At 35.6% G+C, this 72,089-nt stretch overlaps 3 protein-coding genes and 1 pseudogene across 4 annotated transcripts in view; 2 read left to right on the top strand and 2 right to left on the bottom strand.

Annotated features, from left to right (window-relative positions):
• Nucleotides 1–34,873: 34,873 nt before the first annotated feature.
• On the top strand, nt 34,874–37,048 carry LOC131028041 (alpha-amylase). 2 transcript variants are annotated; one of them, XM_057958172.2, is made up of 5 exons: nt 34,886–35,028; nt 35,308–35,449; nt 35,523–35,658; nt 35,808–36,604; nt 36,708–37,048. In XM_057958172.2, the coding sequence occupies exons 2-5, from the start codon at nt 35,315–35,317 to the stop codon at nt 36,966–36,968; spliced, it is 1,329 nt and encodes a 442-aa protein (XP_057814155.2). In that variant the 5' UTR covers nt 34,886–35,028; nt 35,308–35,314; the 3' UTR covers nt 36,969–37,048. The 2 variants fall into 2 exon arrangements, with proteins under 2 accessions (XP_057814144.2, XP_057814155.2); XM_057958161.2 differs by having other exon boundaries at nt 34,874–35,449.
• Nucleotides 37,049–58,905: 21,857 nt separating this feature from the next.
• Nucleotides 58,906–59,522, bottom strand: LOC131858137 (alpha-amylase type B isozyme-like; the record flags this gene model as incomplete). The annotated part of the gene is made up of 2 exons (XM_059211174.1): nt 58,906–59,163; nt 59,262–59,522. Coding segments are annotated over 2 exons (519 nt in total), but the record flags the coding sequence as incomplete, so codon positions are not given.
• A 7,786-nt stretch (nt 59,523–67,308) lies between these two features.
• LOC131028047 (alpha-amylase-like) lies at nt 67,309–69,326 on the top strand (annotated as a pseudogene).
• A 2,591-nt stretch (nt 69,327–71,917) lies between these two features.
• Nucleotides 71,918–72,089, bottom strand: part of LOC131028048 (alpha-amylase-like) — a 2,035-nt gene continuing 1,863 nt past the window's right edge. The window contains exon 4 of the mRNA XM_057958205.2: nt 71,918–72,089. This exon is cut by the window's right edge and continues 332 nt beyond it. The gene's annotated coding sequence lies outside the window, so the exon portion shown is untranslated.

Below are 72,089 nucleotides of genomic sequence, written 5' to 3'. Positions count from 1 at the left end.
TTATATCCTTATACCAGTTCACATAACGCCAACAATCTCCCCCTTTGGCATTGATGGCAATATACAAAGATATCTCTCCGCTTTACAGCTTCTCCCCCATTTTCTGTAGATATCTTTTCCACTTCACTCCTCCTCCCCCTTTGACAACAATGCCAAAGTGGAGGCACAAGCATCCTTGTTCCATTATGTTGCTCCCCTTGAGGAGTAGCATCCTTCAACACATCAATCCTGAAGAAAGATTTGACTATGCAATACATGACTGATGTGGAGAATATATCTTTAGTTCACCTCTTGAAGAGGCAGTATCCCCAATTCACCTCTTAAATGCACAAATGTAGTCTTTGGGAGAGGCTTGGTGAATATGTTTGCTAACTTCTCCTTACTAGAAACATGTTCTAGTGCAATCTCTTTATTCTGAACCTTTTCCCTCAAGAAATGATACTTAAGCTCAAAATGCTTGGTTCTAAATGTAAAACCAGATTCTTTGAGATATTGATAGCACTTGTGTTATCACATAATATACTTATCGGTTCAGATACAAGGATTTTGAAGCCTTCCAGTACATGCTTCATCCAAATTGTCTAAGTGCAGTTCATGAAAGCTGCAACATACTTCGCTTACGCTGTAGACTGAGAGATACAACTCTTCTTTTTACTCATCCATGAGACCAGTCTACCACCGAGAAATAATGCACCACCGGTGGTGCTTTTCCGGTCATCCACATTACCTGCCCAATCAGCATCTGTGCACACTTTCAGATTGAAATCATTGTTGTATGGGTACCACAATCCATAGTCAATTGTTCCCTTCAGATACCTAAGAATCCGCTTGATTGCAACAAAGTGGGATTCTCTTGGACTTTTCTAGAACCTTGCAGTAATGCCAACTGCATGTGCAATATCCGGTCTGCTATGCACTACATAATGCAACTTACCAATCATTGATCGGTATTCCTTCTCATCAACCAGTGCGGAATCATCCTCTTTTGTCAATTTGCAACCGGTCACCATCGATGTACCAACCAGTTTGCTATCTTCCATGCCAAAGATCTTCAACACCTCTTTGACATATTTGGACTGAGTGATGAAGATTCCATCTTTCATCTGCTGGATCTATAGTCCAATGAAGAACTTAATCTCCCCTATGAGTGACATCTCAAACTCTTTCTTCATCTCATCAGCAAACTCATGACTCATCTTGTCATCTCCACCAAAGATAATGTCATCAACAAAAACCTCACAGATTAGGATCTAATCTCCTTCAGACTTCAAGTAGATATTGTTGTCTTCACTTGTTCTCTCAAATCCAATCTTCACAAGATGGGAATGTAGGTGCTCATACCATGCCCTAGGTTCTTGCTTTAGACCATATAAGGCTTTATGTAGCCTACATACCATGTCACTGTCTTCAGATAAGGCAAACCCATCTGGTTGCTCAATATACACCTCCTCTTCAAGTATACCATTTAGGAATGCAGATTTTACATCCATTTGATATACCTTGAATCCTTTAAAATCTGGATATGCAAGAAGCATACAAACTCCTTCCAATCTGGCTACAGGAGAAAAGGTTTCTCCATAATCTTCTCCTTCTTCTTGAGCATATCCTTTGCACACCAATCTAGCTTTATTCCTAATCACTATGCCATCCTCATTCAGCTTGTTTCTGAACACCCATTTGGTGCCAATGACATTTTTATGCTCTAGTCTGGGTACCAAGGACCATGTACCATTTTTCTCTATCTGGTCAAGTTCCTCTTCCATTGCCTTGATCTAGTCTTCATCTTTATGAGCCTCTTTGAATGATTTGGGCTCAAATTCAGAGATCATACATAAGTTTTCTCTGATCTTTCTTCTTGTAAGGATTCCTGCATCTTTATCTCCTATGATCTACTTAGGGTCATGATTCAGCTTGACATACCGAGGAATGGTCTTGACAGGTTCTTCTTGCTTTTCATCTTCATCCTCATCTTCATCGGTATCAGCATTCACCGGTTTAGGAACAATATTATTGGTTCTTGGTTGATTGACATCCATTTCCTAGAAGGTTGCAACTGGTTCATTTACAGCTTGCTCACTGCCGATTTCCTCAATTTCTTAGAGGATTCATCAACTCTTACATTGACACTTTCCATAATTCTCTAAGTCCTATTGGTGTAACACTTGAGAGCTTTACTATTGGTGGAATATCCTAAGAATATTCTCTCATCGCATTTAGCATCAAATTTGCCCTGATGTTCACTCCTCTTGATGTAACATTTGCTGCCAAATACCCTAAAGTAGCTAACCATAGGTGTCTTACCAGTCCAATACTCATAAGGAGTTTTGTCCTTACCTTTCTTGATGAGTACCCAGTTCATAGTGTAGACTGCAGTGCTCACCGCTTCTCTCCAAAAGGTGTGAGCTACCTTTCCTTGAATCAACATGGTTCTAGCTCCTTCAACCACAGTCCGGTTATTCCTCTCTGCTAGGCCATTCTGTTGTGGAGTCCAGGGGGCAGACAGTTGCCTCTTGATGCCAAATTCTTCACAATACTTGTTGAATTCACTGGAAGTGAATTCCCCTCCTTGATCAGTTCTGAGACACTTGATTCTTTTACCCCTTTCCTTCTCCACTAATGCTCTGAAAGCTTTGAATTTCACAAAAGCTTCAGACTTGTCTTTCAAGAATGTGACCCACATCATTCTTGAGCAGTCATCAGTGAGAATCATGAAGTACCTATCACCCTGCACACTTCTAGTTTTCATAGGACCACACAAATCAGTATGCACAAGATCAAGCAAGTTGTCAGCAGTGAAAGATTTACCTTTAAAGGTTGAGGAAGACATTTTCCCCAATTGACACTCTCTGCACAAGGTATTATCCAGTTTGCTTAGCACCGACAACCCTCTAACTGCCTTGATCTTACTAGCCTTCACAATGTTATCAAAGTTTACATGGCAGAGTCTCCTATGCCATATCTAGCTATCATCAAGCTTAGCCATAAGACATGTACTTATATTTGCATTCAGATGAAATAGGTTACCTTTGGACTGCATGCCGGTGGCCACCAATTCACCATCTTTTCCTTTGATTCTGCAAACTCCATTCTTGAATTCCAGAGTGAGGCCACTGTCATTTAGCTGGGTAACACTCAGAAGGTTGTGTCTGAGACCATCAACCCAGTACACATTGTCAGCACTTCTCTTTCCATTCAGAGAGATGGACCCTCTGCCTTTGACCATGCATGGTGCATCATTCCCAAAGTGAACCACACCACCATCATACTCCTCCAAGGATAGAAACTTGCTCTGGTCACCTATCATTTGGTGAGAACAGCCACTATCAATGATCCACTCATTGGAATTATCAAACCTGGAGACAAGAGCCTTCTTGTTTGACACATCTTCTTTCACAGCAACAAACACAATGTTTTCATTTTCTTCATCCTCTGATTCTTCATCTGTGACACCTTCATCAACTGCCAAAAAATAGTTTCTCCGGTTTCCTCCTTTGAATTTCTTGAACCTTTTTGGTTTGTCCTTGTTATCGCCATTGGGATAGTTTATAGCAATATGTCCTATCCGGTTACAAGAAAAGCATTTCAAAGGTAGCTTACCTTTGTATTTACCAGTTCCTTTAGGAAGCTTCCTGGCAAGGAGAGCTTCAAATGCCATCAGAATCTCCTCATCATTCATTTCTCTGCTCTGACTAAGTTCCCCACTAGTGCTAGCTTATTTTCCTTTTCTAGATGGTATAGCAAAGGCTTTAAATGCTGATTCAGTCTTTTGAACACTACTATCAAAACTATTCAGCTCATAGGCTGTCAACTTGGCTATGATGGAGTCCAAGGACACCTTAGACTTGTCTATTGATCTCAGCTCCTGAATAGCAGCAACCCTAATTGCATAGACCGGCAACAGGGATCTCAGGACTTTGCTTACCATGGTGGAATCTTCTATTTTCCCACCTGCACTCTTGATTTCTCCAACAACTATTTTAATCCTTATTCTGTACTGCTGAATGGTCTCACATTCAACCATCCACATGTCTTCGAACTTCCCTCTCAGGCTTTCTTCCTTAGCCTGTTTTACATGTTCATCACCACCATAGATATTTTCAAGAGCATCCCATACCTCTTTGGGATTTACCTTGTCCTGAACATCAATAAACTCAATGTCAAATAGACTACTAATGAGGGCTTCCATGACTTGCCCATTTTCTTGTATCTCTCTCTTTTGGTCATTAGTGAGAGTACCGGTAGGGACAACATAGACATTCTCAACATAACTCCAGTGTTGAGCACCCATGCTTCTGATGAATATCTTCATCCTATCTTTCCATATACCAAAATTTTCCCTGTTAAACTTTGGACCTTCCCTCTTCATCATTTGACTGGGATCTTTACCTCAAGCGGTTAAGATTACAACACAGAGGACCTGGAGTGCTCTGATACCAATTGATAATTCAATGATGAGCGAATAGTACCAAACCAGTACTGAGAGGGGGGGGGGTGAATCAATACAAACACAAATACAGTCCAAAATTGGTTTGACAGCAAATACTCCAAATGACTGGCAAACAGGGATACTGATTGAAAAAGAGTGTAACCGGTAAGACCCAGAACAACTAAAACAATCATAAACCGGTCACTCACTAATTTTTCCTCTTAGCTCAATACTATAGTACCATTACACCCTTATGCATGAATAGGTAAACTATCATCAGATCTTCATAGTAGTTAGTTCAATATGTTTTATAGACAGGCATAAAACACAGAACCATCATATGCTCAACAGGTAATAACAAAGCATCACACATGACACACATATTTTTCATGTGGAAACCCAACTGGGAAAAACCATGGTGGGGATGAATACCCACAAGCTTCTTTTGAACTCTTTAGAAGTCCGCTTTGTTAGGAGCCTTGTCTGGTTAAAGACATTACAATAGGTTCTCCTAGGAACCGATCCTGTTAGGGATCACCCGGTTAAGGGATGGCTACAATACCCAGTTAAGGGTTAAACCCAGTTAGGATTACCTTGTTAGAGGATTTCAAGAACTCAATAGCTAAAGGATCTCCAGAGCTCTATAGCTTCCCAGAACTCATTAACTTCGAGTTACCCTGTTAGGGGATTTGAATCAAGCCGGTTAAAGCTACCCTGTTAGGGGATTTGTATCAAGCTAGTTAAGGCTACCCTGTTAAGGGATTTCACAACTGTTGAAGTGGTTAAAGATCAATAGGAATTACAATGATCTGGTAACAGCACTTAATGCTAATGCAGATCCGTTTTGGCTCTTCTTCACCTTCTGCACATTCACTTTGCAGGTATCTCTTCTCTCCTTTGGTCTGGTAAGAATCATGTATCACTTCCCTTGGATACACACACACAACTTTTTCCAACAACCTTAGAAAGAAACACAACATCGACCTTATAGGAAACAGGTAGGTTGGTAGCAAAAACCCTAAACCTGTTAGGTTAAGCAATTCAAGCGGTTCAATCTTAAGCATTGAATCATACTGCATTAAATGCAACAATCTTGAATCGATCTCAAGACATTCTCCATTTTCCATTATCCACCGATTTCATGGCGGCTGATAACCCATCACACGTTATCACCGTTTGACAAACTTCGCACATTCTCGAGGTAGATAGGAATAGTCTTCTTCATGCAAGTTCCTTCACGTGCATAGGGCTTATGTGGCAACACGATCTGTTCTCTGTTATACTGCTAACTCATCACACAAAGATCACTGATTGAGTCACACAGGCTTGAGGTACTCCAACCAAAAATCCTGAAGTGGAAACTACCTACCAACTGGTAGTCATATAGTGCTTCCATGTGTTGGTTCCCATAACTACATGCTGGTTCATCTTGACATACCGGTTCATCTTGAACAAATGTACTGCTTCACTTTGGCGTATATACCGATTCACACATATGCCGATTCTCTCTTCTCACATATCACATATGTCGGTTCACTTCATATCACACACACAAATGTTGGTTCTCTCTTCTCACATATCACATATTGACATCAATGACAACATACAATATCATTATGTCCTTATACCGATTCACATAATGCCAACATCAATAGTAGCAGAGCTATCATAGTAAATAACTACTAATGCAACACAATCCACCTTTATATCCTTCAAAATTTGCTTCATCCATAAAACTTGTGTACAGTTAGTAGCAGCAACAACATACTCAACTTCAATAGTAGATAAAAAGGTACATAACAGTTTCTTGTTGATCCATGAAACCAACTTCTTTCCAAGAAAGAAAGATCCACCGAAAGTTCTTTTTCAGTCATCAACATCTCCATCCCAATCAGCATCTATATATGCACATAAACTAAAGTTATCATCTTTAGGGTACCATAAGCCATATTTTGATGTACCTTGCAAGTATCTAAAAACCCTTTTCATCGCAATCTCATCATTTTCTCTAGGATCACTCTGAAATCTTGAAACAATACAAACAACATTCATAATGTCAGGCCTAGTCTGAATCAAATAAAGAAGACCTCCAATCATAGATATGTCTCTTGTAGGATTTATCAGGGTAGAAACATCTTTTCTTGTCAATTTCTCACTTGTAACCATAGGAGTACTTACCGGTTTAGAATCTCCCATACCAAATTTATCCAACAATTCCTTAGCATATTTAGTTTGACAAATAAAAAAACCTTTGTCGGTATGAGTAATCTACAAACCTAAGAATTTTTTAATCTCACCAATCATAGACATCTCAAATTCTCTCCATATTGCTAGAAAATTCTATTCATAGCTTATCTTTACCTCCAAAAATAATGTCATCAACAAATACTTCAATAATAAGTATATCATCATCAGTGATCTTATAATATAAATTACTATCAGCACTGCCCTTAGTAAAACCAAGCTTCAAAATATATTTATCCAACCTTGCATACCAAGCTCTAGGTGCTTTTTTCAATCCATATAAAGTTTTCTTTAACCTGCAAACCATATTTGTATCATCTAATAGTGAAAAACCATCAGGTTTCTCAATATAAACTTCCTAATCAAGATCCCCATTCAAAAATGCATATTTAACATCCATCTGATAAACCTTGTAGTTTTTATAAGCAGCATAGGCAAGAAATAATCTCACAGCTTCAATCCTAGCTCCAGGTGGAAAAGTTTCTCCATAATCAATTCCTTCCTTCTGAGAATATCCTTTACAAACCAATCTAGCCTCATTCCTTATAACTTGACTATCCTCATTCAATTTATTCCTAAAAACCCATTTAGTTCCAATAACATTTTTATTTTTAGGTCAAGGAACCAAGGTCCATGTGTTATTTTTCTCAATCTAATCTAATTCTTCTTCCATATCTTTCAACCAATATTCATCTTTACATGCCTCAATTACTGATACTAGTTCAACTTGTGAAATTAAACATACCTCATTAGGTGTCAGTGTTTTTCATTTCATCACTCCATTGCTCTTATCCCCAATGATTTGATCTTTTAAATGATTCAATCTCACATTGTTAGGAAACTCACAGATACTGAGAGGGGAGGGGGGGGGGTAAATCAGTATCTAACCGGTAATTAAAATTTCTCAACTTAAAACATGTAGAACATATTATAACAGTGTACCAGTATGCAAGAAATAATGAAATAAACAGAATTAATAACATCCACATGAAGAGCACACCATAACACAAGGATTTAACGAGGAAACCCAGTGTGGGAAAAACCTCAGTGGGATTTGTGACCCACACTATCCACTTACTGGCCAATAAGAGAATATTACTTACAAAACGGGGCCTGCACATGCAGGAAGGCCAACTGCCTAGAACTCACTGCTCAATGGGAAGTTTCACTGACTTACAATGTGGATTATACAAATCTAATATCTTGTACTACTTTACAATAGCATCTATAATGCTTGATCCAGTACCGATTTCTGCTATGTTCTTTACATAAAACCTTTAACCTATATTTCGCATAGTAGGTCTGCCTAATATCTTCCTTTTTCACTTACATCACTTACAAAATGTCTACAATGATCTCTTTAATATATAAGAGTCATTTTACAACTTGTCAAGTCGGCTTTCAAGTTTTTTAGAACAATAAACAAAAATCCTGTTGGCCTCTGTGTCGGTATGCTTCCTTTCTCTATGCCAGTGTAGAGTGTGATTTGTTGATGTCGGTGAACTATCTTGCCGGTGTAATGCCTCGCTGGTGCCATAGGATTGTAAGGTTGCCATAAATGACAAAACCTTCAATCACATACAATGTCTCATTGGAGTGTGCATATGCCAACACACATACCTAGGAATCTTCTGAGATTCTGTTCCTCTTCCCTATTCTTCAGTTACTGTAGAATTCTTTGATACTGCCGGAGTAACTAGTTCAACACTCTGTTCCGCTAAAGGTGCTATAGATTTAAATATAATCATTTCCGTTGCCAATTCCTTCTCATAAACTTTGATTTGACTTATGCTCATCTCATCTACTTTGACATTATCACTCTCCACAATTCTCTGCAATCTCTTGTTATAACATCTATATGCTTATCTTTCATTAGAATAACCAAAACATATGCCTTCATAACATCTAGGATCAAATTTCCCAATGATATCATCTCTCCTTATATAAAATTTACTACCAAAAATTCTGAAATACTTAAGTATAGGTGTATTACCAAACCATAATTCATAAGGTATCTTACCATTTTCTCCTTTGATATGTACTCTATTGAATGTATAAACCACTATGCTCACTACTTCTCTCTAGTAGATATGACGTAGACTAGCTTCCATCATCATTGTTCTAGAAGCATCCAAGATAGTTTTGTTCTTCCTTTCCACAACTCCATTCTACAGAGGTGTCTAGAAAGCATAAAATTTTCTTATTATACCATGCTACTCACAAAATTTATTGGACTCATTAGATGTAAATTCTCCACCATGATCTAACCTCAAACATTTAATCTTCAATCCTATCTCAATTTCCACTTTAGCCTTAAAGATTTTAAACTTTTAAAATTCTTCATATTTTTTCTGTAGAAAAGTAACCCAAATCATTCTAGAATAATCATCAATGATTAGCATGAAACATCTATCACCTTGAAAATTTTTAACTCTAGCAAGGCCACCCAAATCAGTATGAATAAAATTAAGAACATCATTTGATTTATCTTGTATACTCCTAAAAGAGGTTCTGGCCTATTTACCCATTTGACATTCCTTACATACCAGATTATAGGGCTTCATAATCCTAGGTATATCCCTAACTGCCTTACTTGAACTGATCTTCACAATGCAATCAAAATTCACATGACACGGCCTTTTGTGCCATAGCCAACTCTCATCAATCTGTGTAATCAAACATGTCTTCTCACCATAGTTCAAATGAAATATATTATCTTTTGTCTATGTACCGGTTGCAATCTCCAAACCATATCTGTTAATGATTTTGCATTTTCCATCATTGGACTATAATTGAAATCCCTTATCTACTAATTGTCCTACACTCAAAAGATTATTCCTAAGTCCTTCAACATAAACATTGTCATTATTGTTCTTACCATCCAATGATATAGTTGCTTTTCCTTTGATCATACATGCTTTGTCATCTCCAAATCTAACTAGAATGCCATCAAATTCTTGCAAAGATAGAAACTTCCCTTTATCCCCAGTCAAATGATGTGAACAACCACTATCAATTACCCATTCATTGTCGTCTTCAATTTTAGCAACAAGTGCCTTCTCTTTAGATACAGTCTCTTATAATGCCTGGTCATCTTCTTTGATAGCCAGGAACACCCATTCCTTCCCATTGTCAGAACCACTAGCAGACTCTTCTGCGGGTTCATCATTAGAATCAACAATGCCTTCCTCATCCTCTATGTAGCATAATTTGTCTCTGTTTTTCTTGTATTTATACTTGTTCAAATATCCAAGGTTAGTCTTAAATGATTTTTTAACTCTTTCTTCAAATTTTGAATTCCTTTCAAGACATCTAGATGCAAAATAGCCAATCTTATTATATGAAAAACATTCAAAAGGTGCTTTTCCTTCATACTTACTTCCTACCGGTACTTTAGGTACTCTTATAGCGAATAGTGCTTCAAGTTGCTCAAACTCATCATCTTCTCTCTTCATATCTTCTAATTCCTTTGCATACAAAGCTTTCTAGTCTTTCTTACTTGTTGTAGATGTAGATGCATGAAAAATGGGTTCATACTTCATAGCTCCAGAAGGTCCAAATTCTTCAAGCTCAAAAGCAGATAGTTTCCCAACCAAAGTATCTATTTTGACAAATGTATTAGCCATTGTTCTCAACTCATTAATAGGAGTAGCCTTCATTTTGTAAGCGTGGAAGGGCTCTCAAGACTTTAAAAATAATTTCATCTTCGCTCAGAGTTCCACCACAACATTTAATTCCCATAACAATCTCATTTACCCTTTCCATGAAAGTAGTAATCCTTTCATCTTCTACCATCTTCAGGTTTTCATATCTCACCCGAGAACCATCAAGTTTAGCAATCTTCACTGTAAGATCACCTTCATTAACACTCTCCAGCTTATCCCATATATCCTTTCCAGATGATTTGTCGGTTAACCCCATTATTTGTTGATCAGAAAGTGCACACAATAGGGCTTCTCTTGCTCTACAATCATTCTCAAGCTCCTTGTCCAGGTTTATCGGAGGAGGATTGCCAGATCCTGGATTATAAGGTGTGACACAATTTTGTGTGATCTCCCAAGTCTCCTTGCCAAGACATCTCAGATGAGTCTCCATCCAAATCTTCCATATTGTGTAATTTGTTCCATCAAGCCTCAGAATATCCCTCTAAAAGATAGCTCCTGAAGAACTGGATGAACTTGAACTGTTAGTCGCCATAGGATCTTCCTCAATCAGTTAATCTTTTTGTAGAGAGGACCAAAGCTTTGATACCAATTGTTAGATAGTTCAAATAACCGGAAGACAACTGAGAGGGGGGAGATGAAACAGTTGTCACAGATTATCGAAACTATTAGAAATTTAAACTTTAATACTGGAACCCAAAACATTAATACCAAAATAGAAGTTAAACTAATTAAGAATAAATAATAATCACAAACAAAAGACCATCCATATGACACCAATATTTATACGTGGAAAACCTGGTAAATGGAAAAACCATAGTGGGAAGACTACCCATAGTCAGATAATACTTCTGCAATAAGTATGTGATTTACAACTGAGGGGCTTGCACTTGCAAGAAGGCCAACAACCTAGAGTGCACTGCTCATCACAAAAGGAGCCTCATTGACTACATAGAAATCCAGACTATAATATGGAGAAGTGTTGAACTGCAAAAGATAGCATCTCTTATGTATAAGTAGAGTTCTGGTTAATCTCAATACCAGAGGACTAAATCCTCTTACATAAACCCAATTCAATCTCCACTGATCGACCAAATCCTCCACCTAAATGATATTACATTATTCGCATATTACATCCCTTGACCCTAACCTCTAACATAACCATGATGATCTACAATGAGATCTTAGATCCATATATACAAACCCTCAACCATTAAAAATTAGGTCAACCACCAGATGATAAACCAATTACATATTTACAAACCATGTCAACCTTAGACCAAACAAATAATATCCAACACATAAGACATCTTGGAAACACATTGAGAGGTCCAATCCACATGTTACATTAATTTTGGTCCATAACCTAGATCAACCGGGACCCAGTATAGATCCACATGCTATGGAAATGATCTCCATCCACCAAGTCTCGAACATGATCATCAACAGTATCCTGAAACTCCAATAGAAGCTACACCAACACCACTTATGCAATTCATCAAAATCTCTATCGGTGAAACCCTCGTCAAAACCAGAAACTAAGCTTCTAAGCAAATAGGATAACATCCGATCACAAAACCAAAAAAAACTGACCAAATATGATCATGAGTATCATGAACAAGACAGTTCCATCACCAAACTGTGTCAGAGCCTACTGGATCATGCCAGATCCAAATCAACTAGAAACCACTCAATGGGACCAGAAGTGTGCTAGCAAAGCATCCAAACAGCTAGTGTTGGCATCAATGACAAAACATCAATGCAACAAATAATCAATTCCACCAAATGGTCAACACTAACACCTCCTCTTAAGTCTAACTAGGGAGAGATATGGGTCCTAGCAATAAAGCTTGATCAGTAACCCGATTACAAAGAGGAAAGGAGAAAACCCAATTGAGAAAAACTCCTAACCACTTATTAAAACTAGAGAAGAAAGTTGCAATTGTCAATGAAGATTTGGAAATGAATCCATACTAAAACATGATTATATCAGAGTCATTGAAACCATTGCATGAGTACCTCTGGGATACTTCAAAATCCAGTTGTACATATTCTGCACTGCTCAAATGGATGAATAAATATGTACATGGTCTCTAAACACAGAAACTAATCATATGAATACAAGAAGATATGAATCTATAGAAATGTGCTCCAAATCGAAGAACTACGTAGATGTCCTTCAATTGGCATGATGCCATTATTCATATAATTCTCAATATTGTCACACTAGAAAGAAACTTTGGAAGAACTCAAGGATGCGACTTTGAAATCAAATGTAGTCAGGAACCCTGCTAGAAAGAATCTCTAAGAAAAAACAAAGTTGCAACACTAGAATCTCATGTAGATATTAATTTAGTACAAAAGAACACTTTTGGCTTTATATTGAAGGGAGAGTGCAGAGCTCGGTGGTTAATTAGCAACTTTTAATATTCTAATTTTGTTTATTCATAAATATTATTAAAATAAACCTATACTAGATGCTTTAAGCAGAAATCCCCATATAAATTTATATAAGTTCAATTTTTACAAAGCCCCAAATTTTCTTAGATCTTTATCATGTGGTGCTTGCAAAGCACCTAAAATTTTTAAAGAATTTGTAGGCATCTAAAAATGGTCAATGCTTGTGTTGTCATACTTTAACATGTATGTGTTACCTTATTTTAGGGTTTTCACATTTTCTAACACTTCCTCTATGCCGCACATTCGATCTATATCATTTTTCAACATTGTGTCATTCCTTTGTATTCTTTTCCCATCTGATTCTATTTTCTTGAATTTGAATTCTAGGTCCTATCAATTTCAATTCTTATTAGTGGTTGTAATCAACTTGTCGTATCAATTGGACATCATTTTAACCCTAATCGGTGTCAATTAGGCTTTGTCCTAAATCTTTGTCATTTATAGTATCAATCATCCTTTGGTCAATCATCAATCAATTTGGATCATTTCCAATCCTTAATTATTAGTCTTTATCAAGTCAATCTTGATCGATTTGTCATCGGTCTCAATCAATCATCAATTCTTGTCAATCTTGACCAACTCAAACATTAATCACTTATCAAAGCATTTTCTTGTTAGTATCAATCAATTTTTTATTGGTATATCACTATAAATTTTATATTCTTGTCAATTATCTAAGCCTTGATCACATTCATCATCATTTGTTTATTGCATTAATTGCATTAGGACCTAATTATGACCAAATTCATCTCTTTTCTTCTCCTAGGATTTAATAATTATTCAATTATTAATCCTTTATAACATCCTTCTTAGGTAAAATGAATTTATTCATTTACCCTATGTCTTGAGTCACAAATAAACTATTCATTTAATTGGCTAATTGTGTATTTGTGAGAGAAATTAATAAATGAAAAATTATTAATTTCTCACATGTTTTCCTCTCGTAATTTTTTCCGCCTTTTTCTCCAGTAATTTGTCTCTCCTTTTTGTGCACAATCATGTCATAAATCATGAAGCTATTTTTTTGGCCAATTTTTCATAGTCAACGAGCATAATTTTCTCTAAAGTTTTCATAAAATTGACATAGCAATTTGTCACTATCTTGGCATAAAAAATTGTCATTTTTTATCATGAATTTGTCATAATTTGTCTCTCCAATCATGCTAATTTTGAATCAATTTTTCTCTTTCAATTGCTCATTCCAATTTGGTGATTAATTTGCCTATAAATTGAGTACTATTTTCATTCAATTCTAACCACACTTCAAGTATCCTTACGGTGTTTAAATTGCGTTTCTATCATCTTGCTTGTCACATACTTTTCATTTGTAGGTGAGATCCACACTAATTTGAAGGTGAAAGAAGAACAATGGAATAACATGGAAGGAGCGCTTTTTTTTGGTTTTAATTTGGTTTTAAGTGCTTTGTTTCTATGCTTCTATTGAATATCTTGGGATTATATTTCAGAGCATTTAGCTTTGTGGTTGGCTAATTTATATGTTATGATTCTTTTGCCCAATTCTTAGCTCACACAATCAACATAGGAAGAAAGCAAGGAGCATGCAAAAATTAGGGGAGGAACATGAATGTGTTAGATAGTTCAAATAACTGGAAGACAACTGAGGCGGGGGGGGGTGAATTAATTATCACAGATTACCAGAACCATTAGAAATTTAAACTTTTATACTGAAACCCAAAACATTCATACCAGAATATCAATTAAAACAATTAAGAGTAAACAATAATCAAAGTAAATACCATTCATAGAAGACCAAGATTTGTATGTGGAAAACCCAATAAAGGGAAAAACCATGGTGGGAAGCCTACCCACAGTCAGATAATACTTCTACAGTAAGTATGTGAATTACAATGAAGGGGCCTACACTTGCAAGAAGGCCAACAACCTAGAGCACACAACTCATCATAAAAGGAGCCTCATTGACTACATATAAATCTAGACTACAATCCAGAGAAGTGTTGAACTACAAAAGATAGCATCTCCTATACTTGAGTACAGTTTTGGTTAAGCTCAATACCAGAGGACTAAATCCTCTTGCATAAACCCAATTAGATCTCCAATGATCGACCAAATCCTCTTCCTAAATGATATTACATTATTCGCACATTACATTCCTTGAATATGACCTCTAATATTAATCATTATGATCTACAATGAGATCTTACACCTATATATACAAACCCTCAACCATAAACCATCAGGTCAGCCACCAGACAATAAACAAATTACATAATTACAAACCATGTCAGCCTAAGACCAAACAAATAATATCCAACACTTTAGACATCCTAAAAATACATCGAGAGGCCCAATCCACACGTTGCATTAAAGTCGATCCATAACCTAGATCAACCGGGACCCAGTATAGGTACACATGCTTCAACAATGATCTCCATCCACCAAGTCTCAAACATGATCACCAACAACATCCTGGAACTCCACTAGAGGCTGCACCAACACCACTTATGTAATTCATCAATGATCTCCACCAAAAGCTTTGCCGGTGAAACCCTCTCCAGAAACAAAAACTAAGCTTCTAAGAAAGAATGATAGAATCCGACCACCGGACCAAAACCAACTGTCCAAATATGAGCATGAGTATCATGAACAAGCCATATTCATCACCAAGATATATCGGGGCCTACCGGATCATGTCAGATCCAAGTTAACCAGAAATCACTCAACCTACTAGGACCAGAAGGGTGCTAGTAAAGCATCCAAACAACTAGAGTTGGAATCAATGACAAAACATCAGTGCAACACATAATCAGTTCCCCTAAATGGCCAACAATCTCCCCCTTTGGCATTGATGGAAACACTAGATGTGAAAAATATCTAAGTACCAAGAAATGCCAAACAAGTCTCCCCCAATGGAAGACAACCAACAATCTCTCACATACAACTCTATATATCAATATCTCTCCCCCTGTGAATAATATCTTTGTAAAGATTCGAATTTCCCTTTGTTTTTCACATCAATATCTTTCCCCCTTTGACATCAATGCCAGAAATTTGATAGAAATATCAAAGCAAAAACATAAACTGAATCACAAAGCTAACTACTCCCCCTGAGCAGTAGCATCCCACATAAGTGCTGGAATTAATAGTATCTCTAATAATGTATGTCAGACTGATGCCAAACCGCATCAATCAAGTCTCTACCGGAGGGGCAGAAACTCCCAATCTGTCTCTCTGGTACTCAAATGATTCCTTGGGCAAAGGTTTAGTGAAAATATCTACAATATTCTCTTTAGTGTTTACATGATCCAGTCTAACTTCATTTGCTTCCACCACTAATACATTTGGACTAGATTTCCGATTGAGGTTTCCGACGAAGAAGGTATATTGTGGCCAAATTTGATTTTTTTTTTAAAATGCCCGAATTCATCGTAATTCTGACGGTAATTTGCCATTTGGTTTCGACAAAGAAGGCATTAGCAATGAAAATTTTCTTTTTTTCAAAAAAGTGCTCAAGTTCATCGTAATTCCGACGACAACAGCCATTACTTAAAAAAAAAGAAGAGGGCAATTTATTTATGCATTGCAATCCCGCATAGGCGTCCATGGCAACTTCAACCCCCAACAAAATCAAACCCACGTCGAAGGCATTTGTGGTATTGCTTGCAATCCCACGTAGGAGGTAGATTCTTCACCTTAATTTCATGTTGCAAAAATATACCATTCAAGAGATTCCTTTTTTATGCAAAAGATGTTAGGAAATGAGACATATGGTGGTTAATTGCCTTAGTTTTTAATGCAAATTGGTCAATCTCGTATTCATATTGATTATCCAATCTCAAGCTAGAATTGCCCTAGTTTTTAATGTAAATTGGTCAATCTCGTATTCATATTGATTATCCAATCTTAGGCCGGATGGCTTCTAGTAAAAGGTGTGGTTCCCTGAATGTGTAATACCCTGTAGGAATCCACTCCTCGTAAAACTATAGAACTTTGATTGAGGAATGAGCATTCAATTTTTTGCAGCAATCCCTTCCTCACGTATACGCGCGTGTTGAATGTTCACATGAGATCACATCTCTTTGCAGCATCGTATCAAACAATTCATGAGCCTTGTCCATGTTTCCATATTTTGCATACATGTCAAGCAGGGCATTTGCAAGTACAACACCTAACAAAATTCCTCTATTTGTTATGCTTTGATGGATGTCCATACCCTATTCCAAAGCTCCCATTTTTGCATAGGTAGGGAGGATGCTGGCAAAGGTTTTGGAATTTGGCTTTATGCCTACCAATTTCATTTGCTTGAAAGTGTCTAAAGCCTTTTTGACAAATCCATTTTGTGCATATCCAGCAATCATTGCAGCGCATGAGACAACATTTCTTTCAAGCATTCTATCAAACAGTTCACGTGCCTTGTCTATGCTTCCACATTTTGCATGCATGTCTACCAGGGCAGTTGCAACTACAACATCTGACAAAATTCCTCTATCCTTTATGCTTTGATGAATGTCCATACCCTATTCCAAATCTACCATTTTGGCACAGGCAGGGAGGATGGTAGCAATGGTCGTGGAATTTGGCTTTACACCTGCCGATTGCATTTGCTTGAAAGTTTCTAAAGCCTTCTCAACAAATCCATTTTGTGCATATCTGACAATCATTGTCGTCCAGGAAACCACATTTCTTTGAGGTAATCTGTCAAATAGTTTCCGTGCCTTGTCTATGCTTCCAAATTTTGCATACATGTCTAATAGAGCAGTTGCAACTACATCTGACAAAATTCCTCTATCTTTTATGCTTAGATGGATGTCCATACCCTGTTCCAAAGCTCCCATTTTCGCACAGGATGGGAGTACGTTGGCAAACGTAACTAAAGAAATGCAATGATCAACTCCAAAGACATCAAACCACTACTAACAAAACCGAGAGTCTAAAATATGATAGGGAATAATGTGAGTTGTCCTAAAATAAAATATTTTATTTTCAATTTCAACTAAAACATAATTACTCAGCCATTTAATGTTATTAATAAATGTTTAATTTATGAAAGGGGTAAATGGTTGGCCACAAGTACATGAGTTACTAAATGCACACAAATAAGTGAATTTGATATTCAAAACTATCTACAATGAATTCAATTCTTGTCCATTAGTCATTTATGTTTGCAATAAGCATCTTTCTTTGTTTTTCTTTATCTTTATTCATAGTTATGTGCATATTTCACATTCTATAATTAGGATATCAATTGCTATGGCTGAACACTAGCATGATGTTTATGTTGTGGTATAGATGCGTGGAAACATAATTATGGGATTGTTATATTATAGAGATCATAAATCTAGATATTGCATATTAGTTATATTATAGAGATCATAAATCTAGAGATCATAAACACAATAGAGATACTGATGGAGAATTAATTGGATGTTTGCATGTCTCACCAAAGTTGTTAGAGTATGCTAAGCTAGTACATAACATTTACTAAAGCCACATTAGTATTTTACCCAGATCATTATCTACCAAAACTAACTATAGTAATCATTTTGAGGATTCATTTCATGGTGCTAGATCTTCATTTAGTTCCACTTCTTGTTGGAGAAAAGAACAGTTATTTCTTGAGGTAGATGAATATCCCATCAACAAAGGACAAGACCCTTTCTAGAATATAACAAATTCTACTCCAACAAAATATCATGGGGGTTTCACTAGAGATATTGAATAAGAGATAAACTTCTACTGCTGCATTAAAAGCATTGGCATGTTCTTCATATATTGATGTAAACTCTTTGTGATGCCACCACAACCAACAAAGGTGTAAAAAGTTGTTTGCAATGCATGGATTTTTAGGATTGTCCTTTGAGAAAACAGAATTAAAGTACGGAAGCAGGATCTGCCAACTCCTGAGGGAATCTTGATGAAAAATAACTATAAAATATTTGGGTGAGCTTATATGCAAAAACTCATGCTTCCTGATGGGTTTATCTCTGATTTTTTATTTTGTACGGAGGCAGGTGCAATATCTTTCCTGTAAACAGAAGATTATATCTCAGAATATTTGATATCATTACAAGATTAATATTACAATTTTGCTAATTATCATAATCCAGAAGTGAGTATATCTAGCTTTCAATAATTGTAACTAGAAAGGTAATAAAGCTATCAGTTTTAAGGAAATTTTGTCAAGGATCAATTGTTTTCTTTACTCATTCACAGCATGGGTATCAAATCAATACTGAGTACAATGTCAATGCTGAAATGGTACTAATTATACTGGTCTCAATGCAAACTTGACCATCTATAAAAGGATTAGGCATTATAGTTTGATTGATGAGAAATATAAGGTTTGTCTGATTACTCAAGGTCTTCATACATTGGGTACGTCATATGTATGCTCATGGATAGCATTTGACATCAAGGAGACAGTAAAGAGACAAAACCCAGGCAGTAGCATATACCCAAATCCATGGGAAGATACAAAAGACATTTTCAAAGTAATATCTAAGCACAAAGCATCTTATTGAATTTAGATTTCTAGTTTGCTTATGGTACATCACACAACATGGAAAACAAGAAATACTCAATAAATAATAGGATTCATTGATCTAGTATTATCACAATCTGCACTTGGCCTTCAATATTTTCTCCTCCTAACACTGCTTATCCATTACCTGACAAGTACAAAACTCTAAAACCCATGGCTATTAAAATACATAAGACAACATTGTAGCATCTTATAATCATCTCTTATAAAACCAAAGCACTTGGGAGTGATTATTTTGTTTGTCACAGTCCAGGAAAATAGTGTCTATTGGAGCCTTGAATAACAGTGTCTGCTGATTTTTCACATTCACTTTCATCCTCCGAGTCAGATGCCCTCGCCCTTTTCTTTCTTCTTGTTTTTTCATACTTATTGTCATGATTTGAATTATTTTTCTTTCTTGGTGACTCCTTACTACTCTCACTGTCAGTTTCACTCTCAGAATCTAAGTCTAATGTATCAGAATCTGACGAACTTGATGAACTAGAAAAATCATCATTAGAGGTAGATTCATCTGACTCAAGAATAGACTTTTGCTATCGCATTATAAGCCTTGTCATATTCTTCAAATACTCACGTAAACTCTTAGTGATACCACCAAGACTAATAGAAGTAAAGAATTTGATAGCAAACTGTGAATTTTTTGGATTGTCCTTTGGAAAAATTGAATCAAAAGACTCCTACATTGTTGGATCATTCAACCTTTCATTAAGAAACAATATACCAAGCTGCTTTGCTAGCTCCTGGAAGAGAATCTTTATAAAAATATGGGAAGAGGAAGTAGCATCTTCCTCTGTCAAACGTATATAAGCAAGACAATGCCATGGAAGAGCACCTGTGCCAAGTAAGTGGGTAAAAAAAATTGCAACATTACGTAGTTTATTTGTTTCTAGCATGTGTATCATAGAATACTATTGTACAAAACACTTATCAGAGCATTCTTAATAAATTTTATTGATCATATAGAATCTTTGCCCAAGAAGACCATAATAACGAAGGTATGTTCTCTCTTGACTGCAACATTCTAACAACATGATGCATAATTCCATCTCTTGACTAGGTTCAAGCTTGATCTTTAGTAGCTTATGACCAGCTTCCTCAAAATCAACACTTGACATGATTGTCAAATAAATTGTACGTCTTAAATTGACCAAGTTTGTCTATGTCTAATCCTGTATTCTCAGTGATTCCTCACCTTCCTCTTCATCATCATCATCATCACTTGAATCATTCTCCCCTTCTGCTTCATCTGAAGAAGCATCTCCAAGGATATCTTTCTTCATTTTTTCATAGGTTGCCTCATGCTCTAAGAAATTAGGATCTGGCTTGAAAACATCCAAACCAGCTTCTTGATCAAGTTCATCTTCTATGAAAACTTCATGTGTTAACTGATCTTCTTTCTCTACAAGGTCCAATTCTGGACGTTCAGCTGGATGACCCTCAAACTTAGCTTTGTGAATTGCAAAGAGGCCTTCAATTAAAAACTGTACTCGTTTGTCAATTTCCCCCTCATGGAGAATACCTCTAAATCTTCAAAAATCCCATAGAGACCTTTGGGTGAAAGGTCTTGCAACAAAGAACCACATTCTTTCACAAACCCAACAACAACATCTACACTATCATTTGTGGGGTTCTCTAGTAAAAGGGTGAGAAGTTCCAAGGCAATGATCTCATGCGCAACTTGTTGATTCACTAAATGAGCTATGAATTTGGCTACTGCTATCAACATGTGCTTGTCATTGCATTTGTATGCCCTCTTAAGCTGCAAAATAATTTTTCGCAAAAGCAGATTGCCAACTTAAGGAAATTTTGTATTTACCACAACAACCAACGCAGCAAAAACATCTATAAATCCAAGGGATGCCATTTGGGATTTCATACAAGACCTACAAAATAAACCCCTCCCACGAATGAGATTCTCTGCAAACAACTCTGGAATGATGTTCTTGATGTTAGATGCATTTACCTTGTTTACTAACCCATTGATACTCTTCCGAAGGGCATCCCATGTCAACTAATAAACAACCCAATTGCATATTTGAGGCGTGTGAGGGAAATCATCTATTTATATGTACGATAAAATCAATAAGTCCAGGCGAAGAGCTTCTAATCAATTATAGTTTGAATTGTATAGATACAAACAAAGTTAATATCATGGGGGTGGTACATACTATATATCATTTAAATCAACCAACCTCCAATTAATGAATCCAATATACCATTTTATTATGAATTTTTTTTGCTAAGTGTATTGGTTTAATTTTGCTAAGGTTTTTTATATTTTTTCTTTGTCACAGGCCGACATGGATCCATCACGTATCACAGACAAGGATGTAGCTTGCGACACTTCTACCGAGCAAGTAAACCTCATTGTAATTGTACAAATTAGATAGAAGCAAATTGTTACATTATTATGTTCTTTTTTTTAGTGATTTATACTAATTTTGTAATTGTTAATGATATTCTTGACACAGACGGATGCTTGGGGAAAGGGAAAGGGAGTTGCAGTACCTAAGAACCTTTCTAGGGATGTAGAATCATTAGGTTTAAGCGCTGATGACCCTGAAGATCCCACACACCTTATGAAATTCTTTAAAATGCCTCTTAGAAAAATTAGAAAAGAGATTGTTGCTTTGGCAGCCATGCATCCTATTACTGATGAGATACGAGAGGGTGGAATTATTGCTTCGAACACCAGAAAACTTGCAAGTAAGTAGTAATGAAAGCTTTAATTATAACAAAAGTTCAGTAATGGTTTATATTTTTTCTCTTTTATGTCATTAACTAAAATATGTGCGTATTGTTTTTACATCAATTTATCCGCCCTCATCAAATTAGTTCCCACGATCAGGGTGTTGCAGGATCTTTAGGTGATGACGATTTTCTTGTATTATCACTTTCTTGGCTTATCACTCTAAGTACCCAAAACACATCATACTTGATACTGTCAAATTTCAAAATAAAGGTTCATCCTTGTTTACAACTCTTGCACTTTTCATATATTTAATGTTTGATATATTTAATGTATTATTATTTAGGTGTTGTCAATGTTATTGTACAAATGCCACCACCACCTCATCAGAGGTTACCCTCACCTATATTGTCGACTGCAATGTCGACAACACATAGCATGCAGACATCCTCTAGTGCACGTCATATTGGCCCACCCACTGTTGGTAGATCCCTCTTTTGCTCTATCTTTTGTCATGTGTTTATTTCCCTTCAAGCGTCCTTTCTTGAATTCTAATGCCATTTCATAGTGGATTCATTTTTTGTAGGAGGAGATGCACATGAGGATGTGCCAGAGGTGACTACTACTGATAACATACCATAATTTCCTGGATCTTCTCGTATTGCTAGTGCGGGAACATTGCAGGCCACATTGGTGGTGAGCGATGAAGAAATGGTTCCCTTAAAGATACAAAAGGTTCCAGGTACTCTAAAATTATTATTATATATACTCTAATTGTAATTTACTTTATGATCACTCGTTTTGGACTAATGATCCCATGAATATTTTGCAGGAAATGATATTTTCTATAAACATCTTAGTGACATTGCATTGCGGATATTTGGGCCCACCATACGTAAAAGATAGTACATCATATGTGAACTAACCCTAATCCACTATTTTGATTTCATATCATTGCTAGAATAGTTTTCCTTTGATCCATTTCTTGAAGTGTAATAAATGTATCTTCAGTTCATTTCTGAGTCTAACAGGTTTGTTTTTGCTTTAAAAGGTGGAATGACCAATAAAAAAGGTTAAAAGATGAATTGACAAACCAAATGGTTGAGTGGTCTGGAAATGACACCTTTGACAAAACCAAGCTCCTTGAAAAAGCTGGCACATATCTAAAGTATGTGAGGGACCAATACAGAACCCATTTGGAGAGGAACCTAAAGTACGAGTGTCCCCCATGATTCCAGAGAGGGAGTGGAAGGACCTGATTTTGGATGCCAAGGAGAGAATTGAAAGGAAAAAAGGAAATACACCACTTGATGCCAGAAGAAGGTACAAGATACTATTAAGAATGTAATTATATACTAATTAATTACTCTTTATATTTATATAATCTAACATATTCCAAACTTTTTATAGACTGAGTGACACGTCAAAGGCAACCAAGGCAAGGAAAGAAAAGAACGGGAAACACAAACTCGGCTCTGGTGGTTACATGAAACTTGTTACACGAATTGTAAGTATCTTATGTAAACGAAATATTGCATAAAAATATTAATAAATTGCAAACGTTTTTTTTTAATCAAACAATGCAAGCAAAATTCATGGTACCAAGCAAAAATGCAGGGCTCTGAATTCAATAGAGCACCCACAGAAGATGACAAGAGAATTGCCTACTAGCAAGGCTATTCAGCCGTGGTTGATCAGCTATGAGAATTGAGTGGGCATACACAACATTCGAGTGCATTTGTCACATAGGTAAATATGCTAAATGGAAGTTGTTTCAAATTGAATACTTTACCAATAATCTAATTGATGTTGAGTTCCAAAATAAATTGAGTATATCTGTTTTAAATAAGCAAGCAATGATAACAATGTGCATGTCATTGGAATGCAACCTGCTAATCATGAAACACCACCTGCACATGAAGGTTTGGATATGCATCCCAGTAGTGGAGGTATTCATTTGCTATTCAAATTTATTTATTTAGCTATTAATACAATTAAACATCTTAATTTGTAATTAGAGTAGTAATTAATGTAACCTTTTTTGTTAATATTTTAGAGCATGTAGTCGGTGGTGAGCAAGTGGAGCATGATCTGGGTACACAACATCAAGAACGTGATGTTCCCCACTCAAGTAAAGAGGACCACTATTATTGCTTTAAACAAATATAATTGCAATTGGTGTTTAGCATTAATTTACCCTTTAGTATTTCAACTCCAGATGATCTAGAGGGTGTTCAACATGTTGAGGTTGAGGCTACACAAAATGATGTGGCCCCATCAGGTAAAGAGCACAACAATTTTGTTCTCTAAATTAATGAAATACTTGTAACAATAATATATTTTTTTTTGAATTTAACCCATTTCTTTGTTATTGCAGAGGACCCCCCTTCGCTTCAATGTCCTTGTCCTCAGTATAGGACTATGCATACATCAAGATCACGAGTAGTTGGTGGAACATCTGCAGAGGGGAGAAATGATGAAGAAACCAATGTTCCACTTAGTCTTTTCATAGCTTCAAAGAAAAAACAAAGAAAGAAATGATTGTAATCTAACTTATTTGATAATGACTAATTTTTATGTGTTAGTGAATGTAATTATGTGCTAATTAATGGTTATGGATGATATGTGTTAATTAATATTGATGAATGTTGTGTGTTAATTAATGTTAATAAATGTTATGTGTTAATGAACGTTATGTGATATTAATGAATGAATGCTATATTTTATTAATGGTAGAAAGAATGAATGAATGAATGCTATAAGATGTTAAAGGGGAATTGAGAGTGATGTTAGGGCGGGGGAGGGGCCAAATGAGATTCCACCTTCACGTGGTTGGCCCTGTTAAGTAGAGAATATTAAACTATTCTTGAAACCAAGCGAAGCTCAACAAGATAACACACTTTTCAATATTTCATTATGTTGCACAGTTAATCTTATTGAATAATGTATATTGAATCTTAATTGCAGGGTCCAATAGAGCCAACATGAACAACAACACCAAAAGTTGTTGGGTATAATGAACTCCCATATTGTCTTGTCTGTACACGAACAATATGAGTTGCTTCTAGTGTTGATATCCAAGGTGGGACTGCAAAAGTCATGAATATGCCTCATCCTTGTAAGTTTTTTTATTACTTGTAAGAAATGAATATGCCTCATCCTTGTAAGTTTTTTTATTACTTGTAAGTCATGAATATTTCTCTTTAGTTGATTAAAATCATTTTAGTGAATGCAAATCTTGATTATTATAAATTGATATCTGCACATCAATTCCAAATTGAAACCCTTTCAGTGCATGCATGTTGTTTGCCAAAATGCCATCTCAAAAGTATCAATAAACAAACATTGGCATTCACAAAATCAAGAAAGATAAACTGAAAATTAGCAGTAGAGCATTCAAGTAAATTGTTTGTCAAGAAGCATAGTTGAAAAGGTGGAAAAGAAATTGGTTTCAAAACAGGGGTAGACCATTACAAATTGGCAACTTGGCATCACTTCTCTTCTTACTTCTCCTCAACTCTCTTGATCTACACTCTCACTCTCACATTCACAGTTGTCAACTTCTTACTCTTTGTTTTTGTGAGTTGAAACAAAAATAGGAGGCAGTTTTATAAAGTTGGTGGGGTTTGGGTGGGGCCCATAGGCTGTGATGGTTTGACCTTGGGCATGGAGTTTGAAAAAAGTTATGATTTTTTTAAATCACTTATGGGCTGTTGGGATGGTCAGGAGGCTCTTGGGAGTCCCTCAAACGTCTCAAGGATGTCCTAGAGATGTCTCAAAGATGATGGCATTGGATCACACTGGGGCGGTAGGGGGACGTCCCATCTAAGTCCCTGTATTCTGAAGGTGTCCCCATTTCAAAAACAAATAGTTTTGGGGGAGGAAATGTCCTTGTGGAAACAAGAACCTAGTGAAGACATTAAGAGGGCATGAAGGCACAACCAAGGACAATTGAGTAGAAGGCAAAGGAAAAATATTGGAAACAAGAGGAGGAGCACTTGGAGAAGAAGGTAGAGAAAACAGCAGTCCGACCAATAGAGAAGCTAAACTCTGAGGGAAAACTACCAGAGATAGCAAGAAACTCTCCAACCAAAATAGGGGAGATAAAACCAACAATCTCTTCTTAGGGAGGAGCTCTAGACTCCAAATCTGAAGAAAAAAATAGAGCTAAAGCAAGTGAATTAGATAACAACAAGAATGTAAAGTGTACCCCTGATTTGCTAACCAAAATGCTCAAAATTAAATGAAAATCTTTAATGAATACACAAAACTATATACATATGCAAGCGCACCATGGCTTAGATGGTCCAACTCCCTAGTCTCACTCCACGACTAAGCTCATGCCATATCTAAATCAAAGACATCTCAAATACATCATCGGTGGAAAGCTGCAAAATGCCATTTTCATACATAAGCAAGACATACACAATTGGGCACAATCACCAAGAGAATGGTAAAAAGTGTTTTTGAGATCATTGTCCTAATTGTGGTGTGGTCACGAAGAGATCACTGTAAATTTTTCAACCTATGACTAAGCTCATGCCATATCTAAATCAAAGACATCTCAAATACATCAATGCCATTTTCATACATAAGCAAGACATATACAATTGGGCACAATCACCAAGAGAATGGTAAAAAGTGTGTTTGAGATCATTGTCCTAATTGTGGTGTGGTCACGAAGAGATCAGGTTGACAAATTTACAGTGATCTCTTCGTGACCACACCACAATCAGGACAATGATCTCAAACACACTTTTTACCATTCTCTTGGTGATTGGGCAGGTTGACAAATTTACGGTGATCTCTTCGTGACCACACCACAATTAGGACAATGATCTCAAACACACTTTTTACCATTCTCTTGGTGATTGGGCAGGTTGACAAATTTACGGTGATCTCTTCATGACCACACCACAATTAGGACAAGGATCTCAAACACACTTTTTACCGGTCTCTTGGTGATTGTGCCCAATTGTGTATGTCTTGCTTATGTATGAAAATGGCATTTTGTAGCTTTCCACCAACGATGTATTTGAGATGTCTTTGATTTAGATATGGCATGAGCTTAGTCATAGAGTGAGACTAGGGAGTTGGACCATCTCAACCATGGTGCACCTGATCATATTAGCTTGAAACCATGCACCTCATATTAGCCTCAAACCTATGCCCCTACTGGTAGGTGGTGGGGATAGAATATCATTCGCTATACATATCAATGACTGGATAATAATAAAAAAAAATTGATAAAAATTATCATCGTCGGAATTACGACGAATACCAAGCTTTCGACCGACGATGTAATCGGCGAACATACAACGTTCTCGTCAGTGAAATGTTTTGGAGTCGTCGCACTTCCGACTCAAACCACACAAACATCCAACGAGGATGTTGTACATGCGACAACACTTCATAGTCAGACGGTCGTCGATGTCTTCGAATGGACCGATGAGACAAGTGTTGGACAAACAGCATCACCATTGATGCGAAGTTCCAAATCGTCGTCGGCTTTGCGATGAAATCTACTGGTTCTGATGACTTTTTTGATCGGAAGAGCGTTCATGCCCACCATCGATAGAGTCCATGGGATTGTCGTATTTCCGACGAGTGGGGCATCGTCGACCAATCCGATGACAATTTTTTGATGGCTACTTTTGTCGGCACTCTGACAAAAATTAGTTGCAAATCCAACAATCGGTTGTCGGAAATCAGCTTTGAATGTACTAGTGCACCTTCTCCTTCAAAAAGATATACTTGATAGATATGTGCTTTGTTTTAGAATGAAATATCAAATTATTTGATATATCAATAGCAATAGAGTTATCATAGTGAATAACTACCAGTGCATCAAATTCCACCTTTATATCCTTCAACATTTTCTTCATCCATAAAACTTGTGTATAGTTAGTAGCAACAACAACATACTCAGCTTCAGGATTAGATAAAGAAGTAAATGACTGCTTCTTGTTTATCCATGAGACCAACTTCTTTCCAAGAAAGAAAGCTCCACCGGAAGTACTTTTTTGGTCATCAAAATCTCCAGCATAATCAGCATCTATATATACACATAAAGTAAAGTTATCATCCTTAGGGTACCACAAACCATATTCTGATGTACATTGCAAGTATCTAAAAATCCTTTTCGCTGCCATCTCATGATTTTCTCTATGGTCACTCTGAAATCTTAAAACAATATAAATAACATTTATAATGTCAGGCCTAGTCTGCGTCAAATAAATCAGACCTCCAATAATAAATTTATATCTTGTAGGATTTACCAGTCTAGAAACATCTTTTCTTGTCAATTTCTCACTTGTAACCATAGGAGTACTTACTAGTTTAGAGTCTCCCATACCATATTTCTTCAACAATTCCTTAGCATATTTAGTTTGAGAGATAAAAATACCTTTGTCAGTTTGAGTAATCTGCAAACCTAAGAAAATCTTTATATCACCAATCATAGACATCTCAAATTCTTTCTCCATATTCTTAGAAAATACTATGCATAATTTATCTTCTCCTCCAAAAATAATGTCATCAACAAATACTTCAATAATCAGTATATCATCATTAGTGATCTTATAATATAAATTGTTGTGAGCACTACTTAGTAAAACCAAGCTTCAAAAGATATTTATCCAACCTTGCATACCAAGCTCTAGGTGATTGTTTCAATCCATATAAAGCTTTCCTTAACCTGCAAACCATATCTGCATCATCTGATTGTGAAAAACCATCAGCTTTCTCAATATAAACTTCCTCATCAAGATCCCCATTCAAAAACACACATTTAATATCCATCTAATAAATCTTGTCATTTTTATAAGCAGCATAGGCAAGAAATAATCTCACAGTTTCAATCCTGGCTACAGGTGCAAAAGTTTTTCCATAATCAGTTCCTTCCTTCTAAGAATATCCTTCACAAACCAATCTTGCCTTATTTCTTACAACTTGACCATCCTCATTCAGTTTATTTCTAAAAACCTATTTAGTCCCAATAACATTTTTATTTTTAGGTCAGGGAACCAAGGTCCATGTGTTATTTTTCTCAATCTGATCTAATTCTTCTTCCATAGCTTTCAACCAATATTCATCTTTACATGCCTCAATTGCTGATACTGGTTCAACTTGTGAAATTAAACATGTCATTAGTTGCCATTCTTCTTCTTGTCATCACTCCATTTCTCTTATCCCCAATGATATGATCTTCTAAATGGTTCAATCTCACATACCTAGAAGTCTTTCGATTTTTTGTTCCTCTTCCTTGTTCTTCAGTTACTGTAGAATTCTCTCATACTGCTGAAATAACTGGTTCAACTCTTTGTTTCGATAAAGGTGCTATCGGTTCAGATATAATCATTTCCACTGCCGGTTCCTTCTCATAAACTCTGATTTGACTTATGTTCAACTCATCTACTTTGACAATAGCACTCTCCACAATTCTCTGCAATCTCTTGTTATAACATCTATATGCTTTGTTTTTGTTAGAATAACCAAGAAATATGCCTTCATCACATCTAGGATCAAATTTCCCAATGATATCATCTCTCTTGATATAACATTTACCACCAAAATCTTTGAAATACTTAACTGGAGGTGTATTGCCAAACCTTAATTCATAAGGTGTCTTACTGGTTTCTCCTTTGATATGTACTATGTTGAATGCATAAACTGTTGTACTCATTGCTTATCTCCAGTAGATATGAGGCAGACTAGCTTCCATCATCATTGTTCTAGCAACATCTAAGACAGTTATGTTCTTCCTTTCCACAACTCCATTTGTCGAGGTGTTCGGGGAACAAAAAATTGTCTTCTTATACCATGCTTATCACAAGAGTTATTAAACTAATCGGATGTGAATTCTCCACCATGATCTGATCTCAAACATTTAATCTTGAATCCTGTCTCAGTTTCCATTTTAGCCTTAAAGATTTTAAACTTTTCAAATGCTTCATATTTTTCTTTTTGAAAAGTAACGCATATCATTCTACAATAGTCATCAATGATTAGCATGAAATATCTATCACCTTGAAAAAATTTAACTCTAGCAGGGCCACACAAATCACAATGAATAAGATCAAGAACATCATTTGATTTATCTTGTGTACTCCAAAAAGAGGTTATGACCTATTTACTCACTAATATTCTTTACATACCGGATTATAGGGCTTCATAATCTTAGGTATATCCCTAACTGCCTTACTTGAACTGTTCTTCACAATGCAATCAAAATTCACATGACACGGCCTTTTATGCCACAACCAACTCTCATCAATCTGTGTAATCAAACATGTCTTCTCACCGGAGTTCAAATGAAATATATTACCTTTTGTCTGTGTACCAGTTGCAACCTCCAAGCTAGATCCGTTAATTATTTTGCATTTTCCATCCTTGAACTATAATTGAAATCCCTTATCTACCAATTGTCCTACACTCAAAAGATTATGCCTCAAACCTTTAACATAATAGACATTATCAGTATTGTTCTTTCCATCTAGTGATATAGCTCATTTTCTTTTGATCATACATGCCTTGTCATCTCCAAATCTAACTAGACCACCATCATATTCTTGCAAAGACAAAAAAATCCTTTTATCTCCAGTCATATGATGTGAACAACCATTGTCAATTACCCATTCATCCTTGTCTTCAATTTTTGCAGCAAGTGCCTTCTCTTTAGGTACATTCTCTTCTAGTGCCAAATCATCTTCCTTTATAGCCAGGAAAACCCATTGCTTCCCATTTCTTGATCCACTAGCAAAGTCTTCTGTCGGTTCATCATCGAATCGGTAATGCCTTCCTCATCCACTATGTAGCATGATTTGTCTCTGTTTTTCTTGTATTTATACTTGTTCTGATATCCAGGGTTACATTTAAATGATCTTCTAACTCTTTCTTCAAATCTTGAATTTCTTTCAGGACATCTAGATGCAAAATGACCAATCTTATTGCATGCAAAACATTTAAAAGGTCCTTTTCCTTCATACTTACTTCCTACCAGTCCTTTAGGTACTCTTCTAGCAAATAGCGCTTCAAGTTGTTCAAACTCATCATCTTCTCTTTTCATATCTTCTAATTCCTTTGCATACAAAGCTTTCCAGTCTTGCTTACCAATTGTAGATGTAGATGCATGAAAAGCAGGTTCAGTCTTCATAGCTCCATAAGGTCCAAATTCTTCAACCTCAAAAGAAGATAGTTTCCCAACCAAAGTATCTCTATTTACAAATGTATTAGCCATTATTCTCAACTCATTAATAGAAGTAGCCTTCATTTTGTAAGCCGGTGGAAGGGTTCTCAAGACTTTAGAAATAATTTCATCTTCGCTCAGAGTTCCACCACAACATTGAATTCCCATAACAATCTCATTTACCCTTTCCATGAATGTAGGAATCCTTTCATCTTCTTCCATCTTCAGGTTTTCATATCTCACCTGATAACCATCAAGTTTAGCAATCTTCACTGTAGGGTCGCCTTCATTAAGACTCTCCATCTTATCCCATATATCCTTTCCAGATGATTTGTCGGTTAACCCCATTATTTGTTGATCAGAAAGTGCACACAATAGGGCTTCTCTTGCTCTACAATCATTCTCAAGCTCCTTGTTTAGGTTTATCGAAGGAGGATTACCAGATCTTGGATTATAAGGTGTGACACCATTTTGTGTGATCTCCCAAGTTTCCTTCCCAAGACATCTCAGATGAGTCTCCATCCAAATCTTCCATACTGTGTAATTTATTCCATCAAGCCTCGAAATATCCCTCCAAAAGATAGCTCCTGAAGAACTGGATGAACTTAAACTATTAGACGCCATAGGATCTTCCTCAAGCGGTTAAGCTTTCTCCAAAGAGGACTCTGATACCATTTGTTAGACAGTTCAGATAACCAGAAGACAATTGAGAAGGGGGGTGAATCAATTGTCACAAATTACGGGAACCATTAGCAATTTAAACTTTAATACCGGAACCCAAAACAACATTAATACCAGAATAGAAGTTAAACCAATTAAGCATAAATAATAATCACAGAATAAATACCATTCACATAACACCAAGATTTGTACGTGAAAAACCCGGTAAAGTTAAAAACCACGGTGGGAAGCCTACCCATAGTCAGATAATACTTATGCAATAAGTATGTGAATTACAATGAAGGGGCATGCACTTGCAAGAAGGCCAACATCCTAGAGCACACTGCTCATCACAAAAGGAGCCTCACTAACTACATAGAAATCCAGACTACAATCTGGAGAAGTTTTGAACTACAAAAGATAGCATCTCCTATGCCTGAGTACAGTTTCAGTTAAGCTCAATACTGAAGGACTAAATCCTCTTACATAAACCAAATTCGATCTCCAATGATCAACCAACTCCTCTGCCTCAATGATATTACATTATTCGCACATTAAATTCCTTGACCATGACCTCTAATATCAATCATTACGATCCACAATGAGATCTTACACCTATATACAAACCCTCGACCATAAATAATCAAGTCCGCCACCAGACAATAAACCAATTACATAATTACAAACCATGTCGGCCTATAACCAAACAAATAATATCCAACACATAAGACATCCCAGAAATACATCAAGAGGCCCAATCCACACATTACATTAAAGTCGGTCCATAACCTAGATCAGCCACGACCCAATATAGGTCCACACGCTTCAGAAATGATCTCTATCCACCAAGTCTCGAACATGATCACCAACAACATCCTGAAACTCCACTAGAAGCTGCACCAACACCACTTATGTAATTCATCAAAGATATTCACCAAACACTTTGCCAGTGAAACCCTTGCCGGAACTAGAAACTAAGCTTCTAAGCAAGTAGGACAGTATCCGATCACCAAACCAAAACCAACTATCCAAATATGAGCATGAGTATCATGAACAAGCCAATTCCATCACCAAACTACACTGGAGCGTACTGGATCATGTCGGATCCAAGTTAACCAGAAACCACTCAACCTACCAGGACTAGAAGGGTGTTGGTAAAGCATCCAAACAACTAGTGTTGGCATCAATAACAAAACATCAATGCAACACATAATCAATTCCACTAAATGGCCAACAGAATGTATCTATGAAGCAAAAATTTACATTTGCCTCTATGCTGATGATAGTCTTCATAGAAATCTACCTACAAATACAAATGTTTATGCTTCTTCTTCTTAACTCCCAAGCTCTAACACCATGTCAAATTTTACAGCTAATCTTTCAAAACAAAATATAGATCTAGTTGGGTAAAAGAAGAGATACTTGCAAAAAAGAACTAAATTGCAAAGATAAAATGAAATTCTATCATTTACATTGTAAATATTAGGCATTGTATCAATTATAATATGCCAAAGGATGAGTTTAATATACAAACATTGAACTCTCATAAGAGCTAAAATCATGGAGGAAACAAAATTAAGAAAGAGATGCGTAAAGAGTTAAACTTCACTTCTCCATAATTAGCTTAATGCAAATAAAGCATGCAACGTCTTTTATAATTGTGGTGCAATTGTAATCTCTATAAATCACGGAGCAAATAGAAGTTATGCTATGTGCTAATGAAACCATACATAGGCCCAAAAAACTCAAAAATCAATGTTTTTGCATAGATCCTTCATGACCAAGAGGGGAGTCTTTCATTGACGCCTCCCAAACATCATGAGCTTTCCAAAAAAAATGGGCTCAGTCCTAGTAATGGTCAGATCACCACATACCTAGGAAAAACGAAAAACTAGGAGAAAAGAGCCTTCTTCATTAAGGGTTATTGATGATGCCTATGGAGACTTTGATACCATGTTAGTGTTTGCATCCAATCCCAAGAGCTAATCTACAAACCATCCTTCAAAGCAAAGAGAGAATCAACAACGTAGATGATATTTCACCAATAAGAAAATGTATTGAAATGAAAGATAATGTACATTGTACAAAGCTCTTATTTATTAAAGCATGAGCATGAGGGAAGAGAGCACAAGATATTGACATGTGTCTCAATCACGAAGCAGAGTAAGTAGAGTCTAACTACCAACAACTACCCATTTAACTGTTAGTTACCTAAGTAAAACTCAAGTAAATGTAAATAGGCAAATTATTTACTCCTACAACATATCATCTATACTAATTAAATAAATTCATTTGAACTGATTTAAAATTAATTTGTTATATAATCGAATAGCAAATGATGGTGTAAGGTAATTTTTACAAGTATATTCACATCAAATTTTGTGTCATGCTATCTTTAATTCATTCATTTGTTTACACTTATACAGAAATAAACGTGCTACCGGGGACAAATTATCATGTTTGGTATGGTCAAGTTTGTGGTCTAGATAAAAAATTAAAATCTTAATACGGCAGAATACATGTCAAAAATTTTGACATAACAATGAATGTAGCTTGACTTGGCTGCACATTCAACAGTAGTATGGCGGCCAAGCGATACCCGGGAGTCGGGACCACTCTCAAGTTGATTTTTTAAGGTGATATGTCTAAGCCGTCATAATCAGAACAGGTGGCAATGCATAATAATCGTGCATTCCAGTTGGAAATCCACATGAGTCCAGTTGCACCAGCTTATCTACTTGGCGCTTAAATACTAGACCAAATGAAATTTTCCCTATCTTATAGTCGTACTTTGATAGAGAATGAAGATAAATCTGGGCTCACACGTCCGATTGTACTAGACTTTTGGTCCTTAAAACCAGTGTGAATTGGGCAGAATTTGAAATACGTATCGTCCTAAGGTCGCATCATTGATTTAGTTGCATAGAACATTTCAAAAAATATCTTGAATGCACTAATATCTGAAAAAGATCTTGAATACACTGATATCTAAAAAAGATCTTGAATACACTAATATCTGACTAAATGTTTTAAACTTTTTTTGTTTTTCTAGATGAGTGATACTGTCATGACTCATGAGTTCTTTGACACGAAACTGCGCTTGTTTTGTTTGCAAGACTGTAAATATGGATTAATCGAAGTGTTTCGTTTTGACCAATGACTTATTTTGTTTGACAATCTGTAAAGATCTAGCATTTTACGGTGTTTTTTATTTATTTTAGTTTCATCATTAATTATTATATTTTGTTGTTAAATTTGATCTATCATACGATATAAATTGTTTGAAATCAGGGTTTGTCTTTAATTTTTATTTGGATTAGTTTTTTCGCTCTAGATTGAACTAGATTAGGAAAAAAAAAATTGTGCACACAAGATTTTGTCCAAAGTGTATAAAAGATCCCCGTTGTAAACATTGGCTGTAACCATCTGAACAATTTGCTGGTTATTATTTACATTCAGTACCGCTATGGGCAATAATGGAGGAAAAATAGTGGGCGCGGTCATATTAGTAGGGTTGATCACGTATGGCTGGGCGCAGAAAATCCCCACTGCTGGCGGAGGCAAAATCGTATCTGATCCTCTGGAAATTATCTTTTTTCAGGTAAAGAGCAGGCAACTTGAAGCTGAATAAAGTTAGAGCTAATATTGTTTCTGAAATATGGGGTGAATGGCAGGGGTTCGTTTGGGAGTCATGGAAGAGTGATTCATGGTACAATGTATTGAAAGGGGCTGCAAAGGAGATCGCAGATGCCGGCATTACAGATGTCTGGTTCCCTCCGTCCTGTCAGTCCGCGGCCGATGGTCCACAAGGTATGTAGCAAACAGTGCTTTATGTTAGGGTTTTGTCAACTAGTTCTAACTGCAATGGCAGCTAAGGGTTTCTGTAATGGAGGCCGTTAAACAGCGGCCGAAAAGAGGGTTTGTAAAAGGGGCATTCTCGTACATTTAATTGTGTATAGGTTATTTACCGGAGAAGCTGTACGACCTGGAATCCAACTACGGGACTTCGGAGCAGCTGCGACAGACGATACAGGCGTTCCACCAGAATGGAGTGCGGTGCGTGTGCGACGCGGTGATAAATCACCGGTGGGGCTCCAAGGAGGACGACAAAGGCGACCGTTGTATATTCGAGGGAGGAACGGATGATGGGCGTCTGGACTGGGGTTCCTGGGCCGTTCCCATGAAAGACCAGCCCTACTCGTGCGGCTCGGGCAAGGCTGAAGACCCTGAAGCAGACTTTAAGGGCGCCCCCGACATCGACCACACAAACCCGCGTGTGCAGAGCGAGCTGTCCGAGTGGATGAAGTGGCTCATGTCTGACATTGGCTTCGACGGATGGAGGTTCGACTTTGCCAAGGGATACCCTGTGAGTTCGGTGGCTCTGTACGTCCAAAACACCGCCCCTGCTTTCGCTGTGGGTGAGATTTGGGAGACACTTAATTTTGGAAACGGAGGAGAGAATGCTCATCGACAGAGACTGGTCGATTGGGTCCATTCTACCGGCGACCGCTCTGCTGCTTTCGACTTTACTACCAAAGGAATTCTGCAGGTCGCTGTGCAGAACAACGAGCTCTGGCGTTTAAAGGACTCTGACGGTAAACCCTCTGGTATGATCGGCGTCTTGCCTGAAAAGGCCGTTACCTTCGTTGATAACCACGACACAGGGGCTACGCAGCAGAACATATCGGCCTTTCCTCCTGATAAACTTATGCAAGGATACGCCTATATTCTCACTCACCCTGGAGTTCCCACCATTGTAATGGTTTTTTCCAATCTTTTTATCTTGATAACTACTGCTACTGAATTGGTTCATGTTGTGGTCATGATTATAATTGTTTTGGATGACTGTCTCTGTGCAGTTTTATGAGCATTTCGAAGACACGAATTTGAAGGACAGCATAAAGAAGCTGATTGAAATACGAAAGAGAAATAAAATCAAGGCTAACAGCGCTTGCACCATCATAACCGCCGAGGACGACCTGTACATGGCCAATATTGAAGAAAGAGTTGTCATGAAAATTGGAGCCAGATTTGCTGTGGGAAATCTAGAGCCATCCAAGGAATTTTTCCAGCTCGCTATTAGTGGAAAGGATTATGCTGTTTGGGAAAGGAAGCCTTGAATTGAAAACATTAGTAAAGAATGTTCTGATAATAAATGTGTGGTGGTTTTTTAATCAAATTTTGGAATTACATTTAGTGAGATGTCATTATTTTTTATTATTTTGGTAATTAAGCTATAGGTTATATTATTAAACAGCTTTCAGCGGAGAAGTTTCTGCCTGAAAACAAATTTTAACTGGCCGTTAAACTATTTTTAAAAATTCTGCTTTTTCTTGCAATTGCAAACTTTACCCATTTTTTCTGGTCAGCATTGTTGACAGCACGACACAAAGGTATGCAGAATCTTGACGTAAGTGATTATTTATTTCGAGAATCTATTCACGGGATCACTCCTTGTTATGTTGATATTTATGGCTATTTTGAATATATTGTTAGACCCTTATTTGTTTCATCAGATAGAGATATTTTATTGTGATAAAAGAATTTTAGGCTTATTTCAGTGGTTCTAAGTTTTTATTATTTTGATTTCAGTTTAGGAGCTCTACATTGAACAAGATTTCTGATGAGCTCAATTTCACGGGCAGACTAAAAGTCCATTGACTTTTTTTATTTTGAATAAATTAAGTTTGATATTTTTTACAATTGATATAATTAATTTTATTTTAAAGGTAGAAATTATAGATAAAAACAACATATTATAATTGGAAGTTTGTGTTTGGCCTATATTTTATAATTATAGGCGAGTTTATTTGAATTTTTTATGAAGTCAATATATATTTTAGTCCTTGACTTGTTGTTTAACACATTTATTTTTTTGGTTTTCTTTTATTATGTTGTTATTTTATATTTTATAGTTTATATTGATATAAAGGATTCCATTCTTCATTTATTTTTAGGCTACAAAATTTAACCTTTTTTCTTTAGGTTGGTAAATTTCCCTTGGAGGAAATATGATGGACCAATATTTTGATCAAAATTTGATGCTTGGTATGGTATGACCAAAATTTAAGCTCATGCCTTGCTACTTAATAGAGTTGTATGCCATCTCATACAATCCATCAAATTCCATAGCTATAAATAACACAATTAAAATAAATTGTGGAGTAGAGCTTGCTTAGGAAGAGTAATTTCATCCCTAGCTACTAGTAAAGTTTTTAGAGTTCGTAACAACTTTAGATTAGTTAAATTTTTTTTGTTTTAAAAAGCAAGTGTAGTTATTGAAATACACAAAATTGTTGTATACACTCTCCCTAGGATCACAAGATTTAGCTCACTTTTTCTAACATATCTTAATGACTAGCAATATCAAAAGTCTCATCAATTGAAAGTAAAGATGTTAATGACTAGAAATATCATTACCAAAATCATAAATGATGATTGGATAATGTGAATACTTTCTCTCTTTCTAGTTTGTTCTAGGCATTCCATTTGAGTGTTTAAACATAAAAGATTCTGAATGGTGAATAAAAATTGACTAGGGCCTTTTGAATACTTTATATTAAGATCTAGTATAACAAGCTTGTACATCATCAAAAAATTCTGACACTCTTTGCAAAGTTCTAGAGGATGAACTCACAATAATGGTTTCCACTTTTTTGCCACTTTTGACAATGAGATGAACATTTTTAAAAGAATCTTCAACTTCCGACAACTATAACTTTTAAACTATTAAGAATTTGGAGATGATATAAATTAGTGATTTGTAACATTTTGTGTGTAGATTCTAAATATATTTTTTTCAAATTGTTTTGAAGTTTTTTTTTTAATTTTCCATCTCCTTCGAAAAGTAGTTTTTTACAACAAATTACATTTTTTAAGAGTGATGTGCCTCTCGAAACGCATAACTTTCTTTTAATAAATGATAAAATCTCAATTCTTTTTAATTTTGGTTTGTAACATCAATATCCAGGGCTTGTTGTTGGTTTGATCGTGATATGTTGAATATTTTTCATTTTATTAAGTTTTGAAGTCCGACTAGTCATAATTCAGACATAGGTTTAAGTTTTAACACATAACTTGTTCTATATATATCAAAATTCAATTTTTTTTTTTGGTTAGAAAGAAGACATCAATACCTAGGGCATAGATATTTTTCAGATTTTTTTTGAATTAGTTTCCTATTTTTTCCAATGCGTTGAACAGAGAAGTTCATGTTCGGTGAAAAACCAATATTCCATTAAATTAAAAAAATAAGAACATAATAAATTCACAATGTAATAAAATTATACTCGTTGGAAAGCTTGCTCCAAGCATTACCATCTTATATTTTTGGGTTATCAAGATTATTTCATTTGTGCCTTGAACTAGAGGTCTGAAGGCAAAAATTTCTTAAAACTCTGAAAAATTCAAGGAGAGACCTTTAACAAGCGGGTTTGAACGAACACTGTTTTGAGCGAAGGGGGTTCCGATCGAACCATCCTTCACTCAATCAGACCCCCCTTCGCTCAAAACCCTTGGGCAAAATTATGACGCGTACTTTCATGTAACGGTCAGGTTCAAAATTAACGGAGGGGAGCCAGTTGGGTCAAGAACCTAAGTATCTTCTCTGATTTGTGTAGCTCTGGGTAACCCCCCAAGTGAGATTAAACAACTACTATCTCATCCAGCCCTAGGATTTGTGCTTGCATGATCAAAACAATCAAACACTTTCAAACAAACAAACATTGTTTCTTCTTTGTTGTCAAGTGTATGCAAAAATATTTTATATTATACTTGAATCCCCTTAAAACCTATATTATGTGATACTAGGACCTATTATGTGATATTAAGACCTATTATATGCGATAATAACTATCTTAAATATGACATAATAGAACCTATTATGACATATAATAGGTCTTATTATGACTTAATAACATGACCACGTATGCAAAAACATTTCACATTATACTTTCAACTCCCCTTAAGACCAGGAGCCTGATCAGGAGCCTGTGCAAATGGATCCTGAGATGCCATCTGTCTAAGTAGGTCATAAAATTAAAATAAATATTTAAGCACCAACACATGAAGTGAATTCAATTTAAAGCATTAAAAATTAAAATCAATTAAATTCTAGAGAGAGTGAGAGAGAGATCGTTAATCTTGAGCTCATTAAAAATTAAAATGTACACATGTGAAGTTCTCGCATAATATATATATATATATATATATATATATATATACATTTTAAGTTATTAAAACAATAATGAGAGAGAGAGGGAGATCATTTTCATGAGAGAGAGAGAGAGCATTAATTTCAGAGAGAGAGATATCATTAAAGATATATATACATCATGTACTAAATTAAAACATATATAAATTTATCTATATAGATCGAATACATATATTTTAAATTATTAAAATATTAATGAGAGAGAGAGGTAGATCATTTAAATCATGACATCTCAAGAGAGATCTAACATTAATTTCAGAGAGAGAGAGAGAGATCATTTTAAAGATATATACATATAGTTACTAAATTAAAACATATATAAATTTATCTATATAGATTGCATACATACATTTTAAATTATTAAAACATTAATTCAAGAGAGAGAGGGAGATAATTTTCATGACAGAGAGAGAGAGAGAGATAATAGTAATTTCAGAGAGAGAGAGAAAGAGAGAGAGAGAGAGAGATCATTAAAGATATATACATCTGATGTACTAAATTAAAACATAATTTTTAAAAATTAAAACATATGCCAGCTGAGCAAATTAAGGGAAGAGAGATTTTATAAGGGGTCATATGCGGTTCTAAGGGGTCACGCGCATGTGTTAGAACACATGCATGACCCCTTAGGACCACATATTCTTGACCCCTTAGGACACTAATGTGTGTGATCTTAAGGGACCGATATGTCGTACACACTAGGATTTAATAAGGGGTCATATGTGGTTCTAAGGGGTCACTCATGTGTTAGAAAACACACGTGACCTCTTAGGGCCATGTATATGACCCCTTAGGACACTATGTGATCCTAGGTGAATGTCGTATGTACACTAGGATGGTATAAGGGGTCATATGTGGTCCTAAGGGGTCACGCATGTGTTAGAACACACGTGTGATCTCTTAGGACCATGTATATGACCCCTTAGGACACTATGTGATCCTATGGGAATGGTGTATGTACGTTAGGATGTTATAAGGGGTCATATGTGGTCCTAAGGGGTCACAAGTGGTAGAACACACGCGTGACCTCTTAGGACCATGTATATGACCCCTTAGGACACTGTGTGATCCTAAGGGGAATGTCGTATGTACACTAGGATGTTATAAGGGGTCATATGTGGTCCTAAGGGGTCACGCATGTGTTAGAACACATGTGTGACCCCTTAGGACCACATTTCAACCCTTTGGACACTGTACATGTGATCTTAAGGGATCGTATGTCGTAGACACTAGGATGTTATAAGGGGTCATATGTGGTCCTAAGGGGTCACACATGTACAGTGTTAGAACACGTATGCATGACCCCTTATAACACAATATGACCCCTTCTAGGACACTATGTGATCCTAAGGGGTACATGTTGTATACAATAGGATGTTATAAGGGGTCATATGTGGTCCTAACGGGTCACACGTGTTAACAAATGCGTGACCCTTTAGGATCACATATGACCCCTTAGGACACTATGTGATGGACTAAGGGGTATGTCGTTCATACTAGGATTTTATAAGGGGTCATATGCAGTTCTAAGGGGTCATGCATGTGTTAGAACACATGTGCATGACCCCTTAGGACAGCATATGACCCCTTAGGACACTATGTGATCCTAAGGGGTATACCATACACACTAGGATGTTATAAAGGGTCATATGTGGTCCTAAGGGGTCACACATTTTTTAACACATGCGTGACCCCTTAGGACCACATATTGTTGGGATCCAAGAACACTAAGAGGGGGGGGGGCGTGAATCAGTGTTATGCGGGTAAGATAAGATTTTATCCTTTTATAACATACACATATAAACTGGTAAACAAACAAACATATAACTTGAAGCAAATAAACCATCCACATGAATGAACACCATAAGACAGAATTTATAAGTGGAAAACCTCAAAGAGGAAAAACCATAGTGGGATTTGTGACCCACAATATCAGTTCACTGACCATATGAAATGATATTACATAAAATGGGGGCCTGCACATGCAGGAAGGCACACTAGCTAGAGCACAATGCTCATCACTAAAGAGTCTCTGGTGTAGGAGCACCTAGGCACAAGAGCACTTCCACAAGGTACATTTGAAATAAAGGAAGATTGGAAGAAAATCAAGTCATTTTTGATATTTTTATAATGTTACTAAGGTCATTGAACCAACATATGTAAGGCTATAAAGCCAATTTGCAAAAGTTGTCCACTAGACGCCTAGATTGGTCAAAAGGTCGAAATCGTATAAAAGGCCATGAGAAGGATAGAAAGTATGTAAAAGGCATTAAATAGGTCATTTGGACATGTATTGAATGTTTTTATAAAGCCATGAAGTCATTTGTGCAAAAGTGTAAAAGTTGTCAACTTGACAACAAAATGTTGTCAAACAAAGTTGCAAAAATGCAACAAAAGTTGAAAAAGGGGTTAAAAGTTGGTTTAGAGAGGTATTTGTAAGGTAAAAACTGACCAAGATTCTATAAAAAGGCATTTTATGGTCGTTCCAAAGAAGAAAAAAAAGAAAGGGAAGAAAGGAGAACATTTTGGATACATTTTGGTGCATTCTACTATTGTTATTTTGATTGACTTTCTAGTTTTTGTGTTGGTTTCAAGCCTTGTACGACCAAGTATGGCCTGGAAAACTTGGTATATGTATAATTTATAGTTAGATATGTGAATTACCTTTCTTTTTTTTTTTTTTTTGGAGTGATTATGTTTAGAAATGAAGAAGATATGGAATTTTTGGTGAAAGTTGTTAATTGCAGATTTGATATTTTCTGAGAACAGTCACATTGCAGCATATGGTATGAACTCAAATGGGATGATTATGACCTCTAAATATAATTATTGGGAATATATGTGAATCCTCTTTCTTTTCCCTTTGGTCTGAGGCATTTTTGTTTATATTTGTGGAAGTTATGAATATTTTGGTGAAACCTGGTTTTAAACCATCTTCAATGGAGTTGCCAGCAATGATTTGTCTTTATATAATTATTAATCCATTGGAAAATTTAATGGATTACATATTATGAAATTAAATCCATAAAGGGTTCATGTGAAATTGGTTTGGGATCATTTGGGTTTGTTTTATGAAATATATTTGATGCCCTAGGCGGACTGGGCATGCACATGATTTGTTTGGGGACAACAGAAATGGGTCTCAATGCAGCAGCCATAAATTTTAATATAACCGTTGGATGTGGATAATTTTTGGATATGTTGTCTGTAATTCAGTTATTCAGGGTCTGACTGAAGGGATTGAGGTTTTTATATCTAGTTAGAAAGTTATAGACCTTTGTGTACAGGTCTATCCAAAGGGACAACAAGTTGGCAAGTTTGATACCTAGATTAAGTTTATGTTTTCTTGATTGATTGATTGTTGAAGAATGGTGTAATATGCCTCTAATGAATTGTTATTATGATGAAAATATGGATGGATCAACATGATCCTAGAGTTTTGATTGGTTTTACAGGATGCTCTGCATCAAATTGGTATCAGAGCTCAGCAAAAGGTCTGGGCTGAGCAAGTGATTGGTATTTTGGTTTGCTAATGGTTGTGGTTGCAGATGTATATCCACTAGCTGCAAGTAGGCAGACATGAAGGTCTGTCATGGGGCCATAGGAGATGGTCCAAGGGGCCTAGGAAAGAGGTCCAGTGGGTTGCCAAAATACCTGGGCAGAGAGGCAAGGAAAGGACTCCTAGGTGAGGCAAAGTAGTTGGTGACTTTGGTGTAGCATTGAGGGTAGACTTATGTTTGGAAACTTTTGAAGGCCGATAGTATGGTGCAGGAGCACCTAGGTACAAGAGCACTACCAAGAGGTACATTTGCAATAAAGGAAGATTGGAAGACAATCAAGTCATTTTTTATATTGTTATAATGTTACTAAGGTCATTGAACCAACATATGTAAGGCTATAAAGCCAATTTGCAAAAGTTGTCCATTAGAGGCCTAGATTGGTCAAAAGGTCAAAATCGTATAAAAGGCTATGAAAAGGCTAGCAAGTATGTAAAAGACATTAAATAGTTCATTTGGACATGTATTGAATATTTTTATAAAGCCATGAAGTCATTTGTGCAAAAGTGTAAAAGTTGTCAACTTGACAACAAAATGTTGTCAAACAAAGTTGCAAAAATGCAACAAAAGTTGAAAAAGGGGTTAAAAGTTGGTTATGAGAGGTAGTTGTAAGGTCAAAACTGACCAAGATTCTATAAAAATTCATTGTATGGTCATTCCAAATGAGAAAAAAAAGAAAGGGAAGAAAGGAGAACATTTTGGATACATTTTGGTGCATTCTACTATTGTTATTTTGATTGGCTTTCCCATTTTTGTGTTGGTTCCAAACCTTGTACGACCATGTATGGCCTGGAAACCTTTGTATATGTACAATGGATAGTTATATATGTGAATTTCCTTTCTTTTACATTATTTTTGGATTGATTATGTTTAGAAATGAAGAAGATATGGAATTTTTGGTGAAAGTTGTTAATTGCAGATTTGATATTTTCTGAGAACAGTCACGTTATAGCATATGGTATGAACTCATATGGGATGATTATGACCTCTAAATAGATTTATTGGAAAGATATGTGAATCCTCTTTCTTTTCCCTTTGGTTTGAGGTGTTTTTGTTTATATTTGTGGAAGTTATGAAGATTTTGGTGAAAACTAGTTTTAAACCATCTTCAATGGAGTTGCGGGAAATGATTTGTCTTTATATAATGATTAAACCATTGGAAAATTTAATGGATTACATATTGTGAAATTAAATCCATAAAGGGTTCATGTGAAATTGGTTTGGGATCATTTGGTTTTGTTTTTTGAAATATATTTGATGCCCTAGGCGGACTAGGCATGCACATGATTTGTTTGGGGACAACAGAAATGGGTCTCAATGCAGCGGCCATAACTTTTAATATAATGGTTGGATGTGGATAAAGTTTGGATATGTTGTCTGTAATTCAATTATTCAAGGTCTGACTGAAGGGATTGAGCTGTTTACATTTGGTTAGAAAGTTATAGACCTTTGTGTACAGGTCTATCCAAAGGGACAACAAGTTGGCAAGTTTGATACCTAGATTAAGTTTATGTTTTTTTGATTAATTGATTGTTGAAGAATGATGTAATATGCCTCTAATGAATTGTTATTATGATGAAAATATGGATGGATCAACATGATCCTAGAGTTGTGATTGGTTTTCCAAGATGCTCTACATCAGTCTCACTGACTACAAGCTTCTGCTGAAGTAAAACAATGAAAATGAACTCACAAAATGCATCTTCTATGCCAAATAGATTTTTGGTTCTAGCTCTGCTCTGTATCGGTTCATAAACCTTGAACACTACTATTGGTATCTCTTCTCCTCCAAAAATGCTTTCCAAACTATCTATAGATCATTGCATGATATAACATTCACATATAAATGATCTACATACATATACTTCGCATTATACAGTTCTACTATATTCTCCTATGTCACATTCTACAAAATGACCTACCAGACTGACCTTTATACCCATTACAAACAATATGCCTTATGTCGGCTTACAATATATTACAAAAGATATTCATTGTCGGCCTTGACAATAATTACAAAATGATTTTCTAAATAAATATTCCTTGATGTCAACTTCCTTGAAGTACTTGATGTCGGTGTTGGTGTCGGTGTCGGTGCTTGTGTAATCCTAGATACTCCAATACCCGTGTCTATCGGTAAATGCCTCCTAATGATGGTATATGACTTCTATCTGATCTTGTTTCCATAAATGACAACAAAATGAATCCGATGAGTGTCAATTTCCAACAATCTCCCCGTTTGGCATTGATGGCAACACTCATGTGAAAAATGGATTCCCTGCTGGTTCAACTGAAATATGCTCCTCCTAAGCAATACACTCCTTCTGATATTCTGATGTCCTTCCCATATGTTCTTGTTGGATATTTTTCACATATATACACTCCCCCTTTGGCATCAATTTCAAAGACTGGTGTAAGAATTGAAATAATTCAGAACAAAAGAATGAATAAGTACTGTTTGTTTTACCGGAGCTTGACTAACTTCAAAATTTCTGGGTAAGCCTTATCCAGCAGCTATAGGTATGTATCCCAGCCAGTTTTGAAAGTTTCAAATATGGATGCTAGTCCACTTAGTAAGTGTGTCAGTGTTTCCTTCTCTTTGACTTCTGTCGGTGTGAGTTTAACAATCATTTCCATACACTCTCTTTTATGTACACCAATCTGGCACTCACCAATCCTCTAAAACTCCTTGCTCTCCGAATGATTTTATTTCTCTCCTTCTCAAAGAAAAAATTTGGTTCTCCAAGGACAAAATTTGTCCATCAAGAGATGTTGCCAGTGAGGTTAATCCATCAAAATAATTTGCAATGCTAGCTACCTTATCATGTAATTCCTTTAATATTCTATCTACATTTGTTGTAAGAATTTCTATGTTACAATAGACCCTATAGATATTTGTACATTGTTTCAAATAATTCTCAATAAGAATGAGTTTAGCTTCAATTTTCTTTTTCTTTGTTTCAATGATTTGCTCAAAGGCGGCTTTCTTAGCCACAGTAAATATTTCTAATGCCTATCAGCCTGATATCTGTTGTAGTGATTGAAAATTGTTAGATATGTGCTCAGTTAATGCCTTAAGCTTGCCGAAAGGGCTTGCTTCATTCTCAATCTGACAATCAGGGATTAATTTATGCAGCACTGTAACTAATTGATCTATTATTCCCTTATCTGTAGATCCCTCCTTTAATAGTTTCTGAGTAGCCATCATCATTAACTTAGTTGGACTCATCTCAGTGACTGGTTTCTTCTCAACTTGAGAAGTGTCAATTTCCAAAACCTTTTGTCGGGGAATCAATATGAATACCGGTGTAGACTCAATTCCCTTTACCTTATCTTCTTTAGCATTGGTGGCTTTGCCACTTGGTGTAGTGTCAATTACTATCGGTGGCTTATTACCCACAATATTCACAGTATCCTGTACATTGTCTTGCTCAAAAATAGTTTGTGCCAGTACAGACTGTACACTTTCCTTTATTTCCGGTTATTTTTGTATATCTATAGTTACTGCCGATTTAGTCAAAATTGGAGTTGAACTTCCCAAAATACCTTTCCCTTTTGATTTATCTGAAATGGTGGAAGTTGTTGCCTTAAAAAACTCTTCATGAGATGTAAGAAAGTCTGGATTATTCTGGAAGAATTTTACCCAACCCTCACTAGTCTCATTTATTACCTCATTAACTCTACCCATCATTAGGCTTATTTGTTGAGATTTACTACTGAAAATTGTCCTATTAGCAATATCAATACATCTCTTCATTTCATCATTACTAATAGCACCACGTAAATTCAAAAGTTCTACCTCTTTGATCTCCCCATCTCTCTTGAATGCATCAAGTCTTCTAGAATCTAGTTTATTGTACAATGACAGAGGTATTTCCTTCAAAATTTATACTAAGGCTTTCTTATAGATATCTATATGCAACAAAAATGCCTCTTCTATCTCATTCTGCTCACTTTCATCTAAATCCTCATAATACTTAGATACATTTTTCAAAATTCCATCCTTTGTAATTTCATCAATTAATTCAGCACATGTCATTTTGGTCTTACTAGAAACAGTATCATCACTCTTCTTCTTTTTGCTTGGGGTTGTCGGAGTAGATGTAACTCATTTTCTCTTTTGTATAGGCTTCCTTGTCGAAGGTGGCGGTGCAATAGGTTTAGCTACCTTTCTAACAAGTCTCCTCCTAGGCTCCCCCTTCTTCTGCTCTACCGATGGTTGATCTACTTTCTTCCTTCGTACCCTTCTAGAAGCTAGAGGTTCATTGTCCTAAGGGTCAGAATCAGAAGTGATGGTAGAAATGTAAGCTTCAGGCTTCTTTACTTTTGCAGTACTAGCCATTATAGGTTCTGCTGCTAGTTTGGATCCAAAACTCTTTTGAGTGTCTATCTTATGAATTAGATCCTATATATATGTAGACATCTTGTCTATTTTCTTCTCTCTTCTCTTCTCGTTGAAGCCAGTTTTGAATTCAAAGGCCTTCTCTTATGTCATGCCAAAATGCTCTATTTTGTCATCCAATGGGGCATCTAGCAACATTTTTGCATAGAGGTCCAGAATGTTATCATCCACCTCATACCCAAGCTCTGTAACCCATATGGTCCTTGATTCAACTGCTTCCATGAGGGTTTCATTGGTCTTCAGCATGAAACTGTTATCAATGGGTACTTCTCCACAATGTTCTTTCATAACCTCTCCCTTTGCCTCATGTTTTCTTGGAATGTTTTGAAATAACCCCAAAGTTTCTCATCTTTGTCAGTACCAGGACCGTTGATTGCTTCCTTGATCTGCATACCTATCGGTATGTCATGAGCCCAATGCTTTTTCCCTAGACCAGGTAGCTCATTCAGGAAGTAAAGCATTAAAAAAACAATCAAATTTATGTATCTAAAAGTTCCTTTCTTAACTTCCTTGATCTTTCCAAGGTTCAACATCAATTCACTCCTCAACCATTCACATAAATCACATTTTGCATCATTCCTCAACATCTCATATACAACATGAATGCAAGAACTAGCAATGGAATTCAATCGGTTAGATTGGGTTACCTTATAACCTATTATCATGCTTGCAAATTTCACATCAGTGTCAGTGATTGTGTTGATCCTCATTGATCTGCTATCATGGGTTGCACTAGTGAGTTTCTCAACCTTAGTGTTGGAAATTTTCTTACCAGGTTCTTGTCCGACTTTGGGTAAGTCAGTGACTACTTGAATAGCCTCCTTGGTGGTCATTGAAGGTCGATCCATCCAAATGAACTCGTTGTGAACCCTGCTCAGAACATATCTAATGATCTCATCTTTGAATTCTGGTATGTATAGAATACCGATTAACCCTAGATCCTCAATTGCTTTGTATTTTGGCTTGATGGTTCCGGAGCTGCCCTGTATCACAGATTGATACATGCCTTTGATTTTGTCTATGCCTAGATCCTCCAGGGTGCAGTGAATGTATGCCCTCACATCTTCAACATACATCACACCGTCTGGAACCCTAGAAATTGCTCCCACAGAGTCTTCTTTCTTAGCAATCAAGGGAACCTCCTTGAATATAGATCTCAGCCTATCCTTAACTTCGACAATGGTTGGATTTGCAATCAAAGTAGGAGCTGAAGATCCAGATGCCATTTTCAAAGAATACCTGAAATTGAACGTCAGTGGAAGATTGAGTGCTTCTCAGATAACTGCTCGAAATCCTTTTAGAATGCCTTTGCTCGAACTTAATTCGCTTGAAATTTGCCTGAAATTTGCCTTTTCTTTGCTCTGAATGCTTGAATGCAGGGTGAGTGAAAATGAATCCACTTTCCCTTTTTATCAATGAATAAACCCTAATCTTTGACAGTCATAAATGCTTCACAATATACCCTACCGGATGTTGGTTTCGCAGTCTTATGTCGAGTGAACCTTCAACAATGATGAACTCAACTCTCGAGATCTCTTTCGATCTCCTCCAGGGGAATAAGCAAGATTTTCAATAAATTTTCCAACCCCTAAGGCCTATGCCTCAGTTATCGGTGGAATTTCCTATCAGTGTAGGAATGATTTGTTCTACTGGTAGAGTTACTAGTGTTGTTGCATTTCCACTTGGTTCTTCAAATTTTCTAACCCATCTCTTGATGTGATCTTGTTGTATTTCATCTACCTTCTATTTTCCTTTCTCATTATCTTTATCATTGCTAATCGGTTGAGTCTTGCTTCTGCACTACTTAGCAATATGACCTATTTTGTTGCATGCATAACATGCAACATTGTTCTTTTGAATTGCTTTGACATATCCGGTGTCATTCCTTGACCTATAATGATTAGAAAAATGTCCAAACTTTTCACATGCATGACATTTAACATTCATTCTGCAATCTTTTGATCTATGACCATATTTCTTGCAATTTGTGCATTGACCAGGAATAGAATTGTAGTTTTGATTTGCTTTACTTCTACATTGTTTAGCCATATGCCCAAATTTATTGCAAACAAAACATCTACCATTGAATTTATAAGAATTAGATTGCCTTACTAGTTTCCTCTGGTCTGATGAGTTCTACATACCGGTTGTCTGATCTTCATTTGCAGTACCAGAGCTTTCACCTTGTAAAAATCCAAGTCCTCTAAAATCATCAATTTGCCTTTGTCTTTTCAATAAATCATCCAATTGTGCAGCACTAATTCTATTTTTTTCTTTATACTAACTTGTAGTAGTCAAATCATCGCTCAGAGTAGTTATTTGCTTTCCAAGTTCTTGTTCATTATTCTGGGATTGTGCCAAATCAGTTATCAACAGATTATTCTCATGAGTCAATCTGCCACATTCATCAAATTTGTTCTTCAGAGATATAACAAGATTATCTTCCTTCTTCTTTCTGTCCTCAATATCTTCCTTCTTTTTTTTGTCCTTTCTCTTGGCTTGAGCTAATGATAACCTTTCTTGCAGGATAAGAATGAATTCATTAACAAAATTCAATTCATCTTGCAATTTTAAATTCTTCATCCTTTCAACATTATAATCCTCAAGAGCCATCTCAAGTTGCTTTTCCATGGCCATGTTCAAAGATTTCAGTTTCAGGATCTTCCTCAAGTTGTTAAACTTCTTCCGAGGTAGTAGGCTTTGATACCAATTGTTGGGATCCAAGAACACTAAGAGGGGGGGTGAATCAGTGTTCTGCTGGTAAGATACAATTTTATCCTTTTATACCATACACATATAAACTGGTAAACAAATAAACATATAACTTGAAGCAAATAAACCATCCACATGAATGAACACCATAACACATATAATTTATACATGGAAAACCTCAAAGAAGAAAAACCACGATGGGATTCGTGACCCACAATATCAGTTCACTGGCCATATGAAAGGATATTACATAAAATGGGGGCCTGCACATGCAGGAAGGCACACTCCCTAGAGCACACTGCTCATCACTAAAGAGTCTCACTGACTACAAGCTTCTGCTGAAGTAAAACAATGAAAATGAGCTCACAAAATGTATCTGCTATTCCAAATAGAGTTCAGGTTCTAGCTCTGCTTTGTGCCGGTTCATAAACCCTGAACACTACTACCGGTATCTCTTCTCCTCCAAGAATGCTTTCCAAACTATCTACAGATCATTGCATGATATAGAATTTGCATACAAATGTGTATATACTTCGCATTATACAATTGTGTTGTATTCTCCAATATCACATTCTACAAAATGACCTAGCAGATTGACCTTTATACCCATTACAAACAATATGCCTTATGTTGGCTTGCAATACATTACAAAAGATATTCAATGTCGGCCTTGACAATAATTACAAAATGATTTTCTAAATAAATCTTCCTTGATGTCAGCTTCCTTGAAGTACTTGATGCCGGTGCCAGTGCTGGTGCTAATGCCTGTGTAATCCTAGATACTCCAATGCCGGTAAATGCCTCCTAATGCCAGTATATGACTTCCATCTGATCTTGTTGCCATCAATGACAACAAAATGAATCCGATGACTGTCAATTGCCAACACATATGACCCCTTAGGACACTATGTGATGGACTAAGGGGTATGTTGTACACACTAGGATTTTATAAGGTGTCACATGCGGTCCTAAGAGGTCACGCATGTGTTAGAACATATGTGTGACCCCTTAGGACCACATATGACCCCTTAGGGTTCACTATGTGATCCTCTATGGTCTTAAGGGGGTGTATAGTGTCATCAGGGGCATATGTGGTCTTAAGGGATCCTAAGGGGTCATGTTGTGTGTGTAATAGGATGTGAAAATGGGTCATGTAGAGGATTTATTTTGTCTAATTTGTTTAAATTTGTTATCTAAGTTTTATAATGGTTTTTAAAATTTAAATTTATTAATTTTTCTAACGTTTTAATTTATTATATTTAGATTTGTAACATTTTTCTAATTATTTTATTTTGCTAATGTTTTTCTTAACATTTTTCTAAGTTATAATTTACTACCTTAGTTTTCTAAGTTTTTCATAAGTTTTTTTTTTAAAGTTGAAAAAAAATACATATACAGTTATTTAATTTTTAAAAAAATTGACGTTAAATCAAAATATTAAATTTTCAAACGTTTTTCTAAAATGCTGAAAAACAATAAATATACAATTATTTAATTAAAAAAATAAATTAACAAACAAATTATTTATTAATTTTTAACTAAATTTAATTAAAAAAGGTTATTTTGTGCACCTAAAATAATGTAGGTCGAAAGCTGAAAGGTGAGACGCGCTAGCTTCTGCTGACAAGGAACAGTGACATCGTACTGACATCGGGTTCACTCTAACCCCCTCTGGACACAGAAAACTACAAACTTGAAAATGACAATTAAACTATCATTTTCGATTTTTATAGAAGTTTAAACATAAAAATTTAAAAAGGGGTTCGATCGAACTCATGTCCGATGGTGGGTTCGATCAAACCTTGAGGGGGGGTTCGCTCGAACACCCCTAGTTTGTTCGAACCCCCCCCCCAAAAAAATTTCCCCACCTCTACCAATTTTCTTCGTTGGCAAAAGTGGGAACCATTAATGTGGGATAGCTCAACTATAAACCTATGCTATCATCTATCTAAAAGTGATTTTTCTGACAACCTTTACATTTAGCATCACATTTACATTTCCTTATATTGTATTCAAGTATATCGGGTGTATCATAGTGTATCCATATATACATAGTGTCACAAAAAAAACACAAAAGGAACATAGTTAGTAAACTGTTCTAGTATTTTTCATTAGTGTTTCCCCATTCGGAACGATCAGTGCCATGACTGCCCCATCTTGCAGCATCATCAGGACATCCTTTGCACTATTCCAAGCACCATTATAGTTGACCTCCTTGTCACCAGGCCATCCAACTTCTTCCTGATTGACAACATCGGCCCCAACACTTTGTTTAGCATACCATAAGCTTCTACTCATCTGATTATCCTGTTGTTCATCAATATTAAGTTAATTGATGAACTTATGCAAGGCTTCTAGTTCCTTTGGGTCCAACATGTTCTTGTGGTGATTTAGGTACTAAATAGACTTGATGTCATTCTTCTGGATCTGTAGAGAACCTTCTCTCATAAGATTTATGAACCGGTCCTTAGAAATCTCCAACACAACAGACACCTGTATCATAATGTAATAGTGGATGAGTTTAATACTAAACTCAGTAAGCTACCTCCTAGCCTTTTGAAAAACTTCTCCATTCCTGTCTTTCCATAGGAACAATAAGATCTCACTTGTTAAAACAAACCAAAATTTATTCAATTTGCAATCAAAAGAATCCACAAAGCCAGCAAGGATTTCACTCCAAGAGAGACCTAGGCAACTATTCCATACAATAGGAGAACCAAGAAAAATGGACCAAATGCCACAGGCATGTTGACACTCAAAGAAGAGGTGTTCAAAATATTTGAGCACAGAACAAATTCCACAAATGATAGCATCAATACCCACAAAAGATAAACAAGACCCCACTGCCAACTTTTTAAGAAGGAGAAGTCACCTAAAACAAGACTTTTTAGGATCAATAGGAGAATGCCAAAAAAAATCAAACAAAAAGTACCACTTAGTGCAAGTCAAGTCAAGGCCCCAACACTGGTTAACTCGATTGATAATAAATCTATCATCTTTCAACATATTATATATACCTTTAGTGGAAACATCCCTAAAATTAGTGCCATCAGTCCATTTTAGCTGCTAGAAAAAAGATTCAGCATTCATTATTCTACCAGGGAAAACGTAACTAGTAGCTTTAGTAATTAATGAATATGTCTTCTTCTGTAATGAAGGAATCCCAAATTTAGAACTGATCTCAGCCCATGAACCTAACCGGTTATCAAATAGAACATCCCTAATAAGAGAAATTCTCTTCTCATTCCAAATTTTAGCAAAGCAACTTTGAGTCAAAGCAAGGGGCTTGTTATTCATATATACCCCCCAGCATAAAGATCTATCAATAACAACATATGAAGGAGAACCTCCTATTGCCCCTTTGGAAGAGAGTAGTGTCCTTACTTGACTCCAAGCCTTCCATAGTGAACAAAATACCTGAGACCCAAAGTTCTTCATATTAAATTCCCCCAGAATAATATCATAATGTGATATTTTCCATTTTTTCCTTTTTTAATTACTAATTCCTCAATATTGTTCCTAACCAACAATTTCCAAGGCTCCTGCCCTTTTAGTTCTTTAAAGATCCATTTGGATGCAAGGGGCACCATACCATGAGCCCTGATGTCTCTAATGCCAAGCCCACCCAAATTTTGAGGTAGCCAACACCATTCCCATTTAACACAATGTCTTTTATGTTTCCCCATACCATAAGACCACAAGAATTATCTCATAATCTTATCAATTTGATTACACGAGTAGTTAGCAAAAATCCATGAAGATGCATAATAAATGTGATGAGAAGAAAGGACCTTTTGCACCACTTGAACTCTTCCAGCCAAGGATAGGAGGTTTTTTTTCCATTTCAAATGTTTCTTTTCAATTTTAGAAAAGAGCCAAAGTCACATGTCTTTAAGAGAAGGTTCAATTGCAAAGAGGATGCCCAAATATCTAACAATAGTGTTTGGCCCAGCCCACTGCCATCCCTTTGAGACCAACCATTCAGGAGCACCATTAGACCACCCAAACACAAAAGATTTATGGGGACCAATTTTTGCTCCTGATGCCTTGCAAAAGAATTGTAATCTATTAACCACATTATCAAAATTCTTCTCATCCAGCTCTTAAAAAAGGGTAGTGTCATCAGCAAACTGAGTATTGATAAGGTCCCCACTGTTAGGGAGGGAGATACCGTTGACCCGAGGACCAAGTTCACGAGCTCTCAATATATAATGCAAAAAATTAGCAGCAATAACAAATAATGCTGGGGCAATAGGACAACCTTGTCTAATGGACCTCATGAGAGGAATAGCCTCTGATAATTCCCCATTGACCTCAATAACTGTTGAAGAATCCTGGAATAAAATATGGATCCATCTACAAAAGTATGGTGGAAAGCCAAATGCTTGCATCATACCCATGATAAAAGGCCACTCAATCCTATCATATGCTTTCTCAAAATCCAAGAGAATCATTGCCACATTCTGACCATCTGCCTTAGCCCAATGCATAGCCTCCCAACTGGTAATCAAATTTTCAAGGATATACCTGCCCTTAATAAACCCTGTCTAAGTGACAGATATAAAATTATTAAGCATACCTGAGATCCTCCTAGCAATAACTTTAGTAATAATTTTAGAGGATAGATTCAACAAGGTGATGGGCCTCCAATTCTTTACAAGAGTCTTATCCCCACTCTTAGGCAAAAGTTTAATAACCCCTCTGTTGATGTTCTTACCCAAGGAACCCCTTTTAAATACATCTTCATATAAAGCTACAAGTTCCAGGATAACCCATTCCATGTGCTGCTTGTAGAATTATGCAGGCACACCATCAAGCTCTGGAGATTTGCCATTTGCCATTGAATGGATAGAAGCTTCAATCTCCTCACAAGAGATTGCTTGATCAAGTGACTTGGCTTCACAGTCTGAGATCTTCCTTGGAATTAACCTTAAGCATTGTTTAAGGGCATCTTGGTTATCCACACCATGTTCAGAAGAAAAAAGTTATTTGTAGAAGTTGTAAAATGCATCCTTAATAGAACCAGGATCATTGGATATGGATCCATTAATTTCTATCTCCTCAATGAGCTCTCTTTTGTTCTTGGCTTTGATCAAGTTGAAGAAGTATTTGGACCCCCTATCTCCTTCCTTGATCCAGATCATCTTTGATTTGACCTTCTGTCCTTTAATCTTATAATTTTGAATCTTCCTTAAGTAGTTCTTAACCCATATAAGTTGTTCTTCCAAAGCATTGTCATCCCTTTTAGCCTGAAGCTCCTTTTCCAAATAATTTAGTTTTGACTATGGAAGAGACTCTTCCTTGTTCCTTTCCATGGACTTATTTTTACCGATAATCTAAAACATTTTCCTCCAAGTATCAGTGAGAGACACCCACATCTCTTTAGGCCTGAGGCTACCATTACAAAATTTAGTTAAGAAGGAATTCATTCTAATGGCTTCCTCGGTATCAACATCATTCAGGAGGGATACATTAAATTTTAAGCCATTATTCTTCTTACATCTGACAGGGGATGAGGATTCAATAAGAGAAACAAAGGCAAAGATAGGAGAATGATCAGAAATAGTAGCATAGATAGGGGCATGCTCACCCTAACAAATAAGAGAGAAAGAGTTGGCCTCAACATATAATCTATCCAATCTACATTAGAGCATCTACTGACCACTTTGATTATTGCACCAAGTGTACCAGATATCATAATACGAGTCCTTATTTTGAAGAGGGTCCACCAGGTTAAATCTCCGTTTAAATTGGGGCCAAAAGAAATACTCATTACCTTTCCAACCATGTTTATTGCCACCACATTTATCTTCATTATATTCAATCATGTTAAAGTCTCCCACAAACAACCAGTAAGCATTAGGCAACAGGTTAGGGCAACCATTTTTTCACCATTATTAGTGACAAGAACAACCTCAAATTCCACTTCAAAAAGAGGATTGGATAAACTAGAATATGTATTCATATTAAGACCAGGGTCAGAATTTATCGTATCTGCTACCTCACCATTTAAATTGACACCAGAGGATTCATTCACTGTATTCAAATTATTATTGTTCTTATCCATTTGAACAGTAACATTATTCGTTTTACCCTTTCCGGTTTCCTTAAAAGCAACATTGAAACCAACATTCTGTGAATTTTTAAGGGAGGGACATTCACGCTTACTATGACCATTTAGTTTACAATAAAAACATAGCCCCCAAATTTCCTAACATAGTTAGTTCCCATGAAAAAACTTCCTCTTCAAAACTTAGTGAAATAACATCAGGAAAATCAACTTCCGGAGATAATGCTATAAGAAGATAATGCTATAAGAACCCTAGCATTTAAATGTGGAAGACTCGACCGTGACTCTTCAATTTCCATGACAGAGTCGAGAGGCTTGAGAATTTGAGAAATAAACGGCCAAAATTCAGGCTGCAAATTTTTAATTTCAACCCTGTTAGGAGAATAACTAGCAATTACTTGCTCAAAGATGCCTTTTGGGGACCATTGAAAAGCCCTAAAGAGAGAACGCCCTACGTTCCAAAATTTTTTTTTCCAAAACCCTGTCCTGCATATGGTGGGATTTAAAAAATACAATAAATAATCCCTTTTGAATTTTTGCTTCTTTCCCCAAACATTAGCAATCCAATCATCGAAAAATTTCCTCAAGGGTAGAAAATCTCTATTCATACAGACAAAAAAAATTGCAATGTTTCTCAGCCGAGATTGTTCTAATCTAATAGCTTTAATCATATCCTCATTCGGAGAAAGAGAGAGAGTTTTCAAACTGCAGGAAGCAGACTTACCGCCACCACCTCCACCAAGGTCAGAAGATTCGCCTCCTCCATGTCTATCTCCCTCGGCTGGGGTCCCTCTAACATCACTGGGTACTGCATTGAACACTCTAGAAAATTTTCCATCAAATGAAGCAGATGGCGGGCAAACTGAAGTGGAGCAATCCGACACCACCTCTCTGTAAGAATGTTTTCCTTTCTCCTCTTCGGACACACCGTGAGATTTATCCAAACCTTCTTCGTGGCAACCACTATTATCAATGATTTCCATCTCTTCATCCCTGCAATTCGAGCCATCATTAATGATACTGCCCATCTACAAGTCGCATGAGTGAAACCAGGTCGGGGCTGAGACCGACTGACCCAAGCACACACAAGGGAACTCGGCATAAACTAGGGCAACACAAAACAAAAGCAAAAGGATTAAAACAATGAGACCACACACAAAAGACACCAAGGCAGAGAGCGTTAGCAGAGTACAAACTCCAAGGAAGGAGAAAAGACAGCCTTCAATGGAGGTCGTACGGGTTGCAGAGCGCTCGCTCCCTCTTATTGTATATAACAAACTCCTTTTTGAATACTTTAGAGATGAAAGTTGACTATAATATTACATATAATTATGAAAGAGAGTGAATGTTTCATTCTTCTATAAGATATATGGTCTTTTGAAGTGGTGAAATTGTGTTCTTATGATTTATATTATTCGTTGGTATTACTTTTGTTTGGGATCGCGTGCATGTGTGTTTTAGGTTTTGGATGGTATTTTTTCATGATTAGCAATAGTGGATATAAAGATCTATTATACTAAAGATACTTCTAGAATGATAGATCATATAATTTATTTAATTATTTTTATTATGTTGAAATTAAAAGTGTATTTTTTTGTAGCAATGACATAGAAGATAATGGACTGCTACATATGTGTTTCAATTTTAGAGGATTTTATAGATAAATACAATGGTTGAAGGTTGTAAATCTGATTTACCCGCTTTATACATTAGAGACAACATGTACAGCCTAAAGATGGCCCTATTATTATGACCAACCCTACATTGTTTTTGGCGTTATGTCACCCTGTAGGAAAGGAAGCGTTTATTCCTTTCATATTTGATTTTGAAAACTCTCTTGATTTAATGTCATGCGCATCAGTGAGATATAGATGCGACAGAATTGACGGGAGGATGTACAATGTGGATATGCATTAGAAAGAATATCAAACATGTGATTGATTTTTTTTTATCCTCGAAACATTTTAGCTCAATTTAAGCAGGAAAGGAAGAACAGTAGAGAATGTAACAGAATATCGATGGGATATTAAAGTGATAGTCTTCATTGGTTTATTGAATTAATTATAGCAATTCCACAAATGGAACGACTTTAATTACAGTACGTTTAAGCCTTCCTTTCCCAGACAGCATAGTCGTTCCCCGATGTGGCGAGTTGGAAATCTTTGGACGGAAGGAACTTTCCCACATCATATCTGGCTCCGATTTTCATGATAACCTTTTCCTCGATGTTGCCCATGTACAGGTCGGACTCTGCGGTTATGATGGTGCAAGCACTGTTGGCCTTGATTTGGTTTCTCTTTCGTATTTCAATCAGCTTTTCAATGCCCTCCTTCAAGTTCGTGTCCTGGAAATGATCATAAAACTGCACGTGGACAGCACAGTCACCCAATGGAATTATACTCACAACACAAATCAGTTAAATAACAATAACAATTAAGGTTAAAAAAGCTAAGAAATTACAATGGTTGGCACTCCGGGGTGAGTGAGAATATAGGCATATCCTTGCATAAGTTTATCAGGAGGAAAGGGCCACAAGTTCTGCGTAGAGCCCGTGTCGTGGTTGTCAATGAAGGTGATGGCCTTTTCGGGCCAGACGCCGATCATGCCAGAGGGTTTGCCGTTGGAGTCCCTTAAACGCCAGAGCTCGTTGTTCTGCACAGCAAGCTGCAGAATTCCTTTGGTAGTAAAGTCGAAAGCGGCAAAAAGAGAATATCCAGAGGATCAGATTTGTTGTTGCCGCCTGATGGTGTCTGGGTCGAGGCATGAATGATGAACCCTAATAATATGACCGTGACTGATAATTCACCTCCAATCTTGCCCATTTCTGGATTGATTTAGAGAATAACCAATAAAGCATTCAGATCGGTACGGCAAATGTTTTCTGTGCCGCTGCATCAGCTATGCATTTGCAACCTTTTTATACACGCCAGCACAACAAACACAATAACAACCACCACAAGTTAGCATAAAATGTGGCTGGCCACTAAATTTTAATATCCTGCTTTAACAGAAATATTGCCTGCCTCCTCCGCGAAAAGTTAAATGTTTTTATTTAAGTGGTGAATTTCCTAGTTGGGGATTTCTTTCAGCTTCAAAGTAGGATTGTATTTAAATCTCCCCTCAAATTTGTTAGATTTTACTAACAAATTCTCGTTCAACTTAGACGAATTTTTAAGTGCTTCTACTCGTAAATAAATTAATGTAATTTATATATTTAATAATCAATCCAAATTAAATTTATACTGGTTTGACGAGTAGAATAGCAAATCTAATAATTAGGAGGAAGAAATTATGTAATTTTTTATTTTATTTTTGTGGAATGACGGTCTAGAGAAAATGTTGATGATACATAAAATTAATTTGTTTTTCTCGTGAAAATAATGTATAATATTGGTATCTAATAAGTATAGAAAATTGAAAAAGTCAATCTCAATCATCAAGGATTTGAATTGGTAAAACACAAACTCGTGAAACCTACATGCTTTGGTTTCATATATTTGATACATTTGTAAGGACTATAATGTTTATAAAAATGTAAGGGAATCTATCAATTTTTTAAGGTAAAGTTATCCAAGGTCCAATCACTTAGTTTAAGTAATGTTACAAAACTAAGAAAATATTTGAAGGCAATATATGAAAACATTCAAGGTGGCTATATATGGATGAAATAGATCTGATTTTTTTTCCCTTAGAGAATTCAAATGTTGTATAAATGATTTCTCCTTATGTTACTTATTCTATCTTATTTTGTATATCAATTAATGGCATGTTGAATATCCTTAAATATTGAGAGATAACATGTATCACACTAGAAATGGTTAGTGAAAAAGGATAGAAAAGATAAATTTAAAATTAAATTTCATTTCATGCATCACAAGATCAATCCTAAGCAACACAAAAATCAACCTAGACATTGAAATAGTAAATCTCAAGGCAAATATTGAATGTGTTGAGGTAAGTGTGAATGGAGATAGTAATTAAGGGATTTATAAGGAATGTGTGGGAATGAGTGTAAGTAGAAGACACTAAATATGGATAGCATAAGACAAACCTAATGCACAAGTGTTCACTTGATCAATATGTGATTGTACGAAATGAATTCACCAAGCTGAGAAGTATATTATTTGTGAATTATCAGACAGGCGAGGGAGGAAGCTGGGTGGTGGAGGAGGAGCAAAGGAAGGGACCGATAACTAGGCGCCTATTTGCGGAAATGGCCAAGCAAAATGAGCCGCGGGAAAACAGACCCGGTTGGTGAAGCGAAGAGGGTTGGCGGTGCTTCGAGTGCATCGAATGCAAAAGTGGTGAAGAAAGAGAGATGAAGATTCTGCAAGCCAGGGTACCTCTTGGTGCCATTTCCTTTTTTTGTTAAATTCTTATTTGAAAATCTTAACTTTCAGAACCGTTTGAACAATATATGCCAATTTTAGTATGGCATGATGTATAAGACATTTTTTCGTATTCGTAGATATGGGGTAGGGTTTGTGCAGGTTACTGGTTTATGAATGTCTTTTTGTTGATGGGTGGTTTGGAGTTTTTGTGGGTGGTTTTTTGGATAGGTTGATGATATTTTCTGGATGAAGGTGTAGTGTTTTAGTTTATTTAATAAAATAAAAAATATTACCGATCAAAAAAACCAATTTGATCAAATATAATTATTAATATAATTAAATAATAATTTAAATATATTAAATATAATTTAAACTATATTTAATTATTTAATATATAAAATCACAATATATTATTAATTAATGATAATATTCTTTAATAATTATAATTATTTTTTAATAATGATCAATATTATTTAATGTTATTTAAATAATAAATAGTAGACAGGGTTCCTTGCGAACTTGTGAACATACAAAGAAGTGGAAAACCTATCTCACTCCTCTAAACTATTGTCTCACTCTAAACTATTTTCAGGTTACCAGAAGTCTAGCTGCGAAATTTAGCTGTAAAAAATCTTGCTCCAGTTTGATACTGAATTGATTGCTCACAATACAGGTATCTACCTATATGTTGGAGTACGAGGAGACATGGGAACAGTGTAAGATACCCTCTCCCAATTTTCACAGAATAATTATGCTCCTCACCATCTTTTGATCGGACGATCGATAGGCATCAAATGTTCCTTGCATCTACTAAGTTTGCAAATTTGGTTTACCACTGCAGAACAGTTTCTCGTTATCCACAATCATGGTACATTAGGTAGCTCTTAAACCCCAATAATTTTATATTTAGTTTTCATTTATTACAAGTAGATTGCAGCAGTAGCTATAGGGATTTTGGTTTTCGATCATCTATTTTTTAAAGTATTTCTACTTTTGTAGGGGTTTGTAATATCTTTCCTCCAAACTCTGCCCATTTTTTCTGATCGGCATTGTTGACAATAGGATACAAGCTGTGCATAGTCTTGAGGTGAGTATTTTTATTTTTTAATCTATGCATGTTTTCATATATGATATTACTGTATACACAGTGTTATTCCCTAATTGTTTCTTTATGTGGAGATATTTTACTTTGAGATAAATTTTACGTTTATTTGGTGGTTCTACATTCTTGTTTATTTTGTTTTCCTTGTTCTTGAGGTTTTATTTGGGTTTCTCAAGCTTTCTTTTTTGAGTTTTAGAGCCTTTATTTCTTGTATCATTGAGTCTAGCTCACTGTTGGGATTCTCTTGTTGTTGATTTTCAAAGCACCGTTTGAGGGAACGCAAGGATAGGGGCTTCCTCCAATGCCAATCTTAATATAAATAAAACTGAAGGGCTCTGTAAATAGACGACATTGATTCTCAATTTGCTTGATTGTCGATCCATGGACTAATTCACTCACTCTTTTATGGGCTTCCTTGTGTCATGAGGTAGGGTTTTCAGAAAGTTAAAACATCTTCAACCAAAAATAGGAAAAAATTAAAAAGAGCAATTGTTATGATTTTTTAAATTTCACAGTTGAGATAACTATATATGGTTGGTTGTCATTGCCATTTTTTACTATTTAATATCTCATGATGTCCAACTAGGTTTTTAATTTTTTTGATGGAATACATCTTGATTTTCATTTCTTGAAAATTGAAAGAAAAACCCTTTTGATCATTGTAAATTCAGAAGAAACATTGTGCAAATTTGAAGAAACTTTATGGATCATGGTTAAATATGTTGCATAGATTATTGGATTCATTGTTGGTTTTACTCAAAAGTTTACTTGTAGCTCTATATTGTATGGATACATTTTGAGTATAGAGAAAATATGGAGCTAATTTCTTAGAGCAATTACTATGGACTTTTATCCGCTTGAATAGGTCTTTCTCGTATCAATTATGGAGAGGGCATGTATATAATCACGGTCTTACAATACAACATACTTCATGAAGTAGGAAAGTAGGGAAAATAGAATGATGGTTTATCTAGTGTATTGGAATTTATAAAAAAATAATTGTGGCTTGAATTTTTCATCAACACTTAATAAATTTCTTTTCGATTCCCATGGCTTTGTCAACTTGTTATAGCTCCATTTTGTTCCATTATTGTTGTTTAGTATTCACTATAGTTTAATTACTCCACCAATCTGGTTGTGCCCATACCCTTTATTACAAATATTTAAGAACACAAATCGTGTTTAGCTATGCACTACAATTAAAGTGTTGACGTTAAGAACAACAAAATTATCATTGTGCCTAAGCCCTTTGTTAATGTTGAGGTACTAGATTAGGTAGTTTTTGCACAAAAAGCATCATAATGTTGCTCAAAAAAGACAAACTTCCTTACAAAGAGGTTCAAATTGTTACAATTTCTAATATTATTATTTTAAAACATATCATTTAGAGTTGAACTAAAAATTTACATAAAAATGAATAGATACATTTCTTATCATACTTTTAAGTTTTTTTTTTTTTTTTCACTTTTCAATTATGTGATTTTTGGATGTTTATTTCTTGGGTAAACTGAGAATCCTAAGTTGTTGTTGAAAATGGTGCCAACATAAATTTAGTAGTAGTAAAAATTATTGCACTATATGATGTTTTTTCTGGTTATTAATGATTACAAGATCACAACACAAATAGTAGTTTTTATAATTATATCATTACCTTTATTTTATTTGTTTGGTCAATAAGGTATGTTTATTACAAACGTGTTGAAGTGCATATTTTTCATGACAATTGAGAGCCCTTGATTTTGGACTCTAAAGAAGTGAGGTTAAATTTAGCACCTCAAAGAATTTTTTTTTGTTAGCTATAGTTGAGGGAGAATTACATGACAAAGGGTGCATATTGTGTCTCATCATCTGCTTCTTTTGTGTCAATTTTTTTTTAATTTATTACTTGGAAATGAAAAATACAACTTTAAAATTTCTTAGAGTGATGTCATATACATAAAGGAAATTGTATGTTATAGTGTAAGTTTGCATTTTTATCTTACGAGTTGATAGACTAGGTTGTAGATTTGAATATTGCAAACTTAAAATACAATGATATGAATGAAATAGCACTACTAGGACCATTTTAAGTCTCAATTCATAACATCACTATTGTAGATGACATCATGTGGCTATGCATTCCCATTTTTGCATGACTTTTGCTTGCCTTGATTTTGTCGCAAGTTGAGAGATAAATTTTGGTCTAAAGAAATAGTGATATATGGCTACATGAATGTTGTTTCACCAAGATATATTCATAGTAAATGAAATAATTTATTATTGAATACTTTTACAACTCTAACATGCTATTGAATTGAAATTAACTTGCTTGTTAGAATTGACTTGCATTAAATAGGAAAAGGTTATAGTAGACAAGCACATTTTGAAAGATTTTTTTTTATTATATTAGCAAAATTTGATGATTTAGTTTCAATACCATCAAAATTTTATGATTATTTTCATACCATTATAATTGATTGTATTTTTCAGGTAAAAGTGTCGTTCAATAGAAAGATGGGTTTATTTAACCTGCTGCAAGATGCATGCTACAAATAACACATTTCCAATGCTATTCATTTATTTACAATGAGTATTTAAAAATTATTAGTGTTTCCATAGTATGCACGACCATAACTATTTAGACATCATGAACCATAGGAAAGTTATATTTAAACATGGAGAGAAAATGATCTTGAACCATTATTTTGTCTAGCATTTAGGAACTCAACCAAAGAACAAAAAGGCAAAACAAAAATTGTAGATCAACATTGAAGAAAATAATGCAGAAAAAGTTGAAGAAAACCATCCAATAGCTATTTGAAAGAAATTAATTTGATAATGTTTTCCTCCATATTGCAACACAATTTTTAGACTTTTAGAGCTTGAAATTTTCCTTTACATTAATGTTTTATAAACTTGAAAGAAAAGGATTGATTTTTATTTTTTGTATAATTATATAAGTGTGCACAACATTAGATTACTTGTATAAGATCTTTTATTACAAGTTAGTTAGTCTTTCTCTTTTTAATAAGATAAAACTAATTTTTATTTTTATTTTAATTTGTGAACCACACACATGTGAAAGGTAATGAGAAGTGGTTGAATATAGGGTATTATTATATAGTGACTTTGCATTGCTGCCATGAAATATGCATTAAGACCTAGGCATTGAACATAGATTTTTGATGAAATATGATATATGTGCATTGAAGTGTTTTTCCACATTTCTTTATTTTGAAAATAGTATCTATACATGCATATACAATGCTTACATTTTAAATTTTAACATAAAACTATTCATGTATAGTTCTTGAGAAGTGCCATTTCACATGCAATCTCTATCCTTTTCAAGGAATAGATTCAACTAGAATATTTTCATTCTCAAATCTATGGTATAGTTAGATAACTACAATTTGATCAACATAATATATCTCAAACATAGGAAAATAATTGTTTTTTTGACCAGCAAAAGAGTTTATTAAATTAGATGTCAATGACTCCATTCTAGAGCTTTTTGCAATGAGATTAAAGGCCATTCTAGATGGTACATCTCAAAAGTACAAAGAAGACTACGCTATAGATGGTAATGATGTCAGATTCTTCAAGATATATAATGGAATTTATAATACTTTTCTAGGTTGTAGATTTTGGGATACCTTGTGTTTGAAAACTTTTTTACAAAATACAAAACATCGATGAATTTGATTTGGTTTATCTTTTGTATTGAGATTTGGTACAAAAGATCCAATTGTGGATGAGAAGAAAATATTGGTTGTGCTCCTAAAAGAATTTGGTCAAGCATGAAGTAGAAAGGCCAAATCACTTGAAACTCTAATTGAGTCAAATTCTCAAAAGAAGAAAAAGGAGAAAGTAAAGTCATTAAAATGTAGATGTGGATAGTTGGGTAAAAGATTATAGATTGAGTTGGCACTAGCACACAAAAAAAACATGTCAATTTGATAGAACAAATCAATTTACATTATTATGTTGAAATTACTTGAACTCAAGAAGACTACATTAAAGCAACATTAACTCTTCCCTTAGATGTTTTCTTGCATTATATCATCTACAATTCAAATGACTGAATTTATTTGGAGTGTTGTGGTACCCCAAGAAACCTCCTAATCAAAAGTTTGCAATATTTGAATATTTTTGATAGTATATTGGGATGGTAAATGATTCCCTTATGAGAATTCACTATTCATTGGATGTTGCAAACCACTATTATGTAAAATATGCGAAGGTCAAAAGATAACACAAAGATGATTAGTTTTTGTTCATTGCGAAAGTTTTGTGTTTGCATATGATGCTGACAATGATAAATGAGAAATCGAAGCTTTTGATTGGTGCAAAAATAGAATTGTTCTTTATCCTAGGATCAAACACTTGTTTCCCCCTATTTTACTATTTATAGATTCATTTGAAGTTTTGTGGCTCCTAGAATATGTATGGATCAATCCATCAATGAGATTCAGAGTAGAATTACTATAGAATTAGGACATTTGCATCGCTATCATGAACAACAACATTTCCATAATAGATTTTCAATTGAAATTTATTAATTTCTTATTGACGTATCATTTGAACCTCCTATAAATGCAAGTGCCAATATATTATTAAAATTGCTTATAATATATATCATTATATAAATATATTAGTAATTAATATTATATGATTATATTTAATATTAATCATACACTAACCGCATCAGCCCTTCGATAATGGGGAAGATCTTGCAACAGTTAACATAAGATTATCTGACCTCATGTGGAGAGAATGTTCGTGTGAGATACGTTAAGAGAAGGAAATGCAGTATGCAAACGAAAAGAACAATTCTAATACGGCAGAGGACATGTCACAAATTTTGACATAACAATAAATGTAGCTTGACCTGGCTGCGCATTCAACAGTCGTATGGCGGCCAAAGTGTTTCGTTTTGACTAACAACTTATTTTGTTTGACAATCTGTAAAGATCTAGCATTTTACAGTGTTTTATCATTAAGCATTATATTTCGTTGCTAAATTTGATCTATTTTATTATGTAAATTGCTTGAATTCAGTCTTTGTCTTTGATTTATTTTATTCATCTAGTTTTTGTGCTCTAGATTGAATTTAGATTAGAAAAGAAAAAATTGTGTGGACATGATTTTGTATGAAGTGTATTAAAAAACCCCATTGCAAACATTGGCTGTAACGATCTGAATAATTTACTGGTTATTCTTTACATTCGGTACCGCTATGGGCAAGAATGAAGGAAACTTACTGGGCGCGGTCATATTAGTATGGTTCATCACGTATGCCTCCATGGCTGGCGCAGTCGAAATCATATCTGATCCTCTGGATATTATCTTTTTTCAGGTAAATAGCATGCAACTTAAAGCTTTATAAAGTTAGAGTTAATAATATTTCTGAAATATGGGGTGAATGGCAGGGGTTCGTTTGGGAGTCATGGAAGAGCGATTCATGGTACAACGTACTGAAAGGGGCTGCAAAGGAGATCGGAGATGCCGGAATTACAGACGTCTGGTTCCCTCCGTCCTGTCAGTCCGCGGCCGACGGTCCACAAGGTATGCAACAAATAGTATTTTATGGTAGGGTTTTGTATAATTAGTTGTAACTGCAATTGCAGGAGAGGGTTTCTGTAATGGAGGCCGTTTAACAGCGGCTGAAATGAGGGTTTGTAAAAGGGGCATTCTCGTACATTTAATTGTGTATAGGTTATTTGCCGGAGAAGCTTTACGACCTGGAATCCAACTACGGGACTTCGGAGTAGCTGCGACAGACGATACAGGCGTTCCACCAGAATGGAGTGTGGTGTGTGTGCGACGCGGTGATAAATCACCGGTGGGGATCCAAAGAGGACGACAAAGGCGACCGTTGTATATTCGAGGGAGGAACGGATGATGGGCGTCTGGACTGGGGTGCCTGGGCCGCTCCCATGAACGACCAGCCCTACTCGCGCAGCTCGGGCAAGGCTGAAGACCCTGAAGCAGACTTCAAGGGCGCCCCTGACATCGACCACACAAACCCGCGTGTGCAGAGCGAGTTGTCGGAGTGGATGAAGTGGCTCATGTCTGACATTGGCTTCGACGGATGGAGGTTCGACTTTGCCAGGGGATACGCTGTGAGTTCGGTGGCTCTGTACGTCCAAAACACCGCCCCTGCTTTCGCTGTGGGCGAGATTTGGGAGACACTTAATTTTGGAAACGGAGAGAATGCTCATCGGCAGAGACTGGTCGATTGGGTTCACTCCACCGGCGACCGCTCTGCTGCTTTCGACTTTACTACCAAAGGAATTCTGCAGGTCGCTGTGCAGAACAACGAGCTCTGGCGTTTAAAGGATTCCGATGGTAAACCCTCCGGTATGATCGGCGTCTTGCCTGAAAAGGCCGTTACCTTCGTTGATAACCACGACACAGGGGCTACGCAGCAGAACATATCGGCCTTTCCTCCTGATAAACTTATGCAAGGATACGCCTATATTCTCACTCACCCTGGAGTTCCCACGATTGTAATGTTTCTTTCTCAATCTTCTTATCTTGATAACTACTGCTGCTTAATTGATTCATGTTGTGGTTATGATTCTAATTGTTTTGGATGACTGTCTGTCTACAGTTTTATGAGCATTTCGAAGACACGAATTTGAAGGACAGCATAAAGAAGCTGATTGAAATACGAAAGAGAAATAAAATCAAGGCTAACAGCAATTGCACCATTATAACCGCCGAGGACGATCTGTACATGGCCAATATTGAAGAAAGAGTTGTCATGAAAATTGGAGCCAGATTTGCTGTGGGAAATCTAGAGCCATCCAAGGAATTTTTCCAGCTCGCTATTAGTGGAAAGGATTATGCTGTTTGGGAAAGGAAGCCTTGAATTGCAAACGTTAGTAAAGAATGTTCTGATAATAAATGTGTGGGTGTTTTTTAATCAAATTTTGGAATTACATTTAGTGATATGTCATTATTTTTTATTATTTTGGTAATTAAGCTATAGGTTATATTATTAAACAGCTTTCAGCGGAGAAGTTTCTGCCTGAAAACAAATTTTTAACTGGCCGTTAAACTATTTTAAAAAATTCTGCTTTTTCTTGCAAACTTTACCCATTTTTTCTGGTCAGCATTGTTGACAGCACGACACAAAGGTATGCAGAATCTTGACGTAAGTGATTATTTATTTCGAGAATCTATTCGCGGGATCACTCCTTTTTATGTTGATATTTATGGCTATTTTGAATATATTGTTAGATCCTTATTTGTTTCATCAGATAGAGATATTTTATTGTGATAAAGAATTTTAGGCTTATTTCACTGGTTCTAAGTTTTTATTATTTTGATTTCAGTTTAGGAGCTCTACATTCAACAAGATTTATTTCTGATGAGCTCAATTTCACAGGCAGACTAAAAGTCTATTTACATTTTTTATTTTGAATAAATTAAGTTTGATACTTTTTACAATTGATATAATTAATCTTATTTTAAAGGCAGAAATTATAGATAAAAACAACATATTATAATTGGAAGTCTGTGTTTGGCCTATATTTTATAGTTATAGGCGAGTTTATTTGAATTTTTTATGAAGTCAATATGTATTTTAGTTCTTGACTTGTTGTTTAACACATTTTTTTGGTTTTCTTTTATTATGTTGTTATTTTATATTTTATAGTTTATACTGATATAAAGGATCCCATTCTTCATTGATTTTTAAGCTACAAAATTTAATCTTTTTTCTTTAGGTTGGTAAATTTCCCTTGGAGGAAATATGATGGACCAATATTTTGATCAAAATTTGATGCTTGGTATGGTATGACCAAAATTTAAGCTCATGCATTGCTACTTAATAGAGTTGTATGTCATCTCATACAATCCATCAAATTCCAAAGCTATAAATAACATAATTAAAATAAATTGTGGAGTAGAGCTTGCTTAGGAAGAGTAATTTCATCCCTAGCTACTAGTGAAGTTTTGATAGTTCGTAATAACTTTAGATTAGTTAATTTTTTTTGTTTTAAAAAGCAAGTGTAGTTATTGAAATACACAAAATTGTTGTATACACTCTCCTTGGGATCACAAGGTTTAGTTCACTTTTTCTAACATATCTTAATGACTAGCAATATGAGAAATCCCATCAATTGAAAGTAAAGATGTTAATAACTAGAAATATCATTACCAAAATCATAAATGATGATTGGATAATGTGAATACTTTCTCTCTTTATATTTTGTTCTAGGCTTTTCATTTGAGTGTTTAAGCGTAAAAGATTCTTGATGGTGAATAAAAATTGACTAGGGCCTTTTGAATACTTTAGAGATGAAAGTTGACTATAACATTACACATCATTATGAAAGGGAGTGAATGTTTCATTCTTCTATAAGATATATCGTCTTTTGAAGTCATGCAATTGTGTTCTTATGATTTATATCATTCGTTGGTACTACTTTTGTTTGGGATCATGTGCATCTGTGTTTTAGGTTTTGGATGGTATTTTTTCATGACTAGCAGTAGTGGATCTAAAGACCTAGTATACGAAAGATACATCTAGAATGATAGATCATATAATTTTTTAATTATTTTTATTATGTTGAAATTAAAAGTTTTTAAGGAAATTTTTGGTAGCAATGACATAGGAGATAATAGACTGGTACATATGTGTTTCAATTTTAGAGAATTTAATAGATAAATACAATGGTTGAAGGTTGTAAATCTGATTTACCCGCTGTATACATTAGAGACAACATGTACAGCCTAAAGATGGCCCTATTATTATGACCAACTCTCTTGATGTTGAAAACTCTGAATTATTTGGCGTTATGTCCAACCCTACATTGTTTTTGGCGTTATGTCACCCTGCAGGAAAGGAAGTGTTTATTCCTTTCATATTTGATGTTGAAAACTCTCTTGATATAATGTAAACAAATCTCCTTCCAGTCTGATTTAATTGGGATCTATCGTGTGGATATGAAAGAAAGATATTAAACAAATACTTGTTTGTAGTCACTCTCCTCTTTAGTCTTTTTCTTATATTGCTTTTTGAAAGTAAACAATGTGATTCAGAAGATTTCAACCACGAAACGTTTACCCTGATTTAAGCAAGAAGAAAAGGCAAACTAACAGAATTTAGATGTTCTATAAAGTAGTCATCCTCATTGGTGTATTTGATGGAAATTTTTTAATAAAACAATAACATTATATTCGAAATTGGGCCTTCTTTTGCCATACATCATATCGGTTTTCCGAATTGGCAAGTGGAAAATCTTGTGACAGTAGAACTCCCGTACATCAAATCTGGCTCCGATTTTCATGGTAACACTTTGCTTAATTTTGGCCATGTACAGCTCCGCCTTCACGGTTATGATGGTGAAAGCGCTTTTGCCTTTGATTCTGTTTATCTTTTCTATTTAAGTCAGCTTTTTTTTATGCCCTCTTTCAAAATCGTGTCTTGGAAATGATCCGGAAACTGCATAGGGTCAGTCACACTAATCAAAATCTAATAACAATGATTTTTTTTTATCGGCAAAAAAGTGGCAGTATATTATTTATATTATATTTAAATATAGAAAAATGTTATATAATTTAATATTAAGTTTTCTAAATATTCAATCATATTGTTGTGCCCCATACACGAACGAAATCCACTTTCCGAGTTAGTGTGAACAAACTCTACAAAACCTCTTCCGAGTCAGACGCAGCACAAAATAAAGTTTCTCAGTGAGATATAGATGCGACAGAATTGACGGGAGGATGTACCATGTGGATATGCATTAGAAAGAATATCAAACATGTATTGATTTTTTTTTATCCTCGAAACATTTTAACTCAATTTAAGCAGGAAAGGAAGAATAGTAGAGAATGTAACAGAATATCGATGAGATATAA

Source organism: Cryptomeria japonica, chromosome 1 (genome assembly GCF_030272615.1).
Source record: "Cryptomeria japonica chromosome 1, Sugi_1.0, whole genome shotgun sequence".
NCBI lineage: Eukaryota > Viridiplantae > Streptophyta > Pinopsida > Cupressales > Cupressaceae > Cryptomeria > Cryptomeria japonica.
The sequence above is the reverse complement of the archived record's forward strand: the minus strand, read 5'-3'. Positions and strand labels throughout refer to the sequence as shown.

What these genes read in the sequence shown, in the direction of transcription:
- LOC131028041 (XM_057958161.2), top strand. Translation starts at nt 35,315, where the DNA reads ATGGGCAATAATGGAGGAAAAATAGTGGGCGCGGTCATATTAGTAGGG. An exon ending in CGCGGCCGATGGTCCACAAG is followed by an intron (nt 35,659 to 35,807) that starts GTATGTAGCAAA and finishes AATTGTGTATAG; the next exon opens with GTTATTTACCGGAGAAGCTG. An exon ending in ACCCTGGAGTTCCCACCATT is followed by an intron (nt 36,605 to 36,707) that starts GTAATGGTTTTT and finishes GTCTCTGTGCAG; the next exon opens with TTTTATGAGCATTTCGAAGA.